This window comes from Tachypleus tridentatus, chromosome 9, assembly GCF_004210375.1.
Source record: "Tachypleus tridentatus isolate NWPU-2018 chromosome 9, ASM421037v1, whole genome shotgun sequence".
Lineage (NCBI taxonomy): Eukaryota > Metazoa > Arthropoda > Merostomata > Xiphosura > Limulidae > Tachypleus > Tachypleus tridentatus.
This window is the reverse complement of record NC_134833.1, coordinates 103,401,891-103,473,979: the sequence shown is the minus strand read 5'-3', so window position 1 is coordinate 103,473,979 and position 72,089 is coordinate 103,401,891. Positions and strand designations below refer to the sequence as shown.

At 32.5% G+C, this 72,089-nt stretch overlaps 1 protein-coding gene and 2 long non-coding RNA genes across 6 annotated transcripts; 2 read left to right on the top strand and 1 right to left on the bottom strand.

Moving 5' to 3' along the window:
- Positions 1–15,134: 15,134 nt before the first annotated feature.
- On the bottom strand, positions 15,135–67,322 carry LOC143225935 (uncharacterized). 4 transcript variants are annotated; one of them, XR_013014203.1, is made up of 8 exons: positions 43,210–43,314; positions 40,984–41,176; positions 33,182–33,399; positions 32,286–32,630; positions 30,430–30,469; positions 19,371–19,551; positions 18,919–19,149; positions 15,135–16,717 (listed from the first exon to the last, which is right to left on the bottom strand). It is a non-coding gene; the product is annotated as an uncharacterized LOC143225935 (long non-coding RNA). The 4 variants fall into 4 exon arrangements; XR_013014205.1 differs by lacking the exons at positions 15,135–16,717; positions 33,182–33,399; positions 40,984–41,176; positions 43,210–43,314 and adding exons at positions 51,238–51,446; positions 67,221–67,322 and having other exon boundaries at positions 17,066–19,149; XR_013014202.1 differs by lacking the exons at positions 15,135–16,717; positions 40,984–41,176 and having other exon boundaries at positions 17,066–19,149; positions 43,210–43,302.
- On the top strand, positions 36,134–37,751 carry LOC143225933 (uncharacterized). Its single transcript, XM_076456186.1, has 2 exons — positions 36,134–36,266; positions 37,101–37,751. Exons 1-2 carry the CDS (start codon positions 36,243–36,245, stop codon positions 37,527–37,529), a joined length of 453 nt encoding a protein of 150 aa, XP_076312301.1. The 5' UTR covers positions 36,134–36,242; the 3' UTR covers positions 37,530–37,751.
- LOC143225934 (uncharacterized) lies at positions 53,623–54,673 on the top strand. Its single transcript, XR_013014201.1, has 2 exons — positions 53,623–53,779; positions 54,132–54,673. It is a non-coding gene; the product is annotated as an uncharacterized LOC143225934 (long non-coding RNA).
- Positions 67,323–72,089: the final 4,767 nt, after the last annotated feature.

Below are 72,089 nucleotides of genomic sequence, written 5' to 3'. Positions count from 1 at the left end.
CCTCAAAGAGAGTTGGATGATTCAACTTTATAATAGGAGGATCGAACTGGATAAATCACGCACTAAACTGGATGAGTTTTAATCAAAGAAAATAATAAGACTGAGCATAGCGTTTGAAGTAAAATGAACAATCTTTATTTATCAGTAAACACACAACACAGTGAACATATTTCTATAGGATAAAAGGCAGTCACCTTCTACCGGGTCTATCAACCAGTTAAATAATTTTCTTCCCTTAAACTGGCTTCTCGTCAGCAGACACACTTTAGAAAGCCAGTGGAACTGTGTGAATCAAATTCTAGTTACTTAAAAGGAAACGTTAGATTTACCCACAGATACTAACACTAACCGGGTGGCTGGTCATTCTCACTCAGTATAAGAGAAGCCTTAATATCTAAGCATCATTTACTTTACTAGCGAGGAACGCTGTTTGTCGTAGAACTTTTTGCACAACATTCATCATTGATATTGATAAGTAGCTTACAAGAGGAGTAAGTTTTATCTCAAGGGTACAATAAAGGTAACTTAAAGTAGCTTAACAGTTTTTTTATCACGTGTTAAGCAAAACTGGCAAATATATATATATATATATATAAATTAAAACTTCACCATTAAAGTAAAACCATAGAAAACGCATGATATGCTTGCTTACACAGACATAATACTGTAAAGTAATATTATAGAATTTTGATAAGATAATTCTGATGATATGAAGTGTAATTTATCTTGAATACTATCCTTTCATATTACTCTAAGTAATTAACGTATCTAACTACTCATTTTTATCACACGTTCGTAAACTTTACGTTATTGTTGTTCTTTTGCTTTGTGTGTGTGTGTGTGTGTATATGAGAGTCTTATCACTATACAATGTTAAAATAGCTTTACAAATATCTTAGATTTTTTAAATATCTTTTTCTTAATATTTTTGCACACAGTTGAGTTTTATTACTTGAAACTTTATTTATAAGTCAATTTAATCAAAACTGGTGACAGCTTCCTCTCTGACACATAGCTATTAGAACATGTATAATTTATATTGAATTATATGAGACCTACGAAACGCTCTAACAAGCAGGCGATAATTGTTTGTCCCCATATGCCTGATAGGAGACCAGATAATGATAACGAAAAATAAACTCTATCAATAGAAACTAATTCATTATTTCCCCGCAAGGGAGCAGAAGGCTGCTTGGAAGATACATCGGTTTTAATAACTATGAACGAGAATATTGTCTGTTTGTTAATCAGCAGACACTAGAATGATGTCACATAAGAAACGCTTAACGTTGCAGTTTGTGTTGTCGTGACGTCATTGAAACGTGAGCACGCCATGAATCATGAGAAGAGTTATGTACTCTGTACACATAAACCTCAGAGCATGAGATAAAAATAGTTCTTAATCTTAATTTTGGTTTTATTTACTATTGAAACAGAACTCTATCGGGAACTTTACGAAAATACCTCTAGTTAAAATATTTTACCCGTACGATTTATTTCTCACGATTCTGATAAATATCAGTGTCTCGCCTATTGTAACCGAGCAATACGCTTGAAGAATTATTATGTTAAATTACTTGCAGCAGGCATAACGCAGATAACACATTGTGCAAACTCAAGTCTTAAAACATAAAATAAATTAGAGTAAGTAAAAGAAAAAAAGATCTTATGAAGTGAAAAGCTACCTGATTTATAAGAACTCAAACAATTCATGGTTATTCAATTATTACATGTAGGCCAACAAAGCCACCTATTTTAGCTATTAATAATACAAGTGGACCCGGCATGGCCAGTTGGTTAAAGCACTCGACTCGTAACCCGAGGGTCGCGGGTTCGAATCTCAGTCACTCCAAACATGCTCGCTCTTTCAGCTGTTGGGGCGTTATTATGTGTCAATCAATCCCACTGTTCGTTGGTAAAAGAGTAGCTCAAACGTTGGCGGTGGGTGGTGATGACTAGCTGCCTTCCCTCTAGTCTTACACTGCTAAATTAGGAATAGCTAGCGCAGATAGCCCTTGTGCAGTTTTGCGAGAAATTCAAAACAAACCAAACCAAACAATAAAGTTTATTATTCCAACTCGTCGTTTTTAAGGTCTACAAACAAAGGTTTACAGAAGTGCATTCGGACATTTTCTTCGCTTATTTGTGCTTGTTGAGCATGATCTACACATCTTAATACTAACGTATTTATGATCAAAATCAAGATTTTGAAAGAAAAATACAAGTGATATTTGTTTATTGACATTTGCGATACAGTTTTATTATGAGAGTTTCGTGTAAGTTACGTTAGATGTCACTATCCTGTTTTAGCTAGTAATTTTCATGTTGACATTTCTTGCAGTTCCACAGGGATTTTGCTGAGCAGAGGAAAGAATTACAACTAGTTTATTTAAGACTGCATAGGTGACACTAAAACAAACATATATTAAACACAAAATTAATTTACTTAAAAAACTGCTTCAAAATACCTCAAATTTGTGTTTATTCTATAATAGTGGCTAAATTCTTTGCTGTGTGTGCACAGGATCAGTTCAATGTTGACTGTAATTGAAATTCACTACGTGTGCTTGAAATGTGTCAAGCTTTAGTGAAATAGTCAGTTGTTCACAAAAATATAATACATGTAGCATAAGTATTTGTACTCAAGATATGTGAATCGCCGGAGTGTTATTTTCTCTAGCCATTCCTAATTTTGAATTAATAGACTAGAGAAAAGGTAGCTAATTAACACCACCCATGACAGTTTGCATATTGCATTTATATAAATTCTTCAAAATGCATTTCCAAAGTTTTGTTTTCAATATATATGTTTACTCTATATGGTATTTGCTATCCTGTCAACCACTTTGCATTTATTTACGCTTGTGTTGTTTTTATTTTAAGGCGAGTTCAAGAACAATCATCAATATTTATTGAACTTTTAAAATGTGATTAACTCTACATTGTAAATTATTTCCATATCAAGAATAAAGATATTATTAATTATGCTTTCTTAATGTAAATCAACTTTTAGATTGAAAATCAGTTGCAACGTTGCCAAAATATGGCACTGTCATTAAAAATACGATCTGCCATTATGAGCGTATATTAATGAAAAATGCATTAGAGCCTTTAGTAATAGATACTAGGCACATACAAGCAGTTTAAAGTCTTCAAGATAATTAATGTTCATGTCTGTGCAATAAGATACCCTAGATGTCATATCAAGAAGTGAGATTAATTTGGTTAGAATAATTGACATTTCGAACTTTAAAGATGCACAAGGATTTGCACATAAATGTACTATGGACTAAATGTCAAAAACGTGGTGTTCAGTACAGTGGGGAAAAGATTGTTCCTTACAAAGAAGAAATCAAAGTGTATTTTTAACCTTGGTCAGGTTGATGAGACTACAAAATTTCAGCTGAGAAGATATTCACACAGTTATCAACAATATACTAGAAGTTGGCAAAAGCGAATTGTTCCAAGTTTGCATTGATATCACCAAAATACCAAATGAAGCTTGCGCTAGTGATAACGCTGCTGATTTGTAGATGTCAAGGTTGACACGTCTCGATGTAGCCAAAGAATACATAGATGCTCAAATTGACTACTTACCTAGAGCTGTTAGAGAATTTAGCAATTACGAACCAGTTAAATATTTAAAAGAACGCCTCCATTAAACCAAAGAACTGTTCTCTACAGACCAGTAAGTTTGAGAAATGTCTCATAAGCCTTCAGTATATTTTTAAGTATGGAATTTTAATGCTTAGTTTATTCAGTTATTTTATCGGTGCATTTTCTTTATTTAGTTTGAATTTCGCGCAAAGCTACACGAGGGTTATCTGCGCTAGACGCTTCTAATTTTACAATGTAAGACTAGAGGAAAGACAGCCAGTCATCATCACCCACTGCCAACACTTGGGCTGCTCTTTCACTAACGAATAATGGAATTGACCGTCACGCTATAGCTCTTCAATGTCTAAAAAGACAAACATGTTTGGTAAGTCTGGAATCGAACCTACGACCCTCATATTGCCGTAGCCTCCTGGTCATGCCTGGTTCTTGTATCTTTGTTATGGAACTCCAAGAACTAACCAAACTCCTACGTATTTTGATATTAAGCAAAATTTTCTTACTTACATTAGCATCTTTATGTGTGTGTGTGTGTGTGTGTATATATATATATATATGCATGTATTGAGCTTAAAACAATATATTATGCCTCGTTACATTCAAATCTACTGTAACTTACATTCAGTTCCATATTTATACACCTTCTTTTGCTCGTGGTTGTTGCCATGAAAAAAAAAAATGTTGTTTGCCGTCCCTGATTTTGAAGTGATAGACTAGAGAAAAGGTAGCTAGTTAACACCACGCACGACATATTGTAGGATACTTTATCCGAATAATGGTATTTGAGCGTTATTTATATGGTGCTCCTAAGCCCCGAAGGGTAAGTGTGTTTTTGTTTTTTCTCGCAGTAACCGGATAGGAGCTTCAGCATTTTCGATCAATAGTCCGGCATGCTATCTTTTGTGTAACCTCTGGAGAAGTGAAAACGCAGGTTTGCGAATTTAAGCTTCATAAATTAACATTCATTCGAAAATAACATTCATTTTTTAACAAATGGATCTTTAACAAATCGGGAAGAAAAAATCTCTTACTTATATCAAATTATTATTTCGTTTACCACAATGAACATATTTTTTATTATTACTATGTTTACAAACAAAAATACAAACAAGCTGAAGAAAAGAGAAGAACATTGATGTCAAATGAATTTTCATCCTCATTCATCTTGAATTTATATGTGTGAAATTTACATCTTTTAGTCTCAAAGGTATGTGCTGTGATCTTTATTATATGCATTGCGTTATGACATTTTAGAGAAAAAGAATATAGGTGGTGGAGATAATGGATATATTTTCGGATTCAACGTACAGGAATTACTGTAAAACTTTCAAGACCATAACACCATCATAGCCCTGTCTTATTAACTTGGCAGAAGTCTTGGCAACAAATATTTTCTTAATGCGTTTTTCGTGTTATACTGATCTCCGATTGATAGAAGTGTCACAGACTCGAATGAAATACCTTCCCCCCATTAGTGAGCAGTACTTATTATGCTAAAGTAAGGGTTTCTAATCTCGTGGTTGGCACAGCTCAGATAGCTCATTGTGTAACTATGTGCTCAATAACAAACATAATATATCACAATCAGTCGTTTATCAAAAATATATCAAAAGATGTGAAGAGTTTTCTTTTCTAGCCAACTGGCTTTTAGGTTTAAGCGAAACAGGAACTCTGTATGAGGACTAATGACTGACTTCACATTATGTCGTCTTTACAAAATATTCCATTTATTTTTCCAAAAACCATAAATCATATTATTTAAACTCATTTTGCTTCTTGGTCTTCTAACACAACGTTATGAAACAGAATATGAAATTTAAGGAAAGAATCTTCATTCACTAACCATATAAGCAAACCTCATAAAGTATTGAGTTGCTATTTCAGTACTACAAAATGGTTTCTATGAAGTAAAAGCATGTTTTGTAAAATGACTGAAAGGTCTATCGATTCTAACTAGATTAAATCATTAGTACATCAACTCATTGTAATTTGACCTGTAATTGAAGAAGGGTGACTAAAGTTAAATCAACATTTTCAATGAATACAACAAACCAGAAAATTGTAACTTTAAGTTAAGCGTATCTTCATAAGTTATGAATACGTTGAAACAATCAGTTTCAAAGAACAAAAATAAAAATATGGATAATGTTATAATTATACAATTTCAGTTTAAGAGTACTAAAGTGGTCAATTTTCTTAAGTGACCATCAGTAATATTCTATTCTGTTTTTCTTGTAGCTCAGAAGCTCAGTGGTATGTCTGAAGACATAGAAGGCTCAAAACCGGCTTTCGATATTCTTGGTGAACACAGAACAAATAGTCCATTGTCCTTAACTAGGAAAAAAAATAAATGAAACTTCTCTTACAAAATTCAGAAGTAATTTTCCTTACTCAGTATAACCACCGGTACAAATTCCTTTCTTTAGCCATATGACTTTTGCAAGAAAACTTAGCTTATAGATGGAAGTAAAAGTGGAGTAATGAAACTAATCCTATAGACATATCTAGCAACCTTATCGTACTGTTGTGTAGACTCCTGATATTCAGCAAGTCAAGAGAGTTTTTATTTGTTTCACATACAAAATGGGCTATAAAATGTGTGTGATTTTATATGTTCTCAGCGTTTTAAGGTGCTAGAGAGCAAAATGAATAACCACCTCATATTTTGTAATAGTTTCTGCCGCCTTCGGCATAAAAAAAAGCTTATTTTTTATTCATTTATTACATGCATTTAGAACTGGTACGTAATCTAAAGGAATAAAATCGCTATCAAGAACATTTAATAATAACATGTATAGGTTTTCAGCCAAGCTTTGCCACTTGAAACTGTACGCGAGTGTTCACCTGACAATGTCGAAACAAGGGCGGCTGTGCCGACTGGTGACTCGAACGTAGCGAATCACGTGATAGATACGCCCTGAACAAAATTCTACCTAGATATTGCCCGTTTACTCCTTTTTCTTTTTTCGCCAAAAATTGCCGAAGAAAACTGGTTTGTAAACTTGCAACACAAAACGTTTTAAACAAACTTACTTGAATCAAATATCATCATAGAAGAAAAATAAACTATTTGTTGAAATTGTTTAAAATAAGCCAAGCTGTACGATGCTCTTTTCATCACAGATATCGAAACCCGGTTCATAACTTTGAGAATCCACAGACATATTGCTGTGCGACTGGGTACAGATGAAATCCACCTTGCGTGTGTAAACATAGGAACCATTTCCGTTTGAACTTGATATACGTACTTTAAAATTTATTATGTAATATGTATTATGTAATATTATAAATATATGAACAAATTTCACACAGTGGAATGCGCTTTTCAAACGTTTTAAGTATTTAACAAAACAAAATATATTTTAGTTTAGCATGTTTCGTTTATTAATACCAAACCAAAAAGCCTTTCAGCATTGAGATGTGCTTATATATACAATGAGATCTTTGTTTGTTTGTAGTGGAAGACTAGAGGGAAGGCAGCTAGTCATCACCACCCACCGCCAACTATTAGGCTACTCTTTTACCAACGAATAGAGGATTAACCGTAACATTATTACGCCTCCACGACTGAAAGTTCGAGCATGTTTTGTACAACGGAGATTCGTATCCGCGACCCTCGGATTACGAGTCGAACTCCTTAACTCACCTGGCCATAATGAGATCTATAAAATTATTATTATTTATAATTTATTATTATAATTTTTATATTACATTGCGTGTTTATTGAAAATTCCACCACATGAACCAATCCGTCAAATCATTCATCATTAACAGTTGAATTGGTTATTTTTTCAAACTCTTCATGTTTAGTTGCAAAATCATTATTTATAAATAACTGATGTTGCAAAAGGTTATTTGTTTCAGATATTTCAAAAAAAGCTGCTTATCGGATATCTCCGAATAGCCGTCCCTAATTTTAAGCCGATAGATTAAGAAGAAAGACATCTTGTCAACTGCAACCACAATTAACTCTTGTTTGATAAAATAGTAAGATTTGATCGTCACTCTCTTAAGCATTATTGGCCTCAGAGTCTGGAGCACGCTTTTTATAGCAACGGGTCACAAACTGTGAATTATATAGTTAAATCGGTTTTTTTAAAGAGTTAGTCTTAAGCCATTAGGTATTTAAAAAACAAGTTGTAGGTGAAGTAACTATTGGAAGACGTATGTTCCAGAGTAATGGTCTCTAGAAAGGTAGAGAGGTTTAAAAACGGATATATTTCAGAATTTGCTAGAGAATCGTATGGTTGAAAAGTTAAGAATAGGACTAAGGATAAGAATGTATAGCTTTACAATGTTCGTGATGTCACCCACCATCAACCATAATAATGACGTTAACATAGTTTAAACTTAGCTGGTCCTCCAGTGGCACAGATGTGTGTATGCGGATATAAAATGCTGGAAACTGGGTTTCGATACCCATGATGGGCAGAACATAGATAGCCCTTTGTTTAGCTTTGTGCTTAACTTCAAAAACAAACAAACATAGTTGATTACACTTGTAATAAAATATTTTGAAATTGTATTTGAGATCAACGTAATCAGTATATATTAGAGGGAAAATTACTGCTAAATTAAAAACTATGTAGGGGTGACTACTGATATTGAAATTAGGAACCAAACAAGATGGAAATAGACATATCTCTTGATCGGCTAATAATCACATTGCAAACTAAACTGTCCCGACTTTACATAGAGATTAAAATTCTTATATTACTGACTTCCTCACTGGCAAAATAAATAGGACCAGAACTTCCAATCGTAAAATGGTACTCTAATGTAAAATAGTCACAAAAGTTGTGTGATAAACTAAACTAAAGGAAAGGTACAATGATAGCAGCTGAGATTATATTCATCACCAAGCTTTCGATAGACAAAGTTGAAAAACCGGTAATATAGGAATTTTATTCTTCATGTAAAGTCAGGTTTACCTGACGTCATTAGGTGAGATACAAGAGCTTAGTTAGACAATGATTAATTTAAGGAAAAGGAAGCACGTGAGAATGCAACAATACTAATCTATAAACATGTGCCCAATACAATTAATAAAGTACTTAATCGACGAAATGTCAAATTTAGAAACATATATATATATATATATAAAGCTGATTCCCAGTGTTGAAATTCAATCGCACAGGGTAGTAAGAGCGATTAAAACAGATATAAATTAACACCTTTGAATCTGTTGACAATAAATTATGTTTTGTGGTTTTACTAACAGGGTTTCGTTTACTTTTTGTCTTTTAATATTGTCATCACTGTTAACTATTTTTGCCTTATAAGAATCAGAAGATATGCCTTCAAAAACATGAGATGAGAATTTTAAATGTTCACGCAAATTAGTAAAGTTATCTGTTTGTGCCACCAATATAACAGCTCTTGAAATCCATACATTAAATTGCATACAAAATGTCTCAAGTATTATTATCAATATATGTTGTGAACAAAATAAACAAAAGTATTACTATGTACAATCGATAAAATACTTGTGTGAGACCATGTAATGACTAATTTGAATAACTTGTTTATGTGATTTGTGACAGAACGGCTGTTATTAACTGAAGGGATAGTGTTGTTAACTCAGTAAGTGAGTTAAACAGAAGAGCTAATTCTTGTAATGTTTCTAAAAATGTTTCTTTTTCTTATTGGTTAATGATTATGTCAACGATTTTTGTTATTTATAATGTCAGTAAAACAATAAAACAGGCACTGCCATACAATCAGAATAAGTACAACGTTACAATGAATAAATTAGTTTTGTTTGTTTGTTTTTGAATTTCGCACAAAGCTACTCGAGGGCTATCTGTACTAGCCGTCCCTAATTTAGCAGTGTAAGACGAGAGGGAAGGCAGCTAGTCATCACCACCCACCGCCAACTCTTGGGCTACTCTTTTACCAACGAATAGTGGGATTGACCGTCACATTATAACGCCCCCACGGCTGAAAGGGCGAGCATGTTTAGCGCGACGGGGATGCAAACCCGCGACCCTCAGATTAGAGTCGCACGCCTTAACACGCTTGGCCATGCCGGGCCATTAAATAAATTAGTAAAAGCCCTGAAAGAACTACACATGTTTCGGAGTTCAACGCTATTATGCTTCAGAGAACACTAAAACATCTAGAGTCTGTTTAGAGTTGATCTCTGTGTTAAAAAATCATTTATTATGCAATTACTTTAGCGTTTCGCTCCTTTTAATTATATATAGATATACATAACGTTGTATTCCTTTTAGTTATATATGTACCATATATATATATATATGCATAAATGTCATTTTAACTTATTCAAACATTTTCAGGCCCGTGTGTTTGTTAGTGATGATTTTAATTCTAGTAACTAATCTTACAGTTTGGGTTTTTATTATTGTTCTAAAACGCCAACGTCTGACATACATTTTCTGATACTATAACCAATCTGTCTGTATTATCTGTCTGATACTATAACCAATCAGTCTGTGTTATCTCAATAACCAAAAAAGTTAACGTCACTGTCACCTTACTCACTATGTCTTATACCTTGTACTGAACGAGTGCATATAATTATTTGAATCACAGTGAAATGTAAATACTCCGTTAATATGGTATATCACCGTTGTATCACTCCGTTGACATGAACGTACTAATGTTGTGTCACTTAGAACAGAGGTTCTCCAACCTTTCTAGTCTGGGACTCCCTTGATGTGAATAAAAATGTTTGAGGTCCCTCAATCTATAACTATTCACTGATTCTCTGTCCTTAGAAAAGCCAGCAGAAGATTCAAAAATAACTAGTCTATACCATCCACCGCCAACTCTAGGACTATTCTCTTACCAACAAAAAGTTAGATTGACCATCACTTTATAACAGCCTGCGGAAAAAAGGGGCATATTCGCTGTTGGGATTCGAACGTATATCCCACAGGTGAGTAGAGTGCCCAAACCAACAAGCCACAAAATATCAGACCTTAGTCAGATGTTATGTTTTGTTAGAAAAAAAACAGCAAATACACTGCTGGCCAAATCTTAAGGCCAATGAACATAAATAAAAAATATGCAGTTTGCGTTATTAGACTCAACCACTTATTTATGATGACAATAAGAAAAGGGAAAATGAAAATAAAAAACTTTTTTGGCATTTAATAGAGAAAATATGAACAATATGAAATTAGCCTAAATACTAGCTGGTCAAAATTTTAAGACCATACTGAAACGAAGCGTTGATCGGTAAACATGTAATGAAATTTAGGTATTTGTGTTCAAGCATCAACATCTCCCACTGACATCTCATTGGCCTTAAGATTTTGGCAACAGTGTATATGTTATTTCTGACTAATAATAATATACGTAATCGATCAACCTTTAATATCAAACGGATGTGTTCGGTTGTGAGCTGCAGCAGACACTTCTTAGGTTTAACTTCACGTTACGCAAGACGCAGATGACAGCTTTCTTATAAAATAAAAATATCTGTGTGGTATATTTTTATAGAAGTTTGTTGTTACAAGTTTCAAACATAGATTCTGAAACAAATAATTATTTACTTCTAGTATGCACAGCTCACCATTGGCACAGCATTATGTCTGTGGACTTACAATAAAAAAGACGTGGGTTTGATACCCGTGGTGGGCAGATCACAAATAGCTCATTACGTAGCCATGTGTTTAACTTGAAACAAGTTATGCACAGTACAGAAAATGTTTAAGTTTGAAAATTCTAGCTCTTATATTATATTCAAAGGAAACCGACATGTTTAATTTTTGTATTGCGAAGGAGGAAAGAGACGTGTTATTTAAGAAAGGATAGCAAATGTAACAGAAACCATTCTCTAAACATATGTAACTAATTACTTTTTATTCTGAATATTTTTATTTGTCTTAACTGTATTTTTAATTAATTAGAAAGAGTGGGAAGTGTAATATATTTTAATGTTTGTGTAACGTCTTTGCAACAAACATCTTCAGAAAACTTAAGTTTTAACTACTTTACCCTCACTACCATATCTATACAATGGGTAGATATGAAGAAAGACACAAATTTCTTTTATTCCTTAACTATATACTGTAATTAACTATGTAACATTTCGATAGATATATTCTCGTTTTCTCTTTCTTTCTATTATTTCCAATTTTATTCTCATATTCGAAACCGTTAAACACACGTCATTATAAAAAGTCCCATATTTTCTTTATTAATCTATGAACACTTTATACAGTATTATTCGGTTTTAAATAATAAGAAAATCGTCATTTACGTTCATCATATTTTGTAATTATAGAACTTCAATTTCCTCTTCAACTGCTTTTCATTGCTCTTTCGAACCTAAATCTCTAAGTTCAATTTTTTTAGGAAAATTACCTAAACCCTCGAAAGCTGAAATTCAGTCTTCAGCAGAATAATTTACTTTTAAACAATTTTAGATCTTACATGAATTTAAATGTTTTGCAGCAAAAGTGTACTGTACTTCATTGTTTTCGCACAAAGCTACATAACAATGCGGAGAATCGAGAACTAATTTTCAGTGTTGTAAGTCAGTAAACCTACTGGTAATTTACCAGGAGACCTGTCTTAAACATACTCTGTAGTTTAATGATCATCATATAAAAGCGTAAGATTCTGATGCGACTCACTTTCCTTAGAGAATAAAAAAAAAAAACATTTTGAAACTTAAGCATCGCAGTAAGAGCTTTATAATTCGCAATGTTGATGCAGTGTAACACTGTTGTATATTCCAATATTTGAGCAAAATATATACACATTAGCAAACAATCTTGATCAATACGGATTTAAAGAATAATACTATTCTGAGCTGTGGCAAACGATTTGTTTTTGTTTTTATTCTTGTTCAAAGCTACACTAGAACACTCTGCTCTTGGTGTCCCTCATTTAGCAGTGACTTACTAGAATTAACAATCGCTGCCAGCACTCTTGGACAAAAAAGAGTGTGATTGATCGACACATTATAACAGTTGCAAGGAGAATATGTTTGCTGATCAGGACTCGAACCCGCGACCCTTAGATTGGAACCCGATCGCCCCGAACCACTAGGCCATATCAGCTCTGTAACACATGAAGCGTTCATTTTATTAAAAAATACCAGTGCTACACGCAACATGAAACGTTTCTTTCGTTTCTTAGATTGCTCATTCATACAAACTTTATGCTTGGAAGGGGATCTACCTGAATTCCTCTACCGACCTTGATTAATTAGTTCCTCACGGCAATCCCACTATTCGTTGGGAAAAGGGTAGCCAAAGAGTTGGCGGTGAGTGGTGTTGACTAGATGTCTTCCCTCTGTCACTGTTAAATTAGAGATGGCTGGAGTAAAGAGCCTTCGTGTAGTTTTGTACGAATTTAAAAACAAACTTCAAAAAATGTCATAAATGTCTTAGCGAACCTGATCCTCCCTCCTATACATAAAATAAAATCCCCAAAATGAAAAGGATAAGTTTGTGATGTTTATTTTTCTGATCACAGCTCACCATGAAATAGGTATTTAATGATTTACACTTAACATTGGTTTATTTTCTTTTGTAATAAATTAATGGAAAAATATGTATTTTGAGAGTGTAGGTAACTAAATCTTTACATATACGGTTTAAGAATCCTAATAGTGTTTGTGTGTTCTTTCAATAGAGAAAAACTGCACTGTGGTGATATGTTCATTTAATAGGACATTATTGCACTGTACTGATATGAACAGAGACGCACTGCATTACGAGTTACACGAGGGTTATCTGCGTTAGCCGTCCCTAATTTAGTAGTGGGATTACTCTTTTCCCAACGAATAGTGGGATTGACCGTAAATTATAACGCCCACACGGCTGAAATGACGATCATGTTTGGTGCGACGGGTATTTGAACTCGCGACCTTCGGCCTACAAACTGAGCGCCTTACATGCTCGCCCTTTCAGCCGTGGGGGCGTTATAATGTGACGGTCAATCCCACTATTCGTTAGAAAAAGAGTAGCTCAAGAGTTGGCGGTGGGTGATGATGACTAGCTGCCTTCTCTCTAGTCTTACACTGCTAAATTAGAGACGGCTAGCGCTGATTGCCCTCGTGTAGCTTTGCGCGAAATTCAAAACAAACAGATAAACATTTTTCTCCCAGATTTCTCACGGAATAATTATAGCTAAAAGTGTATGCATGTTCCATATCACAGACGAGACCTAAAATAATTTGAAAATGAATTGCTTTCACTGTTTCGACATGTATATAAATATATATATATATATATTATTGTATTTATTTATCATATTTTTCTTTCTTATATTAATAAATATACTCAAAACTGATCCTGCTGGAGCTTCAATTTTTAAAGTTGTTATTAAAATATCTTGTATCAATTAGTTAATTTCCGACGTACAGTTAAGTATGCGTATCTGTCAACACCGGTTAACTACTTTAAAAACTGGTTGACAAAAAACGTATACTGAAGCTTTCCCGAAAAAATATCTTAAAATTATTTTCGCTGCTAGATGATTTCTTTTCTCCAAGCAAAACGTATGTTAATGAAGAAATGGATAAAATCAAATAATATATATATAGAAAAAGAGTTAGACTACTTAATAATTAAAATTAACATAACACACAATATTGAAGAGTACATACTAAGTAATAGTGAGATTATTGAAAATAGATATGTTCCACAGAATTCAAAACTTAATAAAACCAATGAAGTTCAGGTGTTAATCATGTTGAAAAAGAATAATAATTGACTTCTTTTCTTGTTTATTAACACAATTTTAAATCCTGGAAGTTGTCTCTCACAAAATACACGAACTTCCAAAACAGTCAATGAGTAATACTTAAGTTTGTAAGGAATGTCAGCGAATCGAAAACGAAAACTAATATTTCTTAATTCTAACTGGTCTTCTGTGTGGTTGTTCAGGAAGGAATTATGCTAGTTGTAAGTATATAATTCTATTTTGTATTTTTAGTTCCAAGCCTTAAAAAGACAAATAACAAAATAAATTTAAGTTTGAAGATTTAATCCTCATTTTATCTATATGAATGATAGATATGAAACCTAAGAAAATATGACCAGTTGTATTAGTGAAAAAGTGAAGAACAGGATGATACCTTTTTGTAATTACAAAATGTACCGTGAAAGGTTCATTCAAAGATTTTGTGTAGTGTCCAAATAATTACCTGCTTGTCTTGTTCCTGTTTCTATTTTAATAAAGAAAAATATAGTTCTCTGAGTAAAAGCTGTGATATTTTTGGCCATATTTATCAAAGAGAAAAAGACAAGTTGTTACTTTACTGTAAAAACATTCTGCCAATATTGTTAGTGAAATATTTACTTATATCTGTAAAACTATAAAAGGAAATACTTTTCCGTCCCCTTATTCTGAGAGTAAAGCCCAAAATTCTCAGTCTTCGAGAAGATATTCTGATAACATGTAGTAAAATATAGTGCTTCGTGTAAAACCAAAATAAAACTTTTAGGCCATGTTAATCATAGACTGAAGTCCAAAACTCTCAGTCTATGAGAAGATACATTGTTAATAATGGTAGGTAATTTTACAGAAGTCCTTCAGAGAATTAACGTTTATTAACTTAAACTAAAACACCACGTACATATACACAGATGCGCGCATTTATACTTCGTTAAATTAAAAACAATTATTTTAACTATTCTGTAGGCCGTGGTTTCAGTGCTTCTTCTGGGAGCAGCTGAGAATAAGGAAGACCTGAAGATATCAGATACTTTTGCTACTCCTTACTACGGTGGTGGTTACGGACTTGTTCACGGGCCTGTAGGTTAAGGGGGTAATTGCTATGAGCCCGGTCATGGCGCTCACGGACAAGTTGGTTATGGATTACATGCACTTCATGGTAGGTATGGACAAGGACTACACAAAATTCACAATTATGCTGACCATAGGAACTTGGGTGCCCATGGTGCTCATGTCGGCTATGGTGGTGGCTTTAAAGATGTTGACCACTTTGCCCGTAACAAGGGTGTTAGGTATGAAAAAGCTCACTCTCACGACAAGAAGTCTAAACTTTCATAACACCGGTAGTTCACATGGACTCTACGATGTACAGCATGAATTGAACGATTATGATGGACACCATAATCTAGAAATCTATGACGGGTATGGTGGCGCTGCTTACTGTACTAAGGATCTATATGGACACCAAGGTTATGGCAAGTATAACCATCTAGGTGTCATCTATAATACCCATGGAGGACTTGGCTATGGTGGATATGGTCACGGAGGATTAGGCTATGACAGATTTGGCCATATAGGACTAGCCTATGGTCATTGATAATCTGCTTGTAGTGAAGGCAAATAACAAATTAATAGTAACACTGTTTTAAAATTATTTACTATTGTGTTGTAAGAAAAAAAATTAAAATAATAATTTGATGTAGTATAATAACATTTAATGTGCAACAACTAGACGTTAAGAGCGGTAAGCTGTACTTGAAACATCACAACATAAACATGTTCGTCACGAATGTCTACAAAATAGATGAGAGAATTATAAAAAAGTTGCTTCTTAGAAATAATATTTTATTTTATGGTTAGAGACTTAGAACATTTAACTTACACTTTTTGTTAAAAAACAAAAATATTTATTTTATTGTACGAAAATCCGAATAAATGAAATTAAGAAGCTTTATTCCTTCACGAATAATCTTTACAATTTATAGAAATACCTTTTAAAAAGTACTACCTCCCTTTGCTGCTTAAAGACACAAGTGTATAATATCGTTTTCCTCAAACCATAGTTTACTTTAGTTTCTATGACACTGATAAAATGTTACTTGTTCCCCTATTATAAAAATTCATTATAAATGATTATTTTTTCCAGCATAACTCTTTCCATTCGACAAAAGGAAAAGCTCTATAGACAAGAAACGTTGTTTATGGTTTTACTCACCAAAACTGTTTTCAATAAATGGTTGATAATATTACCTTTGACGTAATATGATTGATAAATTTTGAATAAAATACACACAATGGGAAACAAATCTTTCATTTAAAAAATTCTTTATGTAGCACTGTTTGTGGCTCAGCAGTAAGTCTGAAGGTTTCTACCACTAAAATCCTAGTTTTGACATCCGTGATAGGCACAGCGTAGATAACCTTTATGTAGTTTTCTGTTCATCTACAAACACAAAAAAGCGAATATTATGTAGTTAAAGTTAAAATAAAATCGTGTACTGTGTAGGGTTTAACTTGGATTAAATGAATTTTCGTATGTTTCACTTTATAGAAATATTAGCTGGTTCTCAACAAAAATGTTGCGTCATTTAGTAACTGTAATACAAATTAAATCTTCAAATATGGCAACAAAAATGAAATAAAATGTTATACATTTCATGTCTTTCGACAACAACATTTAAGTGTCTGTAATGCGAACTTAGATGAAGGATAGACTAAGCTGACTGATGTTTAGAAATGAGGACATTTTATATTATTTCCCAACTACTACAATATTTCAAATGATTTGTGTGAAGAACGCGCGTTTCTTAGTCACGTGGTTTATATTCAAATATTGTAGCTATAACTAAAGTAAACTTAATTTGCCCTTAAAATACACCATCATGTGTTAGACCATCACCAAATAACGAATAGTAAAAAATAAAATTTCTTATTTATTGTTCTGTTGGTAATCTGTAATGACGTCATAGAACTCATTGGTACCAAGTTTGTCTAATTAAACTACAACAAATCTAATCTAACCTAACAATTACCAATTATATCTGTCGTAAATATAATTATACTTCATATAAATATACTTTGAAATGTAAACAATTGATACGGCATGTAATTGCATCATAATGTTTCAAATTTGGACAAGTTTCAACTATGACGTCATGTTTTATTTTGCTTCATTTCGTTTGAGATTTAGCCGCTAATTCACATTTGGCTTTTTAACGACAGTTGGCATCACAACCCAGGGTTGACCGATGTTTCATACGAAAATTACTAAGCTATCTTGCATCTTTAATGACGCAAGCGATCTTGAGATGGTACCATATCTATTAGCAGCCAGTGGTGCTACTGTCGATGTTAATTAAGATTGTATTAAAACTTTCACCGCGAGAACTTCCCCTAAGCTAAATAAAATCGTCTGGCATTCGGCAGAATAAAATATTAAAACGTGTTATATTAAAAATATATTTTACTTTTTTGTACATTGTATTCTGATCCAATTTTGTAGCCTTAGGAACAAATATTAACATTCTAAAATTTCCTCGCGGAGCCGTAGATAACTATAGCGGAGCCCAAGGGCTCCACGAAGCATAGTTTGAAAAAAGATGCGTTATCATTATAATATTTATATTTGTCTAAAAAATTATATTAATCAAATCAGTTAAAGACTGAATAGGTCTCTTAAAGATAAACTTTACAAAACGTTCTCTTTCTTAAATTTTCGGTGAAGAACAAAATTATTTTCTTTCAAAAGGTTTGCTTGTTTGAAGTTAAGCACAAAACTACACAAAGGGCTGTCTATGCTCTGACAGCCACGGGTATCAGAACCCAGTATTTCTAGCGTTGTAAGTTAGCAGACATTTTGAGTGGAGTAATAAAAATGTAAGCTCTTTATACAAATAGTAAAGTACTATTTGTTTTATTTTACATTTTTTATACTTTACTTTTCTTCTATCTTATTTTAACTTCAAAGCCTTTTATCTTGTCATATTTTTGTTCAAAGATATATTACTAAATATTCTATACTGTGTATAGGAATATTTGTATAATTTTCTTTTTGTGAAATTGGAAAAAAAATATATATATATATAAATGCACAAATTCCATCATACAACTCTTACATGACAATGAATTCCAACTTAACATCGACCCACGATATAATTAATATAGACAGCCTATATTTTGAGTATTGCTTGCTACATTTGTTATACAGTAGGCAAACTCAGTTTCATAAAGTAAGTCGATGAAAAGGAAACTGTATAAAATAACAACCAACTACATTAGCTCGTGTCATCAGCTGTTTGTCTGTAAAATGTCCTATGCATAGAATTCATTTTCAACCTCCCCTCTTCTCCTGGATAAAGAAACAATTATGATTGGAACATGTATACACTAAAAAACATAAAAACATCCTTTAAAGAAATAGCATTCACTATTTTCAAATGTATGACAAACTGCATTCCTGGTTCATCTTTATATTTTCATGATTAATAAATTTGTAGAACACTGATCTTCTGCTAGTAACTTTAGTTCTGAATGATTTTATACCTCTTGTGTCAGTGGCTTTGACTATCTGAGCTTGGTTACTTTGCTACTGATGTATCATTTACTTATGTTTGTCGTCATGGCAAAACCATTCAAAATAATTACCAAATTTGCACATTTTCATTTATATAAATGTTTAGAAGCGAGTAGTTTTTCGAGATGGCTGCTTTCTCTCTGGCAGAGTGGGTACAGGGAGCTCAGGATACATGAAGTAGATGCATTCTTGCCAGCCCAACATTTGAAAGGGTCCACCATGCAGAAGTAACAATTGCTTGAGTGGTCAGTGGGTTTACGCCAAATTCTTGAATAGTGAACTTCATGGCTCTCTTTTCCCCTCTGTATCATTTTGCAAAAGAGCAAAATAAAATTATTATTATGAAGAATAAATTTATTTCATCCACAACTAATGTGTAAGAGGTTCATGTAAAATATTTTATGTGATATTTTTATATACTATTGGAAATTAAAAAAATAAAAGATATTTAAATTTTGAAAAGTCTAAAATTTGTATAATATAAAATCTTACTATTAAAGTGAGCAAAAATTGTCCATCTTACCTTCTATACTTTTTTTTTTGCAGTGCTTGCAGGTAAAATGAGGTGCCGAAATATGTCTTGTAGGCTTCACACATTTTAGTAGATGCTGTCACAGAGTACTTTTACGCTCTTGTCTTGATAAATTGGCCACATTCATAGCAGAGTGCGTTTGGAGAATGCTTGCAGCTTCTTAATGTCACCTCTGATAAAATCAAATAGGTCAATATGTTCACTTAGGAAGCTAGAACTAAACTGAAGTGGTGAGTGGTGAGCTCCTGTATATATATATATATATTATTATGGAAAGTTTTAGAAAATTCTAAAAGGATCTTGAAAATTCTCATAAGTTCTACATCATTCTAGAAAGTTCTCGAAAATTCTTTTAAGTTCGAGAAAATTCTCTATCAGCTTCTCACCACTGAATCTTCCTGGAATGTTCTAGAAAATGTGTAAATTTAAAACTTTCATTACCCAGATCACAAAAGCAAAGTTTGAAGAGAAAAATAGGTCTTTTCCATTTACTTTAGACATAAGCAATAGGGAAATAACACTTTCTGCCCAGGAACAAGAAAATTAAAAATTTTGTTACGTAGTGTAGTTTGAAGGAACGTAATAATTTGAAGTACCATGTTGACTTAATAAATTGTGTTTGTTTGTAATAAAGCACAAAGCTACACGATGGGCTATCTGTAGATATTTGAAACAATATTGAATCCCGGTTTCTGGTGCTATGCCACGGGGGGCTCTGCAAATTGGATATTTTGAACAGAATTCAACATTATGAGAGTTAATAATTTTCGTTAATGTTAACGACCTTAATGGATGGAATTAGGATAATTATATGTATAAATAATTTCAAAGCGAAAAACTGTTTTTCTGACATTCACAAACAAAACCATTTATAAAAATGTAAACATGAATAAGTCACACTTGAAGAGAATGCTAAGTTAATTAACATTTTAAACAATAAGTTATTTTAATTCTCCCTTTGACCCTCTGTAGCACAGCGAGATGTCTGTGGACTTAAACCGCTAGAAACCGAGTTTCGATACCCGTGGTGGACAGAGCACAGATAGCTCATTGTGTAACTCTGAGTTTAATTCCAATCAAACAAACAAAATTTCTCTCTTTTCTCGAGTCACATTTGGAAAAATTATTTTAAAACGTTACTTTTGGAAGTTTAGAACTAGTATTTCATGGATTACACTCATGTGAGATGTGTTTCCCTTATAGCAATTTATCATGCTGCCAAAGCATAATTGAAACATCGAACGTTGCCAGTTAAATGTTCATGTTACACTACGACCAAATAAAATACACATTTGTTCGTATATGAGCTACAAGTTTTCATGAACTTATTTTCTAATCTAATCCAGCTACACGTTTCGATGAAATACTACTCTAACTTAACATTTAAAATTTATTATACTTACTTTGACTGAAAAGATTATCACCAATTACAAAAACTGGAACGATGTTTATGTCTGATTAATAATATTATCTTAATGTTTGATTTTATAAAAGAAAAATTACACATTTCCCGAAAAATCAACTATCAGATCTCTTTCTGTCAAACTGTTCAATGATCACCTAATGATAAACATTTTTTAACCCGCTGTTTTCCTTGCACCAAGTTAATCACAATCTATGTTCAGACTAGGAAATGTCGGTAATTATGATGCTTGGTTTTATAGATAGGTTTGTGTGTGTCTAAATGTGAATTTCAACTATTGTGTAAAATTTTAGTATTTCCTTGTTTAGAAAATAAAAAGAACACATTTATAACGCGATATAAATACTTCAAAGATTGAGAATAAAGAAATACACTCTACACCTGGTCTTCAGAGTGATTATTCAGGACTCAAGAAAAGCAGATATGCTAGTGGTAAGTACGTTATTCTACTTAGCATGCTTTCGTTCCCAAAACGTAAAAGACTCCAAACGGGGCCTGGCGTGGCCAGGTGGTTAAAGCAAACGACTCGTAATCTGAAGGTTGCGGGTTCGAATCGTAGTCACACGAAACATGCTCGCTCTTTCAGCCGTGGTTGCGTTATAAAGTGACGTTGGTGAAAAAAGTAGCTCAAGAGTTGGCGGTGGGTGGTGATGACTAGCTACCTTCCCTCTAGTCTTACACTGCTAAATCAGGGACGGCTAGATCCCTTGTGTAGCTTTGCGCGAAATTCAAACCAACCCAAACACCAAACGGAGTAATTTCAAACATGAGCGGCCTGGCATGGCCAGCGCGTAAGGCGTGCGACTCGTAATCTGAGGGTCGCGGGTTCGCATCCCCGTCGCGCTAAGCATGCTCGCCCTTTCAGCCGTGGGAGCGTTATAATGTTTCGGTCAATCCCACTATTCGTTGGTAAAAGAGTAGCCCAAGAGTTGGCGGTGGGTGGTGATGACTAGTTGCCTTCCCTCTAATCTTACACTGTTAAATTAGGGACGGCTAGCACAGATAGCCCTCGAGTAGCTTTGTGCAAAATTAAAAACAAACAAACAAACATGAATATTTAATTCTCTACTTATCTACATGAAAGAAAGATATGAGAACTAAAGGAACCTTGATCAGTTTTTCAGTGACACAAAACTTCTAAAATTACTTTCTTCTGAGACCATTAAATATATCGTGAAAAGTTGAATTAAAATTATTTATCTAATACCTAAACAATTATTTTGTTAATGTTTTGATGCTAAAAATCAAATTTCCATGCGCAAGGTGTTAAGCTCTGTGCTTAACGATAAACAAACAAAATTATTTTTGTTCTTGTATTTTTTCAATAAAATAAATTATATTTTTAGTCGTAAAAAACATCGCATAAGTTTCAGATTATATTAATTACAAAGATATAAACAAAATTTTATATTTACTGAGAAACATCATGCTAATATTAATACATAATCTTAAAGAGAACCTTTAGAGAATTAATGTTTATTAAATTGAACTAAAAAACCACATACATACACACATGTGCGCATTTATACTTCGTTAAATCAAAAACAGTTATTATTATATTCTGTAGGCCGTGATTTCAGTGCTTCTTTTGGGAGCAGCTCTCGCCACTGAGGATAAGAAGGAGGACTTGAAGAAACCAGAGACAAATACTGCACCTCAACACGATGGTGGTAATGGACCTCATCACGAACCTGTAGGTTATGGTCATCCGCCTATTAACGACTATGATAGCAACCGTGGCTATGGCGCTCACGGACAAAGTGGCTATGGATTAAATGCAGTTCATGGTAGATACGAACATGAATTACATGGGCTTCGTGATTATGGTAGCCACAGAAACTTGGGTGTCCAGGGTGCTCGTGTTGGTTATGGTGATGGTTTTAAAGACGTTGGCCACTACTCCCGTAACAAGAGTGATGGGTATGAGAAAGCTTACACTTACGACAAGATGTCCAGCTTTCAAAATGCTAGTGGCTCCCATGGACTCTACGATGCACAGCATGGATTGAACGATTATGGTGGTCACCGTAATTTAGGGATTTATGGCAAGCATGATGGTGCTGTTTACGATACTAAGGATCTATATGGACACCAAGGTTACAGCAAATATGACTATTTGGGTGCCCATGGAGGACTTCGCTCTAGTGTCTATGATCACAGAGGATTAGACTATGGTTTATACGGTTACGGAGGGTTAAACTATGATGGATATGGTCAGAGAGTATTGGGCTATAGTGCATACCATCCCGAAGGATTAGGCTATGGTGGATATGGTCACGAAGTATTGGGCTATGGTGGATATGATCGTGGACTATTGGACTATGATGGATATGGTCACGGAGGATTAGACTATAATAGATATGGTCAGGAAGTATTGAACTATGGTGGACATGGTCACAGAATATTACGCAATAGTGGATATGGTCGCAGAAGGTTGGGTTATGGCAGAGTTGGCTATCGTATAGCCAACACGAATTAATAATCTTTGTATCTTGTATGCAGCATATTTCACTTACTCTGTAATCAAAGTAACCATTTCCCTACAAAGTATAATACTTTTAAACTCTTGAAACTGTTATTTACAAAAGAAACATAAACACTGCTAAGAAGAAAACAATAAAATGTTATTAGTACGTAAATTTCAAACTGTAGGGTTAGTGGTATGGTAGTCATCACCCACTTATAGATTTAAGTATGGATAAACTTTCTTTTTTTCTGGATAAACTGTAATTTGAACTGAAAGTTTTCCTGAGTTATACCAACAGATGGGATCAATACATGAACATGTAATGCTGCTATTATTTTAAGGTCCAGTGTAAAGACGGAGCATAAATAGAATAATATTCGTTTCGTATTGCTCAGCTTTCACGTGACATGCGTGTAACTAATTCTTCCAGTTAGAAATTTATATAAATTTCTCAACAAGTGGGTTTCTCGACTTCCAGTTAGAAGTACTACGTTGTTATGTTTTATCTCAATAATTGATCAAGCTAATATTTAGAAATGCATATAACCCAGTCATAACGTCCACGAATACAACTGATGTGTAGGAATGGATATAACCCAGTATGGATATAACCAGTATGGATTGCTAAACTAATGTTTAGCAATTGATGCAAGCCAATTATAACGTCTACGTGTCAAGCTAATATTTGAAATGCATATAAGCCAATCATAGAACCTACAGAAACAAGTAACAGTAAACACTTATTGCTGCTAATGAACAACACAGAGTGCTAATACTCAAACTTATTAGTAATTTTAGAGAACTGAACAGTAACAGGTAGTGTTTGTAATAACATGTTCCCCGCTAGTACAGCGGTAAGTCTACGGATTTACAACTCTAAAATCAGAGGTTCGATTCCTCTTGGTAGACCCAGCAGATAGCCCAATGTGGCTTTGGTATAAGAAGCACACACACGGTCGTAACAATATGATCTGTATTACCTGAAGTATAAGCTTGTGTCATTCTATAGATTTATATTTGTTGATTGTATTGTTCTTTGTAATAAACATACCACACATACAAAATAAATAGAAAGCTAAATTTAAGATGTATTGTGGGGATTTCTACAGTGACAATACTTGGAAGATAGTTTCAACACGTGTGATTGGAGATCAATAACGTAAAATAGATATGCGTGGACACATTCATTTCACACGATTTGTGCGTTTGTGTGTAAAAATATAAATAGATAAATAAATTTTCAGACTTATATTTCATTATACATTACAGTTTAAAAGATTTGTTTCTGTATTTTTTACCGCGAACTGACAGATAAGTAGTCCAATATCTGTCTCTCAGTCTGGGTAGATATTTGGTAGTTGTGTGTGACCTTGGAGAGCTCGGCTCTCGTCACACTTCTTCTTTCTCAATAGTCACATAACAAAAGGTTTCGGCCGGATTTCAAATCGATGTTTCGTCTCTAGCTCAACAAAACAAATCGTAAAAACAAACTCATAATGACGAGAAATCCACTTAAAGTATAAATGTATTCTAAAGACGACTGGATTGGGTATTTAAACTTTAATTAAAATAAAACACAGAACAATGTTTCGACATTCTCAGGTCATTTTCAGGTTAAAAGGGCACATATCATAGAGACAAGAGTGTAAACGAGTACGAGATTGTAGGGACGTTGCAGGTAGATGTTAGGTTATAATTTAAAATAGGTATAAAGGTGTTCCCTAATAATAGATGTCAGAACTTCTTGCTTAGCAACTGAAGGAAAGCCCCAGGAAACACCAAGTAGTTTTTGATGAAACAGTTTTACATTTGGTTTATTTAGAAGTTGTTAGTAATAAATACCTAGTAAGAAGCCCAGCACGGTTCACTAGCATTAGTCACGTTCAAAACAGACCAAAAGTCAGAAAACCTGCAATTTTACGTGTGTATAGCGTTTGCCTCAAACATAAAATTAATATGACAGTGAAATATTTGTGTTATGTGGAATACATATATAAACTTATTTCATAAAATATTACCAGCCAGGTGGTTAAGGCGCTCAATTCATAATCTGAGGGTTGCGGGTTTGACTCCCCGTCACACCAAACATACTCGCCATTTCAGCCGTAGGGGCGTTATAATGTGAAGGTCAATCCCACTATTCGTTGGTAAAAGAGTAGCCCAAGAGTTGGCGGTGGGAGGTGATGACTAGTTGCCTTCCCTCTAGTCTTACACTGCTAAATTAGGGATGACTAGCACAGATAGCCCTCGTGTGGCTTTGCGCGAAATTCAACGAAACGAAACAATTATTCGAACACTCGTTCTTACCTCTACCGTTTACTACGTAAGTATCCTACCGATGTATTATTCTGTAAATATGTGTCTGCATAATACTTATATAGATTACATAAATTTTACTTAAATACTACGTGTCTTTACGTTTATTCACAAATGAAAGTCTCTGAGAAGATATATTACACTATGTAACACAAATTTTGTTCCTGGATAGTATGTGTTATTCCTTAATTGCTTATGTTGTAAAAGTACAGGAAATGGCCATTATTCCCTTCAAGCTTTGCTTTTGTGACCTGGGTAATGAAATTTAGAAATTAACCTATTTTCTATGTAAAAACGGACAAATTTGCACATTTTCATTTACATAAGGTCTGAATAAAACAACATATGAATCAAGATTTACATGCATTTGCACTAAAGTTATACAAAAATGTTTAGAAGTTAGTAGATTTTCGAGATTTGCGACTGTAATGTAAATCACTTTCACGTATTAGCCCCCAAATATAGTCTCCCATCATCTTTTCATTATACACTCCTTGATAGCGGCATTCAAAGTCCAGTATATCTTGGATGGAAGCGATCGCCTTGTTCCTTTGAGTATGCTCCCATGTTTTCCTTGAATTTATCAAGATGAACGTCAAGAATATGGACTTTCAGGGACATCCTGCAGCCCATTTTGCCGTAGTTCTTCACCAGAGCCTCAACCAGTTCCACATAATTTTCGGCCTTTTGATTGCCCAAGAAGCCCCGAGCCACTGCGACAAAGCTGCCCCAAGTTTTCTTTCTTCCTACTGAGCTCCTTAGGGAATTATGTGCACTTCTGGATCTTCTTTATTCGTGGTCCAACGAAGATACCAGCTTTGACCTTTGCCTCAGACAGCTTAGGGAAAAAGTCTCGAAGGTACTTGGAGGCTGCAGACTCCTTATCAAGAGCTGTGACAAATTGTTTCATAAGACCCAATTTTATATGCAATTGTGCGAACAACACCTACTAGAGGTCCACTAATGGCTCACACTTTAAAGATAATAGGGAAACTTGGTAAAGCCTCCTTGGAGACCCATCAGGAATGCCACCATTTTGAAGTTTCCGATAACCTCCCAATCATACTCATCATACTTTAAGGCTTCTAGCAAGATCTTGATGCTGTGTTATTCCTTTTTGAGGTGCACCGAATGAGCCAGGGGAAGAGACGGATACTTATTCCTGTTATGAAGCAGCAAAGCTTTGAAGCTTCTGGATGAGCTATCAATGAAGAGGCGCCACTCGTTGGGGTTACAGGCAATTCCAGTTGCCTCGCATAGACTGAATACGTTGTGGCAGAAGCAGAACCCATCATGATGAGTGAAGTTCTTCAACATTCTAGAAAATTCTTGTAAGTTCTAGAACATTTTAGAAAGTTCGAGAAAATTCTCTATCAGCTACTCAGCACTGAATGAATCTACCTGGAATGTTCTGGAAAATGTGTAAATTTGAAACTTTCATTACCCAGGTCACAAAAGCAAAGTTTGAAGAGAAAAATAGATATTTTCCATTTACTTTAGGCATTAGCAATTGGGAATTAGCATTTTCTGCTGAGGAGCAAGAAAAAGTAAAAATGTTGTTACATAGTGTTATTTACTATAGGAATTAGCGTTAGATGTTTGTTTTTAAGTTGTACAAGTGGTAAATAAACCAAAAACTTATTTTAATCTAATCTAAATTTCGTTTTTTGTTACACCGTCAGGTTTCCTCTATTTTCTTCTTTATACCTCAACAACATCAGGTGTCTCCTTGATATCCATGCTTTCTAGGATCAATAATCTCTGGTAACAAAGTTTCCATAAAAAAACAACAACAAAAATATATTTTGGAAAATATTTGTGGGTTCTCAGAACTTTTCTTTTTTTCTTTATTCTCTGGATGTTTATTTTTTGGATTTCACAGAACAAAGTCACAAAAATCTCAAAGTATAATACACAGCTGTCCCTGAATTTGATAGTAGTAACTATGGTTTTCTTTCAGTTTCAGATAAGCTTTTTCCACAATAAAGCAGAAGGTTTTTATTTTTTAAAAGCTTCAATTAATTAACTTTTTGGATGCTTTACTTCAATATTCCATTACCTCCAATCATTCCATCTGGTGATGAGCCAAAGAATCCGTTTTCAATATCTACAAATAGGCCCAAAGGCTCGACATTTATACCTGAAGCATTGGTATGGGCAACAATTACATTTTGTTCATTTTATTTTGCCATATTTAACAACTAATGTATTTAAGCCAATGTCGTACAAAATGCGTTTTACAAGAAAGACACGTGATGTCATGTCTCTCATCTAACTACATACGTCAAAGTGTGAAACTGTCAGTCTTATTTTTCTCGTCTTTCCATTTTGGGCTTTTGTTCTGTTCCTATGTTTTTCTCTCAGTGTTGTCTCCCTAATCACCTTTGATACCTACAATTCCATTAGAAATTCAGTTTTCTTCTTTCATATTTTGTCTGACATGTATTTCAGGTTTAAATAATGTAGTTGTAACTAAATACAATTTTATTTGCATATAAAATCACACCACCATTCTCTCACCAATTAGCAACTAGAAAAAATAATATTTGTTTTATTATTACGCGTAATTATTGTCAATTATTCAGTTAAACAAAGTTTACGTTAAGCTTACGTTGTTTCTAAATATATCTTTATTTTAATGAAGTTATATGTTACAAGTTTTCTTACAGATAAATTTGATTTGTATAATATAAAATAAAAGTAAAAGTAAATATTCTGAAGTAATAGGTATTATATATTTGTGATATTGTCAGATATACTGATTTCTTGCAAAGTAAACTGGTAGGGTCTGCAAAAGAAGAGCCATAGGATAGTGTATTATAGAGTATGGGTTTGTGTTTCTTGACTTTGACAGAACCCGACGCAAAAAAAACAAACAGCTATCTTTACTTATAAATGTAAAGTTAAAATGAAATAAGTGTCTGTAAAACCTCTTTAACGGTGAGAAAATGTTAATTCTAAGTTCTCAAAAGAATTGAGAATGAATACTGGTATTGAATACTTAAGGCATATTATAAGTTGAAGAAGCTTCCTTTGTTATTAATTATGTTTGAAAATCTCTGGAAAAGCTGTTGAAAAACTTATACATAAAACTAACCCTAAATCTCAAACAAAAGCTAACGCGATTTTTTAACAACTGCAACATTTTTCTCAAACAAGGTTTATTTGTTATTTTTTTAATTTTGCGCAAAGCTACATGAGGGCTATGTGCGCTAGCTGTCCCTAATTTAGCAGTGTAAGACTGCAGGGAAGGCAGCTAGTTATCACCAACTTGTTTGGAGTAATGGAGATTCGAGCCCGTGACCCTAAGATTAGGGATTGAGCGCTCTAACCTCCTGGTCATGTGAGGCCGCTAGAACAAGGAAAAGTCTAACCAAATCTGAATAGCAAAGTATTGGTCTAAAACAAAGAAAAACACAGACATATATTTATATATATACACACACATCTTCTTTCCGTCTCTCTCTAGAAGCACTAGCTATCCACATGATTGAGAATCGCTCTCAAATTAACAAAGGGGTGTTAAGACTTGTTTTCTATGTATAATGATCCCTATCGCTATCTATAACGTATCACATGCTGTTCTTGTGGGGAACATTGTGATGTCTTTAATAACTCTCCCAATCCAGTGAGCAACCAAACCAAAGTGAAATTTATAGCGCTCTTGAACAATGTTTTAAAATAAAACCCAAAGAAATCACCCTGAAATTTTTCAAAATGTTGCATATCAACTAATGTGGTAAAAGAAATACAGTACCTTTGTGTACCATATACATGAAGAAACGCTTTCAAGTTATACCAGTTCTCATTAGCTTAGCTAGATGGATAATAGGAAACATCGAGTAAAGTTTTATAGGTTGTAAGTTGAAGAAACGGTTTACCGTCAAATGATACGTTCATAAGCAAAATTTTTAATACGCATATCTATCGCACACTTAGTAGGAAAAAATATTATACATTATTACCCATGCAGTGTTTAAAATATATTTTCTGTCAATTATACTAATTACGTAATTTAAGGATTGAAAATATCCTCTGAAAATTGGCATTATCTGACAGATGTACACGTTACATACTGCACTTTACATACTGTATTTTACATACTGCACTTTACATACTGTATTTTACACACTGCACTTTACATACTGTATTTTACATACTGCACTTTACATACTGTATTTTACATACTGTATTTTACACTTTTTACATACTGTATTTTACATACTGTATTTTACACACTGCACGTTACATACTGTATTTTCATTATCTGACAGATGTGCACTTTACATACTGTATTTTTAGTAAAGAACGAAATCACGTAAAAACAAGTTAAAACCCATAGAATATAGTAAAAAGTTGCATCCCTTCTCGTCTTGTATGACTGAACAAATCAAGTATGATCCTGATTCATTCTGATTACTTCATTTTTCTAAAATGCATGGTGTGTTATTATCAAAACTTATCTGTACTTACCAGCATATCAAAATAAATAAACAGAGAACAAAGTGAACATTAAAAATTAAAATTTCATGATTGGTTAACTGTTAGGTTTAATAATTGACAAGTTATGTACTCATTTTAAAGGAATTAGAACTATAAAAAATCTAAGGATTATTGTTTCTCTAATTGACTTGATCTTTAAAAGGCTATGTTAGTTTACAACATAACAATTTTAGTCACCCAGAAAGGCCACAAAAATGAATACTAAGTAAACTGTTAAATAAACTATATGTTTAATTAGAATGATTTTATTTGAATAATAAGACAAGTTTCGTAATAAAAAAAATAATTTGTTTGTTAGAGTTACAATTCAAAAGACGTGATATTTATGAAAAATATCCCACCCAGTGGATTATTTATCTGTCACAATGGACTACGAGACACCTGCAAAAGATACAATAAGTAAGATTAATAACCGTTATATTACTACATCTAGCACAACTATATCTAACTAGTAACCGTTATATTACTGCACGTGGTACAACTACATCTGACAATCCATTCACGTAATTTTGCACAAAATATGATCTATTTTAAACATCATGTTCGTTAATATGATATTACTAGATTCTGTTTGTATGTCTTCTTCGTATTTTAAATTTCCATATTGTCTAAATAAATCAGTATATATATTTTAAATTATCAAAAGAATATAGTTACGTTAAAAATATTTTTCTAATCACTATTATAAAGCTGGTATTCTAAATGGTATGACTTTATTTATCATTTTATTAATTCTATTTCAAGCAGTATTCCTTGTCCTATTATATGTAACTCAACATGCATATTATAATGCGTCAATAGGAATATTCAACATATTTATCTGGCTTTGACAGATTGAAAACTATGGTATAAGGTATAGACAATAATTATTAATCCATAGAATACACAATATATCATTTTTCCTAGATCAAACTTACTACCTAAAGAAAAAATACGTGATATTCAAAATATTAAGATAACATTTTGTAGTCTTCAAATAGTTACAGTAAGCTCAATCAAATATTTTGGTGTTATTTGTGATTAAATATTAAATTTGAAAAAAGTATATTAGTTAAAAGAGGGTAGATTTAATTAAATATAGTTTAGAAAAATATTATAAATAATGGTTGTAATGGTGTCACAGTTTTAGAAATTTATGGAGTTCATATTTAAATTATATCGGAATATCGTGTGTTGCCTGTATTAATTTCTCATAATATTATTCAGAAGTAATCCAATGTCTACAAAACTTTGTTTTGGAATTAGCAGCTTATTTTCATTAATTAAGTTATAAAAAAACACTTCATGATACGTTTTCATCCTCAATGATTAATAATATATTGATTTTTTTAAATGGAGAATGCTTTAAAAATGCATACCAAAATTCAGCCTCAGATAATTAATGAAAAAAATTTTACAAAATTTAGAAAGATATATAAATGAGTTACTTTCTTAATTTATATTGCTATGGTTTAAATTAAACAATTCATTGGTTTATAGATTATTATTTTATGTTTGTTAATTTTGCATTATATGTTGTAAAACTTCAATATGTTATAGAACAGTTAGATTTTTGTTCTTTCTTTTTTGTTTTACTGATAGTGAAGATAAATTTGTGATCTACATTTAACTTCTGTAACTATTTGAATATTAAATGTTTATATACATTTTAACGTTTTTAATTTATTGTCTTAATTTGATTACAAAATATTCATACATTATTTTGTATTGTATTTAATAGTATTCACTGGGTTTCATTATTTTATTACTTATATTCAACTGTTAAGTACAGAAATATAATTATATATATTATATAATTTACAGTATGCTTAATATTGTGAATAAGCACAGTTTTCTTTCATCAAATGACGATAGATCTACCCGTCATGTTTTCTTATAATGATGTAGAGATTTTAAATTAAGTTTCATTACATTTAAGATTTATAATAGTATAAACATATTTGATGAGGATCATAAAGATCTTATCATCTTCCTGTCCTGAATTTTCATTAAAAAAGCACACATATATAAAAATATTAATCTACATATTAAGGCACTTAATTTTAAATTTCAAATGCTGATTGAAAACTGTTAATGAAGTTCTACTAAATAAATTAGAGAAATACAATTTTAATATATCTAACAGTAAAAATAGTATACCTTTTATGTTTCTTTTAGTTTTAAAATGTTTATGAAACTTCAATGTAATTGTACTTACATGTTATCTTGAAAAATGATCATTTATCAAACAAACTATAGACGCAACTAAATATAAAAAGGCCCCACCCGGCACGCCCAAATGAATAGGGCGCTCGACTCGTAATTTGAGGATCGTGGATTCAAATTCTCGTCACACCAAACATGCTCGCCCTTTTTGCCGTGAAGATGTTATAATGTTCAATCAGTCCCACTAATTTGTTAGTAAAGGAATAGCCCAAGAGTTGGCGGTGGGTGGTGATGACTAGTTGCCTTCCCTCTAGTCTGCCTTCTCGCTAGTCTACTGATTTACAACGAGGGTTCCATTCCTCTTGGTGGACTCAGCACATAGCCCGATGTGGCTTTGCTATAAGAAAAACACAAACACACCTGCTAGTCTTACATTGCTAAATTAAGGACAGCGAGTTCACGTAACTATCGTGAAGCTCTGCGGGAAATAAAAAAAAAAACTGTTAAAGAGCAAAAATCTAACGTTGAGAAAGAAATGTCTGTGAAAATCTTAATCAAGGAAAGGCACAAAGAAAAAAAATTACAAAAATATATATTAGACATTAGAAAACGTATTACAATATAATGACAAAGTAGCCAAATATAATCATGGCACGGCAAGTCATTTTAACAAATAATTAGAAACCATTGCTAATAATAATGTTAATGGCGATTTTAATTATAAATGATATGAATATGATTCTAGCCTCAAAGTGTTTTGCCTTATTAATCATAATGAAATATATGAAGTAATAATAATACTGAAATTGTGAAAATGCAACAGTTAGTTGTGAGATTAAAAAATAATAAATATTGTAAGAAATTCTACTACAACACATAACAAAATACAACATTTCATAATTAAATGTTTCTCATTCATGTATATCGAAAAATTGTAAAGATATTTACCTCTTTCTTGCAGATCTTTATGATAAAAGAGTTAGTGTAAAGGATCACCAAAAATGTCAAGTAGAAACTAGAGAACTTTCAAATAGTTGAATATATTTGTCCAGAAGTAAAATCGGATCAGGCTATTTTCTTGATGAAGATAATTATAATCGCCATGATTTTGAAATATGGAAAGAATAACTCCATTGTGATAGTTGTAAAATCGACAATACAACTAGCTGTACGAATAAATATTTTCAAAACATTGGCATTAACAAATTATTAAAATATTTAAAATATAATAAAATGTTAAATAAATATCAGACTTTCTCAACTTTTACTAAACAACTGATCATCTAGTTAGATTAAATGAAATCCTTATAAATACTTTTAATTGTAGACAGACTACAGTGCCTTTGTGACTTGTTTTTTATATAGAGAAAAACTGTTGATGGTTTCTGATATAATAGTTCAGTTTTTAAATAAGTTAATGATCTCAACTCTCACAAAGTTAAAATAAACATATATATATTTCTTAAATAGTCGACATAATACAATTACAATAAACAATGTATTTTTGTTACTACTCCAAAGATGATATTCAAAAGTGTGTGGCCTTAATCCGCATTTTATTTATTTTGCTCAAAAATAGTGTTCTTTTTCCCATTATAGGTTAGTATTGCACACTAGATAGAGTCAGGAAGTATACCAATAATTATTTAAAATGTTAATTTGGCCTTGACAGATTGAGAACTGTCCTTCTAGTCTGCTAAATTAGGGGACGGCTAGCGCAGACAAACCTCGAGTAGCTTTGTGCGAATTTCAAAACAAACAAACAGAATACAGAATTAAATATTATGATGTTATTTGTGATAAAATATTAAATTAAAGAAAAAAATTAGATTAATCACTTCAAAGAGGACGGGTTTAATTAAATATACTTCAGATAAGAGAAATAATGGTTGTAATAGAGTCAGAGTTTTAGAAATTCGTAAACTTTGTATTATAATTATATTTGAATGTATTGTAATGCTTGGATTAATTTCTCACAGTATAATTTAAAAGAAGTCCAATTTTAGATGGGTTCTTAGATTAGAAGCTTATTTCCATTATTCAAGTTCTAAAAACGTTACATGATAAGTTTTCATTCTCAACGTTTAGTAATGGATTGGTTTCGTTAGCTAAAAAGTATAATAAAAACTCCAAAATTCAGTTTTAATTGATTAATTGAAACAAAATAAAAAATATAGGAGAGTAAATAACTGTTTCATCTTTTAGTTTATATTGTGAAAAATTTAATTAAATAATCAATTGGTTTTAATTTTAAATATTTTGATAATATATATTTTATTATTGTTTTAACTTGGTTACATAATACTGGTACGTTATTTATATTGGTACTGTATTTTGTATTATTCTCTAGGTTAATTTGTCGTATTGCTTATGATCAAATGTTAAACATGGATATGTGATGTTAGCTGTTGTATAAATTATAACTTCTCTTATTTCATAGACCTCCAATGGCTCAGCACTATGTTTGCGGACTTACAACGCTAAAAACCGGGTTTCGATACCCGTGGTGGGCAGAGCACAGATAGCCCATTGTGTAGCTTTATGCTTAATTCAACAACAACTCTTATTTCATAATTTATTTTAAAAATTAAACGTGTAGAAAGTTGGTGGCTGAGATTTCCTGACTTGCAACACAGTATCATGAAACAAAGTATCCACTGTTCCTACTTTTCTATTTAAAAACTAAAATCTTTGTTTCAACACAAATACTCGTAAGATTTTGGCAGATATACGTAATCCAGATAAAACAAATGGCTAAAACTGTCTCCAAACCTCTATATTAAAAAATGTTTTTGTTCATGAACAATGCTTTAAGCATAGAGGCATAGATAGTAAAGATTATATTAAAGTATTGTGTGTTTGAGAACTAAGGCCTTAATTTGTGAAGGTGGAATAAGTAACCCAGCCAGTATCAGTACTTAATCTTAAATTTCTATTGTGACGGTTTTTATTGGGATTAGATTGAAAGATAACCTGACGGTGTACCACGGCACTTCTTAATATCCTGGAACCAATAATTCTTTTGTTAAGCGGCATGATTTTCGCGTGAAGAAAAATTAAAATATGTCAGAAATAAGAACATAATGGCTTTCTCTCTTAACTGCTTAAGAACAAAAAATTTAGTGTGCTTATTCAAGCTTAGTTAGCTTATTCTAGATTTAAAACTATTTCTAAGTATTGTTGTTTATCAACGTTATTTGAAAGACAATTCCTCAGAGTTTTACTTTTATATCATATTTTAAAGTTATAATATTAAACTGATGTCATTATTTGTAGTGTTTGGTATTTTAAAAATACATTCTAAATTCAAAACATCTGATTCTACTATGTGAATGTCAAATGCCAAAAGATACTTCCTAAACGTTTTGTAAATTCTAGAGCAATTAATAAACTACACTTTCCTTGCTACTTTGAGTGTATCTTTTAACACACCAACAACTCTTCTTAAAGGCTGAGTTCTAGTGTAAAACTTTCGAAACAAAATATCCTCTGGTGTAAAATTCATGTAAAGAATACGTCGTGGAGTAAAACTTTATGTAGAAAATACTCTCTGATATGACTAAAAATGTATAAAGAAGCTCATGCAGTGAGGGTTTAAAGATTAACGTTCCGAACATTAATAACGAAGTGAAGTTGGTTAAGTTAACTCAGAGATAACATCTTCACTTGTAATTCATGTAACAAAGCCACTATATACAGTGAAGTAGATGGATAGGTAGGATACGAGTGCTATTTGGTTTTTAACACGGGAAAGCCGAAGGCAAGCGTGTTAGAATTTTTTTTATCTAATTCTTTAATAAATATTCTGTTGCTATCTTACTAAAAAGTAGGTCTTTACAAAAGGTGGAGGCCAGTGATATCGGTTCCACTACCGGAACTAAGTATAGTCTAGTGAAAATGTAGTGAGCCCGTAGGTACTGATGGAGAGTTAAAGAGCTGAGCTCGATTCTCTTGGTGTTCAGATCTGTCTTCTAGAAGAAAGAACGACATAACATCGAGCTCCAACGCAATGTTCAGTCTCGCAATTTTTCTGGTAAGCATGAAACTTTGTTATTTTATAACACGTAAAACTATAAGTCTTTATGTTGTTATTTTTTTATTTTTGAACAAAACTACAAAACGACAATCTCCTAATAGCCATTTCTAAAATTGAAATGATAGATAAGAAAAAACAGCTAATAAGCAGTGTCCAAGAATCATGAACCCTCGAATTCACAGCCCTGTTCACTGTTCACTAGACACTGGACCACGGTTAACCTAACATTATATTAATTTTCTAGAAAATAATTTGATAACATATTTGAGAGGGAGGGTGTTAAGGCCTTCTGAAAAACATTTAACAACAACTCTTTAAAACACAGCTCAAACTGTGGAGTTATCAACGTCTGATTAGTTCATACAATTTTTTTTTTTTTGCTAATTTATCACTCTAGTGATGTTTTTCATAAGCAACACAGTCAACTGTAACCCATTTTGTCGAGTGATTTCAATATTAATCTATCTGATTAAACTATATATACATACACTTTAAGACACGTTATCAAGCTGCTTAATCAGTATTTGATACTCTCACGAGCAGTACGTTCCGATACAAAGATACACAGATGATATTTATGTTATCTGAAAGTAACAATCACTTCATCGAAATACTCGCTGATCCAAAATTTATTTTCTCTTAAAGCGATTGTAAAATGCTCAGAATATTTCTGTTTAGCTAGTTTATCGATATTCTAAATAAATCTAAAACTTTTTTATGTGTGTATCTAGTAGTATAGAGATGTTTTGTTTTCATTACTTGAAGTTTTCCACTGTGTACTTCATACATCAAAGTCGTTACAACACTTACTTAATGTTCTCTCCATAACAGCTCCTTACTCTATCATTCACTATGGTGACATCACAGACGGAACAGTATTTTCCTGTTTCCGGGATAAACGGTTACGAAGAATATGATAAACCTAATTCGAAACTATCTGTTGTAATATACGACAAACGGGCAATTTTTGACCCGCCAGGGCAGTATGGCAAGGGCCCTTGGGAACTTTTTACATTTGGCTACGGAGTCAAGTACGGATTCGACATGAACAAATTTTTCGAGAAGGGCTACGGATACGTCAAGGCATTAGGCCGAGATTTCTGCCGAAAAAATCCGCATTCCTGTCCTAGTTACTACAGCCCTCAACCCTTTACTTACCGAGGTACCAAAGAGCCCTATTGGGGATTTCGTCCACGAGGAGGCATTATACATCCTTTGAGAGAAGCTATAGCATTGAACCGAGGGTATCACCATTACTGACCAATAGACATTTCCTCCGCCTGAACTGACCAGTATGATATCTTTGTGATTAATGTACAACAGTTTGGCTTTAGAGCTGCTTCTCATCCAGTCAATGAACATAGAAAGACTCTTGGGATAAAGAAATTCGAATATTTCCTCTTGTACTTCTGTAATTACAAATTTATACAATGTTTTTAACGTTTTTTTAAATTATCATGTACAGTCAAAAGTAAAAGATAACAGTCCATCGATTCCTTGTAATTATTGAGATTTATTCCACACATTTAAATACATTACAAATACATTAAAAGGTAAGCTAAGAATGAAATAGCTTTTTATTGCAAGTTCGTAATTTGAGAAGAAGATGGTGAGCTTAAGAGGTGATTTCAAGCTGTCCATCCCAAGTCTATCGAATTCTCAAATGATCTATGTCATGAACACCATTCACTGGTAAGGTTGTAAACAGCACCTGTATCACTCTGGATACAAGGATTGTAACATTTAATATATTTCCTAGTGTTTGAGGCGAATTTTCAAATATATATAAATATCTACTAACATAAGTACATAATTTAACAATAATTTATTTGTTATAAACACTCACCTCAAAGCTATGATTACAATTATGTACCCAATAATAACAATCTTACGATCGTGATCCATTATGAATTTACTGTTGGTTTGGTTTGAATTTCGATCAAAACTATACGAGGGCTATCTGCTCTAGCCGTCCCTAATTTAGCAGCTTAATACTAGAGGGAAGGCAACTAGTCAGCACCACCCGCCGCCAACTCTTGGACTACTTTTTACCAACGAATAGTAGGATTGAACGTAACCTTATAACGCCCCCACGGCTGAAAGGGCGAGCATGTTTGGTGTAACGGGGATTAGAACCCGCGACCTTCAGATTACGAGTCGAGCACCATAAGTACCTGGCCATGCCAGGCCTACAGCTATGGAGCTGTTATAATTGTGGCATTCAATTCCACTGTTCAGTTAAAGGTGACCCTATAATGTACGTGTGCTACTGACTTTTCATGCTCCCTCTTTTCAGCAGTTTTACATCAGCAGCTGCTTTAAAACCTACCAGTGGCTCAGCGATAAATATCTAAACTTATGACTCTAAAAGTCGGATTTCAATGCCTATGGTGAGCACAGCACAAATGGATATTGTGCAGCTTTGAGATTAGCAACAAACAAGCAGTTCAGTTTTAATAATATTTTATCTTTAAATATTATGTATGTAAAAAGGTGCTGTTCAGATTGAAAATATCAAATAATCGAGGTAACATTAATAAGAAGGTGCTTTAAAAGAAACATTTTTTTCATGATTAGCTTTCATTAAAACATGGGTGTAATTTCTACGTAGAACACTTGAAATCCGTAATGATTCAATTAACTTGATTATTGTTTCTTCAAAGGGAATATTAATGTAATGTAATACAGACTAAGAACTCGTTGTTTGTACTTTATCACCGAATGTCAGATTTTGTGTATATAAAAACTACAAAAGTGTCTTAAACCTGTAAATCCATTGCTAGTACCTTTTTGAAACAAGCTCTCGAGAAAACTTATCAAATTATTTGCTATAACTACGTACGGTAATGATCAGTATGTAGCGATGGGCCTGAAAGCAATGGCTGCCGCATAATATGTATTGCTCATCATATTTTGATATCTCTCTTTTAACAATCTTTTACGAACCTCTAAGTTAGACTTTTAAGGTTTTCAAAAACTATTAATACCTTAAGTTTAGCCAAATAACATCATTAAAGTAGAGAACGGGCGAGTAGAGTAACAACCAAATGTTTTGTGGATTATTCTGGTTCTAACATCAGAAGGGTTAGCTCACTAATCCCTGAAATTAATGCATTCATTTACACACCGAAATGTTACATTTAACTTGGGTAGTACAGACGATGTGTGGCGTTTCACTAACTACTTACATACAACACATGATGTCATCAAGACAAATCATCACACCGTGTTAAAACTGATGCCTTCATAGCATCTATCATTCATTAATAAAAGAGGAGAAACAAGTAACAAGAACGATTTGCAAAACGAGGATGATGTATGAATAGCAACAGAACGTTTTACAAAACGAGGATAATGTATGAATGGCAACAGAACGTTTTACAAAACAAGGATGATGTATGGATGACAATAGAACGTGTTGCAAAACGAGGATGATGTATGGATAGCAACAAAACGTTTTACAAAACAAGGATGATGTATGGATGGCAACAAAACGTCTTACAAAACGAGGATGATGTATGGATGGCAATAGAATGTTTTGCAAAACGAGGATGATGTATGGATAGCAACAGAACGTTTTACAAAACGAGAATGATGTATGGATGGCAACAAAACGTCTTACAAAACGAGGATGATGTATGGATGGCAATAGAATGTTTTGCAAAACGAGAATGATGTGTGGATAGCAACAGAACGTTTTACAAAACGAGGATGATGTTAGGATGGCAACAGAACGTTTTGCAAAACGAGGATGATGTTAGGATGGCAACAGAACGTTTTGCAAAACGAGGATGATGTATGGATAGCAATGTCAGAAAGTACAAGAATAAGGTAGGAATTAATACAGAAAACCATTAAAAATTCCTACATAAATAGCCACTGAGCCAATGTTATAAACGTATGGGAATTAGCAATTATAAGACTTCATAGAAATATTCAGCTTAAACGTTTTTTGTTGTTTTTTTTCAAACCTGAATTTATGCAAATGAAAGTTTTTATTGCAAAGATTTGGCTACTTATTTAGGGATTTTTATATGATTTTGTCTATTTATCCCAACTTTGGTTCTACAATTTTTAGCATTGCCACCCAAACAACATTTTTATTTTTCAATTTTTTATTACTTATAAGTGCCAATAACTGATGCCGTTCGACGTTCATAGCAATTACACATTTTTGAACTTCAAGTGAACCATGCATGTATGCCTTACAATGGTAATTTATTTGAATAAATATTCTAATGAATATGATTCTTCTTGGATTAACTGTAAACATAATAACAGTAATGTACTTTTTTTCAATATCTCAATCAATGTAAGAAATTCACTTCTATAATTTATCATGTCACCTGTTTTAGCAGCGTATGTACTTATCGCTGTTTACGGTAACTAATCTATTTTCTTTAGTTGGTTTGATTTGAATTAAGGCCTTATTCTTACTAAAATTAATAATAGCTTAATGTTCTTCATCATTTAATTACGTGGCTTATTTTAAAAATTATAAGTATAGAGAGAAGTTAAGGGCAAGCTGTTAATAGGAGCTTTAAAATAAAGTAGGAGCAATAAAATAGAAAATAATACACTATTTCAGTTGTTTAAAATAGATATTCACAAATAGCAAGCAATGGAGTATTTTTGATCTACCACTAGATGTCTAATAATTAGAACACAAGAACATATTCCAATATGACTAGGAAATACACCAAATACAGCTTACCGTGTATCCACTGAGAATGATGTTGCAGTTAAAGTGTTAGGGTGTAGTTCAACTATTTAATTAATAGCCGGTATGAATCCAATCTCGACCATCTAAAACCTGGGTTATCCTCTTCTGACGATTTTTAATTAAAATTTACTAGAAATAGAGTATGGTACTTTCTCACAGTACTACGAATATCGAATGTGTTCATCTGTAAAACCAAAATTTTATTTCACAATAATACTTCAATTGCTCAGAAGTACGTATGAGGGATTATAATCCTAGAATCCAGTTTCTGCAGTCAGATAGCCCACTGGGTAAAACTGTACTCAATAACAAGTGAAACTATGCCACAAAATCCCCTTTTACAGAAAACCTTAAATTACTGTAATACAAAAATTTATAGCATGTGTAATCAGTAGAGACAATTCCACACCCATGTAATAACGAACCTATGGTTAACAATAACCTGTATAAAACGGTTCTTCTATTACAAGCCGTAGAACCTGAGGTTATCTATAATCTACATAGACCAGTTTTACAAAATAAAAAAAAAAAACACTGAAGTAATTATTATCAGTATAGGCCAATTCTGTTTCAAAGTCAAATAAATTATTTTATTAAATAACATCTGTACATGAGTGTTCTACTTTCATGTGACGAGAATCATGTAAATAACATTTTTCAAGTTACTTCTGTGCTAAACAGAAAATCTCTACCCTCTAAAAATAGTACGTTGGAACGACCATATGTTAAACAGGTTAGTTTAGGAAAGGTATAACAACTTGACTTTAGAATATGTAATTTTCAATATGGTACAAGTTTCTGGAAGATGAGTTTTATTTCTATTAAATGTCTTCTTTTAGTTAGTTAAAGCGTTACTTATATCTTACTTTCAATATTTTGTTTATAAAAATATATGATGATTTATAGAGAAATGTAAACAGAATATACATATTTACAAACTGGGTTAATTTTATTTATTTATGTAATACATTAATGTAATAATGTTATGTTTGTTAATAACAAAATATAACAAATTACTTTTTATTGCGAGTAACAGCATTATACTATCTACACAAAAGAAAAGAAGAAAAGAAATCGTTTCGTTCCATTCTTTCTTTGTTTTCACCCACATTGTTACTCTTTTCTTTTTTAAAGATAAAGAAAATTTAAGTTTCTAAATCCTAACAAAATAAAATGTCTAAATGATGTAATAAACATGGTTTTCGTTTGAGTAACTACCAAGAACAATTTCAGAGAGCAGTTTATAAAATGTCTATGGCTCTTAATCCGTTTCACTCACCATATAGTAACTTAAATGAAATTAAGTGCGTGGATAATATTATGACATTTCATCAAATTTATTATTCGATATAATATAGCATACTAACTGCTTTATGATTATATACATGTATGTATATGTTAAAGATTTCTTTTTATCAAAGGTGAAACTGAAAGAGAATCCGTGATGGAGAGATCTAACACATTCTTTCATTGGCTACATTCTCTGCTATGGACTACAGTTTCGCCTATTCAAGGATCAGCAACGAATTTAGCTTACTATATGAGGAAGCAAAAAAGGACAAAAAATTTCCAAGGATATTTCATATACTTCGCAATTATAAAAGGCCTAACTGTATTTTGGTTTGATGACCCAAGCTGTGCTGTTGGGCTTGGATTGGGTGAAACTGCAGTCCACAGCAGAGGGTATGGCCAGTCAAAGAAGACACTAAACCTCTACGTTACAGATTCTCTCTTTTCATTTTCACCAGTGGTGAAAAATAAAACAAATTTTTAACAAATATATCACGACTTCAAACACTGCTCTTCTGGTATTTACATTTATTCTTTTTAATATGTCTTAAATATATTCTTAAATAAGATAAGAACATCATTACAATATTAACTTATGCAAAATCAGCCAAACTAAACTGTTTAATTCATATTGCCAACAGAATTTGTGAAAAATTAAAATAACAAAGGCAGAATAACTGAAGTTGGAGCACGTATGAGAAACTTGTGTGAATATACAAAGAACGTTTCTGGACTTTTCTTTCTAGCTTTCTTTCTTGTTCATTAGATTATCTGTGCTACGGATATGCTAGAGTTGCGCCTCAAATTTTAGTGCTTTAAGCTCTCTAAGTTATTGCTGAATTAAGCAGCATTAGGAATTGCCATACAGTTAAATAAATAATAATTAATAGGGAGAAACCTAAAATCCATAACATGAAAATTACTTACTTGCATAAATAAGTTTTAGACAGGATCACTTTGACATTTATGTCTGAACCTATATTCTATAAAAATACTTCAAATGTACACTCTAGTTTTATTTTTCATCAGTTTTTAACTATCGAATATCACATGTTGAATTATACACTATACCCTTGTTAACCTAAATTTCCATCGAGAAACACCCCCAGGTCGGTAAGTTTTTATGGTTATTTTGGAGGCAGTTGCTCAATGTGTGTGTACTAATACATTAATCCTGTCACCACCGGTCGAGTTACTAATGGATGTAACTTTATATATCACTAGAGAATTTTCGGTTCGCCCCAGAAAACACCCTGTTCCAGAAACGGTTAATTAGATTATATTCTAAGAAATAAACATAAGTAAGTATACAATACTTTTTCAGGAACAGTTTCAGGATATGAAGTCCAGCTATTACTACACTCTTACCAGTTTTGGATTTTGAGAACAAAAATGCGGAGAAACTGTTTTTGATCACCTCAACAGTAACATAATAACATTCAATTCACACAAGAAAGATAATCTCAGGATTTGGTGTTCATTTGCTAAAATCTATACTTTTCAGAGGAAACTTCCTCCTGACGGCTCAGCAGTAAGTTTAATGGCTTATAACGTTAATATCGGGTTTCGATACCCGATGTGAGCAGAGCCCAGATAGATAATTGTGTGGCTGTGTGCTTAATAAGAAAAAATTAATTAGAAATTTAAAAGTGAGAATTAAAGATCACTAGAGTAATGTTGAAAAAGATGTACAAGTTCCCACTTGCTGAGTATCATATAGATGTAAATCATGGTCAAAACTGAAATACTGTTTAACTGTTCCTGTGTATAAAGAATTAAAAAAGAAACATAATAGCCGTGAATCACTAAAAATATATAAGCATTCAAATTCTATTGTAAATCCATATTGGGGCCTTACGAGTTCCATTACAAAATCTTTGAATTCTGTATTCATTATTAATTAGAATTGTTAATCTAATTTGTGTACATATTTATTTTCTTATCGTGAAATGATGTTATATCATGTGTTTTCTCTTTCACCTTTTAATATGATTTATTTTTTAATACATTCTATCATAAAAATCCATAGATGTCTAGAACCGTTCATAAATTGTAATTTTAGTTTTCTCACTCCAATGACAGATGTAAATGTTTAGCCATCCGAAGCGTCCAAAATCAGTTTGTTTATATCTCTTGATATACTACTTGTATTAAGATTTTTCGGCGTACAACAAAGCGTAGTTTCGCTGCACGAACAAGAATGGATGAGTACGTTTGTTCTGAATTTCGCACAAATAAGTTCAAAGGTTATCTATCTGGTATAAAGTATGCTGTGGTGTAAAACATTCTGTAAAGGATACATCCTCTTTTAACTCTCTATAAAGAACAAGCTAGTCGTCTCTATTTTAAAGTGTTAAGCTAGAGGGAAGGCAAATAGTTAACACCACCCACCGCCAACGTTTGTGTTACCCCTTACCAATTAACCTAATAATACGATTGAATACCTACCAAGTTTCGTCCTGCTAATTTCAAAACTGTAGGAAGAGTTCCCAAACAAACATGCATATATCCAAACACACAGCGTAAATCAATATAAGATATTGACAATTTTTATATTTCGTTTCATATAAGTATGTGCTTATTCTTTGATTGGCGGAAGACTTTCGAAACGTCGTCCTCCAGACCTGTATCTCCACAACAGGCAGTTGCTGCCCATTCTACAAAGTTTTAAATGTGCTCATTAGTGGGACTGAAATGCTAGTGGTCCAGTTGTAGCAACATATTTTTAGAATTCTGTTTCACTGAGAGTAGCTTAATTGGATCCACATGATAAATAATGTTTTTCAATGTTGGACATTGTGGACTTTAATGCCCATATCTGTTCTTTGTTTTCTTACACGTGTGAGTGAGGCTTACAAATAGGTTTGATATGATAGACAGTGTAACCCTATCGCTTTGTACTTTCTATTTCTTTCAATTACCTTTTTTATTAAAGTACATTTTACCTTTCCCAAAGCATAGTTTATACTCTAGTTTTATTTACCAATTTTTTTATGTACGAATGATTTTTGTTTTGGGTTTGTTATCTGAATACTTGTGTTAAAATGTCTTAATTTACATAACAATTTCATGTTGTATTTCATTCATATGTTGACGTGGAATGGCGAGGTGGTTATAACACTCACAATATATATATGCTAAAATTCATATAGGTATTGTTATGTATACGTGTGTGTGTGTGTATGTGAGCGCGTGCGTCTTAAAAGTCATTAAAAATATTCTTCCAAGTTTCTTATAAGTAACTGTTAGGCTTAATAAAATAAGTTGCTTTATGTACACCATATTTGTGAAAGAAGCCCGTTGAAGTCAGTTGTTGATCTTAAAACCCCATGAGTTAAAAATTAAAATATCATTATCTTATGCCAAAAAGAAGCCAAGATATGGAATTTTGTCCACTGATGGTTATATTTCAGACCCAGTTCATATAACTAGATGTACTTCAGCAGGGTCCGCAAAAACGTTCTAAACAAGAGTAAATAAAATCAAAATTAAGAGTAGCAAATATTTTTATTTCTTGCTTTGAAGTTCATATGTTATGCTGTGTTGTAGCCTACAGAATGTGTAATTCTTTTCGAGACTTGTGGTATGCGCATGTTTCACTGACGTCATGACAGTACAAATTTCAACGATAAGCGTCCTTTATAAAAAATTATTTTAGTGTATACCGACTGGTGACAGACAACACACTACTGTATACTGAGGTAAGTGGTTAAAACAAGTAACCCCTTCAGGCGGCTATTGGTCCCCTTTCGAAGAACTAATTTTTAAAACAGCGTTTGACCTTGTTCTCCTAACATCATTTGGTACACCTATATTGACACAAGTGCATCTTAACTAGAAGAAGGTCACATGATACAATTACACATTCACAACAGTTGTAAACAATTATAAAGGAGCTTATGATATTTTTCAACGTAGGTTTATGATGCTAAATAAATATAGATTTTTCCTTTTACACGTGGCTTTCCATTAAGAACAATGACATCTTTACTGAAGAAGCTAGAAGAAGCGTTACGTGTGTGGTCAGAAATAGTAATAAGAGAATAAATACACATGTCCCTTCATTTTAAAGTTCAATTATTTTCTTGTTTCACCTTCTTTAATATTTCATAAGCGTTATATTTGATTTTATAAATAAACCCATAATTTTCAAATTTAAGTTATCATTTAGAAATAAGGGAGAAGAGTTTTGTTCGTCTTAGGACAAAGCGACAATATACTATTGTTTCTAGCAGTGGGAATGAAACCGCGGATTTTAACCTTGTAAGGCCGTAGACACACCCCTTGCCTAGCAGGAGTCTCTAGAGATTGTGATTCATTTAGTATATTTATTGAGACCAATATATTTTTAAAGGTTTACAGCATACTATTTTAATAGCATGTGTTACTCGTGGGACATTCGGTACATATAAAAATATTGTGTTTTTAGTGAAGCTTAAAGAATGGTTATCAAATTCTAAAAATGTTTTAATAGTTCTAACCCATTCTTTTTGTGGATATCCATTAACTCTACAAAACGTTTTTTTTTATATTCTATGCTTCAAAATAAAAACTATTTTGAACATTACAAATTCCTGCAGTATTACTCAAGAGCTTTTATAACAGACAGTGGCTTTGGTAATCTTAGGTTGAATACCAAAGTACGTAAATGCCAGTAAGTGTAAGTTTCCGATAAACAGAAGCTTGGAAAGTTTTATAACGTTTAAAAATATAAACATTAATGAATGGTAATGAACTGTTTATGTATATTTTTGCAATCTTTAGTAAAGATAATACTGTTATGTAATTTATTAAAATGTTCAAGAAACAATTCAGCATGTTGTAGTCTCAAGTAACCTGTGAAAGTGTCGTCTACAAATGAAACTTCTCCACGATAATCTAAAATTATCTAAAGTTAGGTGCCATTTAATCTTCACTCACGTAGCTGAGTGAAGAGAAACTGAATTTTCTGACTACCCCTGGTCATATTTCAGTCCCCTTCGGGGAATGAAATATATATTAACCTAGATTCCCACCATGGATGGATTTATTGACTTAACCAATAGAGAGGAATACACAGGTTCTCGTTGTATCCTAACCAATAGAAGAGAGTATACAACCAGTGTCTATAGCTCTCGTTTCGACCTTAAACACAAATAAATTGACAGGTGCAAGTAGCCTACTCGTACCAATTCCATAAACTTAATAATTATTGAATTTAATTAAATAGTGTAAACAGACGTAACTGAATTACAGAAACATATTACTTTACATGAAGCATAAGGTAGAAATTTAATTTTAAAAAATAACAGTAATGGAACATTTAATTTATGTTTTTCGTATTCTGTGACATTTGAGTGCGTTGAATACCAAAACATGGCAATTAAGATGCTACCTATTCACCTAATCGTTATCTTGGTTGCACTTTGTTTACCGATATAAAAACAGTTACCCTTGTTGTACTAGAAAATGACATTTAGAAGCATTACACAGAGAATATTGGGTATTGCTAAATTTTGAAAGCTGAAGAAATATTTGTTTACCTTTATTAAAGGTAAACAGAAAGTTCATGGTTTGTTATCTTAGCTAGATCTTCAAAGACGAGCTTAAGGGTAGAAATCCGAAGGATTAACCTTGGTTTGCAAATATAGGTGGGTAAACTAGGACTAGGTCATAGAGACGCTTGAAGGAGTAACAAACTTCCGTAGTAAAAAACTGCAAATAATTTAAAATACATTTACTTATAAGTCATTGTAAACATGAATATATGATTTTTGTTTTAACATATAAAAACTTTATTTCTTTTTCCATATCATTCTCTTCAGCCGAACAAAACTTGCAATCTGTTCTCGCATCTTTTAAATAAGAAAAGTTGTAAAATCGAAACGTCTTTCGTCTCTTATGAAAAACAGCTTTAGCTCCTTTAATCCGTATTCTGGGTTAAAGAGCATCATGAACTAGAAATACCAAAGCACCATTAAAACAAGAAAATTAAAACACAATACCCATAAATACCAAAACACTATGAATTACAAATATCAAACCAAAGTAATTTACGAAGTCTAAAGAACAATGAATCATCGCGAAATGAAATCAACGTAAAGCGCAAAGATTAAAACCCTTTAAACTATAAAAATCAAATCAACATGAGCCACCATAATCATGTCATCTTAAATGACAAAGATCCAACATTGTGAAGCACAAAGATAAAAATATTTTACTTTCAGACCAAAATACCTTAAGTGACAAATATAAAACAACTGTAAGTCACAAATATCAGTATGCCAACTGTGAACAGCAAAAATAAATAAAACACATTTTCAACTACAAAGAAGCGTTGAAATTTTCAGATCTTTCTAGGACACAGATCTATTAAACCAACGTTTTCTACACTTTGAAAATTTGTGCACAAAATATATATACTGTTTATCTAAATAAATATCAAAGTTTTGAAAAAACAAAATTAATTTTAGAGATCTAAAAACAGGAATTATAATAAAACTTAACTTCGAGTAAAACATTTTAGCAACTAAAATTGTTGAAAGTTACAGAAATATTAAATTATTTCATTCACGTTTATTTTGTCTATTCTTTTTTTTCATTAAAGTGAAATTCCATAAAATTATGTAGTTGAAAATAAAACATTATAACTTTATCTTCAAGTTTGGAAAGCTTAAACGCTTTATCAAGTATGAGATTTTACCATATCTTATCGGTCCTGCCCACAGTGGTACAGCAATATGTCTGCAGACTTATACCACTAGAACCCGGGTTTCGATACCCATGATAAGCAAAGCACAGGTAGCCCATTGTCTAGTAGTTTTCTGATTCACTGCAAACAAACTTTTCAGCCCCTTTTGAATTTTATAAAACTACTATCTTGATCTTAAAATTTTAAAAGCACAGCAGAAGTTGGGCTGTGCGTGGTATAATCTTTAGAGTGCAGAGATGCAGCTCGAAAAATCTATTGTTCATGCTGCAATGTCATGAAACACGCGCCTTTCTTTCAGCTTTGCATGCCTTATAAGCAAATGTGACGATCAAACCCGATATTCGATTCCAGGAGCTGGACAATGCCCTTGTGGCGGGGATTCATGAAGGTTGGTTGACTTTCCTCAAATTAAAAAAAAGTATTTAAAATATTTTCTCTTAATTTTTTAAATAGTTTTTTAACCAACTTTGAATTCAAACAAAGCTTCACAAGCCTAATTTAACACAGAGAGATTAGAGGGATACTTTTTTATCAACGAATAGTGGAATTGACCGGAACATTGTAACGCCTCCACGGATGAAAGGGAAAGTATAGTTGATGCGACATAACCACCTCGCTACCAGGTTATATTAGGTTTATTCATAGTTATAAATATATTCTGCATTCATTAACACAGATTCTGTTTTTGTTCCTGTTATTTTGCAACATTGAAAAACTAGGATCACCCTTCCAAACAAAATATTGAGTATCTATTCAAAAAACATTAACGTTGATTAACTGTTTTTAAGATTAGTTGTTTATATAGAATTTTAAAGCTCGTCAAGCAAAACTTCTAAACTAAACAACAATGCTAACAAATAAAAATCTGTTTTAATAAATATCATAGTATAAAATAGTATATTTAAATAGTACCAGAGATCTGCAAAACATTTGCGGGCAAAATTAGTATCTTCATTTCTTTAAATACAGAATTTCTAGAGCGATACAAAAGGATTCTAATAGAAGTCATCGAAATCTCCAAGTTTGCTTTTCCTAAGCCTAAAATTAGAAAAGCCATTATTAAGCAGATCCTATATTCTATAGGAATAAATTAATACTGTAACTTGTGTCCGGTTATTACTTTAGTTTAATTAGGGCTAAACACTACTGTATTTACTACTTTTGATAATTAATCTTATAATATTATTCTAGAACCTAAAGCTAGACTTTTTGAAAAACTCTAATAAAGTTTTAATTTGTTTTTGTATAAAATGTCTGTTAAAATATATTTACATCCACCTTTTGTTTATATCTGTTGAAATCAAGTGCTCGTGTATGAGCTTTCACGTGGTCAGATGCGCACAGGACAGACAAAATGAATATCATAATGATAGGTGTAATTAAAAATTAACTATTGAAGTTATGAATATTTTAGTGATTATTAAAGGAATTCTCCCCCATTGGCACAGCAGTATGTCTACAACGGACTTCTACTGCTAAAAACTGAGTTTTGATACCCATGGTGGACAGAGCATAAATAGCTCTTTGTGTAGCTTTGTGCTTAATGGCAAAGAAACAAAACAGACAAACAAACAATTAAAAGGGGTGTACATAAAAATAATTAAATGTTATATACATGTGATGTCATCCAAACTTCTATGCATTTTAAACTGTGAATGCTTTATAAGAGTAACAAGCAATCCCTCAGCACGAATGATGGGCAATGGGAAGGTGATGGCCGCAAATTAATTTCATTGCTATACTCTATACTGTCATAAATTTAGTTCTGTCTACATTTTATCCATAATATCAACAATAGTAAACTAAAACAAAAGAAAAAATGCATTATTCACATCTATAAAGGCACAAATTTTATCTTGCGATCTGAAAATGATTCGTACCAGAGACTAAGGGAATCTGTTCAAACTCTAAGGTATCTATATAAACGGCGTTTAAAAATTATTGACGATGTAAAAATTTTACTGGCTCTACACTTTTAACGTTTAGAATTACTTAAACCTTTTTTTCTGTAGCTCAACGAAAATCAAAATTGATACGATTCCTGCCATAGGTCAAAGATAAACTTACCTTAATCAAATGCCCTCACAGTTTAACGAAATGGAAAAATATTAAACATACTACGTAAAATATTATTTCCATCACTGCGTGAAACATGAAAGACAGAACCAACCACAGTGTATCTCCAGAGTAATAATAATAACAAAAAAATGCCACTATTACGAGCATAAAAACAAATGTCTGATAATGATAGCCCTATAACTCACTCATTCACTTCTATAGCACTAGGGTCAGGTTGAACCCGGCCACTCTTACGAAGTCTCTTTATCCCTCCCTGTCTCGTGCAAGCTTTGACCGTTCTTCAGCTTCTGTACCAACACTAAAGGCGCCTTCTGCAACATCATCTCTGCCTTCTTAGTGGTCGCTTACTTTGTAGTCTCCCATTATAGACCGATCTCGAACATCTTCCTTTAATCTGAAGCCATGCTTTGGATTAATTAACTAGAAAAGCATTTACGGAATAGAATTGTTATCCATATTCCAACACTCGGATTTGGGATAACATCACCATTACTATTAACGCAGCAAACTTATTACGTATGCATGTATATATTAACAATAACTATGTCAGACATTAAGAAAAGTTGAAAAACTCTTTAAACAACAATTATCCTAAAACTTTGTTTAAAAATTATTTTAAAACTAGAAAATAAAACTTTCATATTTTATACGATATCATTGCACGATATCAAAACTAGAAAATAAAATGTTCATATTTTATACGATATCATTGCACGATATCAAAACTAGAAAATAAAACTTTCATATTTTCTATGATATCATGCATGATATCAAAAATAAAACTTTTTCGTTGATCTGTGTAAGATGTTTCGTCTTGTGTGGATATATTGTCGTCAAAACACCACATCAAAGTTCAGAAAAGGCAAAAATTTCATTTTTTCTGACTTTAATTAAATTAACTATAAAAGATGTAGAAAAAGTGACTTAATACACTATCTTATTCAATAAGCAGATTATATTTAGTTTTAAAATAGTAACACAATAATTGTTTTTACAGTGAGGTTTGAATTATATATAATATCTACATCTTATACATTTCACCACAAAACATAAAGTCGAATATTTAATACCAAATCCCCTACGTTGTTTAAAAAATAACTTAAGGCATGTTATCAACAGCATTTTCTGTAACCCGATACAAATACTAATAGTTTCATATAAAGAGTGTTAATAAAGAAAGAGGCACGGCATAAACAGGTAGTTAAGGCACTCAACTCATAATCCGAGGGGCGTGGGTCCGAATCTCCATCACACTAAACGTGCAAACATTTTTCAGTCGTGGGGGCGTTATAATGTGACGGTTAATCCCATTATTCCTTGGTAAAAAGAGTAGCCCAAGAGCTACCGGTGGTGGGTGGTGATGACTAATTGTCTTTCCCCTAGTTTTACAGTGCTAAATTGTGGACTGCTAGATCAGATAGCCTTCGTGTAGCTTTGCGCGAAATTTAAAAAAAAACAAATAGTAAAGAATAATTCAGTGTAAAAACAAACCAAAAGCAAAATTATATTTATTTTTTGCAATTAAACACATGAATACTTTTACATATCATAATTAAAAAACAGTGATATAAAAAGAACTATATATCAGGAACGACCCTCCTTACGACAAAATTAGACATGTTAGTTTTAAAATACCAGCATGGGAAGTATGAACTAATTATTTTACACTTATTATTATCCAAACTTTTATCTTTTATAATATAAATAAGCAAATACATAAAAAATTATAATACTTTCTTTGGCATGTTCTGAAAGTTCAGTGAACCATTACCACTTAGCACCAAAACAAAAAACCTTTCCGCAAGAAAACTTTAAACAAAATACCATGAAATCACGAAAAGGTTAGAAAAAATGCCTTTACCTATGATTCACATCTTCAAAAATTAACATTTTAAAGACGGCTATCAAGCTTATATTAAAATATATTAATGTTTATAATATTTTTGTCATCAATATAGTTCTAATTATAGTTTTATCTGTTGTATTTCAGAAGTAACTCATGCGTATGATTCATGACTTACAGAGCTAAATTTCGATAGGCAGAGCACAGGTAATGTATTGTGCAAACAAACAAGCAAATCTGGTAGTACTATTCCATCAGAAGTTATTTGCAATTTTTATGTTATAAGAGTGTTTACTTTCCTCCCGGAACAAATACGACCTAATATCACAGCTTCGTGTCAATGTCATATGTGTAATCAACAACACATTGATCAACACGTTACCTAACAAATTCAGAGAAAGTGAAAGTGACCTACAACTGACGCCCAGGTACGGGTTGTAGCAGCAAAAGTGGGTCGAGCTGTAAACTGACCTGTCTCAAAAGAATGTTTTACCTCAACCAACCAATCCTACTGTCGATTACATACGGAACACTAATCAGGAAACATGAAACAAAACGATTTTAGATCGACATGCAAGCGACTTTCTCGGGAAACCCTTAATTGAAGCACACGATTGCGGCTTGTAAACAAGTTGTATGTTTACTAATCTGACTCAGACTTACATAACTCTTCCTTCGAACCATGTTTTAGAATTTTCTAGAAGGAACCCTTTGGATTAGTCAACAAGGTTATTTAAGTATACCAACTGCGCAACTCAAAGCAGCCAGTACCTATATAAGTAGCTTTTAGACGATCAAGTACCAGAAAGAATCCGATACATTGAAAAAGAATATTTTACGTCAGAGTAAGGTCCAGTTCTATTGAAGTAATCAACATGAGAGTTGTAAGTACTGTTCTTCTTTCTTTGCACACAGATCAAATAAACAGGTGGCATTTTAAAAAGCTTTTATACTTAGTTTTATGGATTTGGCTTCCAGATAAGAAGGTTTTTATACCTAGTTTTATGGTTTTGTCGTTCGGATAAGGAGGCTATAATAATGTTTCCGATACAGTTATTCTTTATATTACTTATTAATAGTACTTTCGTGATCAAAATCTTAAGGATCAAATCTCACACCTTTGTTTAAAACAAAATATAGAGGTAATTAACTTCTTGTGTAATATAAAAATTCCGAATCATCAGCCACTCTTAGTAATTCTCTGGTTCTAATCTTCCAATTTAATATCTTGAACAGGTCTTATTGGCTGTTACGATTCTACTCCTGGTGGCCCTTGTTGTCGCCATGCCTCCAGGTGGTATTGTTCGTGAATATACCCTATCTCATCCCAGCGGGGGATACATGGAAGTGAAGTCATATTCCCGAGAAATGTCCCCAAAAGAAGCCGAGAGTCATCTTCATGGCATGATGAATTCCATGGGAGACCCAGAAGAACACTTCAGAAAGTTCGTTAAAGAACTTGATTTACCTTTCTAACCAGAATGTCGGGAATTACGTGATCCTTCAGATTTGTCCATGTTGGATAATCACAGCCTATGGTGTGAACTTATTTATTCAATACTCTAGTGTATAGCAACTACGTGGTTGTGGGTTTTGTATCATAAGGCGGGCTATTAATGATAAAATCGAATAAAGGGTGTCAGTTTGTATGTACCATTTTTTATTACGATACTCGGGGTTATTCCACATTTTATAGTAAAAGATAGCATTTATGGATAAAAAATATAGTTTTTAGCATGTGATTGAATCTAACATGCCAAATAAAATCATAAAAATTTTTGGCACTTGTATTTAGTTGTTCAAACTGACAAAAATTAGTACATGGGTAAAGAATGATAAAGTAGAACGTGTTGATATATTATGTTTTCCAGTGCATGCTGTTCTTCCAGATGGTTAAACATCAGTCACATCATAAGAAGGTCTCAGTAAAGAATCGGAAACGCCAAGTATAAATTCCGAAACGCCCTTATTGAATATAAGTGTTTTTACTTCACTGTTTAGCAACGTTTTTTAAATAAAATAATTAGCTTTAAATACTAAAAAAATCTATTTTATTCATCGTTTAAACCTCAGATGTTTTTATAATGAGTATCCGAATCTTTAATTTCAATACAGTTTTACTGTTGTTCACTAGGTACTACGTAATATATATTATTATTTACTTGCCAATAGAAAAACTACACCAAACCAAACTAGGTTGTTTTTCCTGAAAGGCTTAGAAGCTTAACAGAAATGAAGGCTTTTCAGAGGGTGAGAACAACTAATTTATATAGTGCAAAAAAATCTTACAAAGAATAAACATTTTCTCAAATGTAAATCTGCAGAATATGACCCACAAAAACAAGAAAATAACCAATAACTTTAAAGTAACTCTGAAGAAAAAAGCATTTTAATAAAGAAATGTGTAAATTGTACATAATACTTCGAGAAAAATTCGTATACATCTATTTACATTAGTGAAAACTTGTACAATGTTATACGAAATCTATTCATGTGAAATAAAAAAGGTTAATATATATAAAGTTCATAAGACGAAAACAAAATACTTTTAATAGTAATACTGTAGCAATAAAGCTCATAATATAAACTGATATATAGCAACAACAACGAAGAAATAAAAGTTGCTTAAAATGAAAAGCACATAAGACAAACAAATCATTACTGAAATGGCCAATCTGCCCGACATATGTGTAATCAGTCGACACGAAGATACACGGAAGTTGACCGAAAATTTTAATAACCAGTTCACCGTACAGGATATAAGCCTTAACAAACAAACAAATCTATATAGTCCATAGAAATATCAAGAATGCATACACAAAGTTTTAAAATAATGTGTGTATATATATATATATATATATACAAATAAATCTATGTTAATATAGATAGATAGATACATAAGTTCGGCAAGGTTTACAGCACGGCCTTTTCGATTAAAACCAACAAATATTCTTATAAATTTGTTGGCACAAACAGATAAGAGAGTTCTTTTTGCAACAGTGATTAACTATTGTGTAAAGAAGTGAGATATTGACCAATAGAAAATAATAAGCAAATTTTAACCCTATAAAATATCACATTTTGAAAATCCAATACTCATTTGTTTACAGTGTGAACAATGCTTTCTAATGAGATCCTACAATAATTAGTTGATATGTTACAAGTAAAGCAATACATGCGCTATTTAAAACTGAATTTTTTTTAATCTTTTGAATACATCGTACAATGATGGTTAGATAACCTTGTTGTTTTAAGTTACTATTAAATATTAGCTATGACGATCGAAAATTAAAAATAAAGACCCCCGGTAAAATGAAAATGTGCCATCTTGTTGTGTATTGCAAAAGTATAAGATAAAATAAACCCAGTTTTGAAACCTTATTAGACGAGTACAAAAGATCGTATTAATACATCCTTATATTCTAAACAAATTATTTTAAAGTCTCAGTACAGATAGAATCTTGTCAACTGCCGCTCTATTAAACTAAGTTGTGCAGATTATACGAAATGCATTAACACAAAGTTTCATCCTAACAACATGAGAAGAAACAATACATAGAATTTGCTAGAATATAACAAACTCTGTCATAAATTGAAAATACCCAGTCAACAAGTAATTATCCTGATGCAAAACTTGCTGTTAAAATAGTTGTAAACTCGTTCTGTGAGTCTTATTAATTAAATAACCCTAGACCTCTTTCAGGAAGTGACAAAATTTACTCTCTTAACAATTTTTTTCAGGTCCTGGTGGTTAAGGCACTTGACTCGTAATCTGAGGGTCGCGGGTTCGAATATCTGTCACACCACACATGCTTGCCCATTCAGCCGTGGGGCGTTATAAAATTACGCTCAATCCCACTATTCATTGATAAAAGAGTAGCCCAAGAATTGGCGGCGGGTGGTGATGACTAGCTGCCTTCCATCTAATCTTACACTGCTAATTTAAGGACGGTTAGCGCAGATTCAAAACAAACAAAGAGTTTTATCATCATTGTTTTATTTTCCTTTTTCATATAAAATTAACGCATTTATCTCCCTTGAGTTATTGGAAATTTTCAACAGAAATAAAACTAATGATTATACTATTAAGGCACAAAATAAGAAAGAAAATGGTTTGTGTTTGGTTGTGTTTTCTTATAGCAAAGCCACATCGAACTATCTGCTGAGGCAACCGAGGGGAATTGAAAATTTTTTTTGTAAATAAATAAGCATGTCGTTAGAAAATAACATTCAAAATATACTATAATGAAAAATAGCGAATAGATGTTAAATTAAACAATACAAAATCAATATAATCAAAACATTAACAGCTTGTGACTGTCTAACGACAGAGGATTCATTATTTTAATACGTCGCCTTTAATTTACTCGTATAGAAAACAAATAACAAGAAAAATTCATAATTATGAATGGCCCAACAAATGGTTGAGGAAAAACTGGTATGCGACATTTAAAATTATAAAGAATGACACTCAACGTTCATTGACACTTAGATTAATTACTTTTGTTTTATTTTTAATTTCACAGATTACAACGCTAAAATTCTAGTTTCGATACCCTTAGTGGGCAGAACACGGATAACCCATCGTGTAGCCTTGTGCTAAATAATAAACAAAACTAACATTCTTATTATGTTGTAATTCTTATTTAAACTAAGTTAAAATTAAACACAGCACTCTTCTCAGTGAATTTAACCACTAGAGGACTTAACCTCCACATCTACTAGAAATATTGAACTCGCTGTGTGTCTTGTATGCTTTGAGGTGATAAATTACATGGATAATAAGGACAACTTAAAGAAAAATTGTTAAAGAACAAAACTACAGCGATTTTGTGTTCATTAAGAAAACAAAATAGGGACGTGGTGAAACCAAACCTTTGCATTAGCGTGGAAAATATCTTTTCGTATTTTGAAAATTTTTGAACATAACTACCAGTTCTTTGATATTAATCATGATATTACTGTCATAAGATAAGTACACATCATTCATTCAATTGTAGTTCATGCTTGGTTGTATATAAATGTTCACGTTCGTGAAAATATTGTTACAAATACGATGTATAATGAATTTTACAATCTGTAATACTTATTTTAAACTACAAATTAATAGAAATAAAAGGAATACATTATTGTCAAAACATGAAAGCTGCGCTTTTTCTTACACTCACACAAATATGTGTTCGCAGAATAAGGAAGAAATAACAGTTGTTGACTCATTTTTACTCTTTAAACAACTTCATAAAATTAGCTTTTTAGAACAGCTTTATACGTTTCACAAGCATACATACAATCATACATTTAAATATTGCATAATCAAAACTACTAAAAAGTTAATACGTAAAGATAAAGTACAAGATAACCCAAATATACCTGGTGGTCAAACAACTACACCACCCAACCAGCTACAAAAAAGTCACCCGTCTAACCTACATTGATACACTCATTGTACGTGTATGGTAACTGAATTATTCTTTACCATAACTCAACTAACCTACATTCACATACATGTTCGAAGATTAAAGAATATTCTTGCACACCTTTCATTGGAATTAATAACTGTTTGAATGTTGTTGCTTTTAATATGTCGTTAAAAGTTTGACTATTAGTAAAAAAGAAGCAAGTGATATGCTACTTATTGTTCTGTATTCAAGAAGATATAATATTTAAACATAAAGTAGCTTTTAATCATTTTTTTGAAAGCGAAACAGTTTCATCCTAGTTACTTAAATATCAAATGACAAAAGTAAAAGAAAAAAAACATGTGTCAGTAACCTCGGTTTGTAACTGGTTCTCCGCTCCGTTTTCATATACATGGACTTGGTATGGAGAAAAAAGGATTCTTCCAAGCAAAAAGAGAGAAATACATGAAATTATGAAAAAAAATATTCGGAAATAATCCAGTAACATAAACAAATGTATAGGCCAAAAGCCAAAGAGAACAAAGAATCATGGGAAGTATCAGAATACAATATACCAATATACAAATGAAAACTTATGAAAATTAATATTAAGATACAAAAAATGAACGAAAAAAACAATTGTAAAAACAGTAACCGAAACAACTGTAAGAATGTCAGGATATGTTGAATTAAATCAGAATTTCTAAATTTAACTGGGTTTAAGAAAATAGAGCAAATACAGTGAGAAATGACGAGTACATAAAACAAAAGACAATTCAGAATTGTGTTTAGGAATACATACCTGGATCTGAAAGAGACCCGACTAAGACTGAAAGAGTACAGCAACTGTACAAAAAGGACAACAATGCTATCTCTCCCAGGATTCATGATTTATTCACTTCATTAATAATTTTACCGGAAAACAAAACAGCATTTGTAACCTGCAAGTATCACAGAGCCCGCCACTTAATTAAAACACTGCAAAACCTACATAATATACTAATTTAGTTAAGCAGCAACTTCCTTCACATAAAAGCCTTAAGTTACACCAAAGGGTGAATAATGCGTAGTATTAAGTAATTAAGACAATGGCAAGTTATTCTCATTGTAAAATTGATTATGTTGATAAATCCATGCGTACGGCCATACTCACGTTTACATAAAAAAAAATCTCAAACAATTAAGTAAACATAAAACAATAGCCTATTCAAACTAAAAATTTAAGAAACACCTGGTATTCTTCACACACAATATCAAAACAAGATTAATAAAAAAAATTTAAATTTTAAAAAATATAATATAAACAGAAACGAATATAGAAAATTTAAGTGGTTACTACAAAAAAGAAACGAAGAAAAGCATATGAGACTCAGAAGTTTAAGTTGTTGTGATAAAACATGGGGGAAATGCAGTTTCCAGCAAGTTCGAAAGTTTGTGGACTATATGAAGTATTAATGATATTTAATCTACACAATTATTTCAGGGTTTGCTGGGGCCTTAAGATCCTAACAGAAATTTTTGATCTGTAATAAAGAAATATTGTTTTGATATAGTAATAATAAGTCTAATAAACAGTCTTGCAAAACACAGTAATACATATTCATAACATAACGGGACGGGCATAGCTTAAGGTTAGCATGCTCTGACTGAAACTGATTTAAATTTAAATTTCATTGTAAAAAAAAGAACTCTCCACACACCGTCTTAAGTACATAATAAAAGCGATAAACCAAACTATTCGATCAGGCAGTTGCAGTTCAAGTGTTGGTGGTGGTCGCTGATGAATAGCTGACTTCTCTCTACTCCGTTAATTCAAATATTGTGTAGCTTTATGATAAAATTCTAAAATAAACTTATAAACACTAGAAGGAAATTCTCTTGTGAAATTAAAGTCGAAAAAATAATTATGAACTTATTTTCATTTATTTCAGAATTGCAAAATAAAAAATAGAAAGTCATCAAGGGTAAAATGTTAATGAGTACGATACAAACGTCTGAATACGTACATAAAATGCCCACAAACGATTGTACACGTTTTACAAACTGATAACTCTGAAATGAATAAACAAATTACACTCAGGAAAGTAGATTTGGGTCTAAAATCTCTAGGTTTATTCACTCCCTCCAGTTTTGGTCAAAACAATCAAGTTGTTGTAAACAAAATTATGAGTATTCAGTTTGTCTCCACTTACTTCTACGTCTAATGTTATTAGGTTATAACATGTGTATATCTATCTGTACACGTTATGTTTATTTCAAATATCCGCAAGAAGCTATATTAAGGCCATCCTAACTTTCTCTTTTAAAATGATGAACTAAAGGGAATTCAGTTAGTCAATAGCCAACTCTTCGTCTCCTCTAACCCAATAGTGAGATTAAATCGTCAGTCTTGTAACACATATAGAACCCCAAAGAGTGGCACACTAATCACGACAACAGGTTCGGCCCACCATCCTTTCTTAACAACTTGAGTTGTAATATAATGGACAACAAAATGGATTTCTTTCGCGTAGCCAGTGGCTCAGCAGTAAGTCTAAAGGCTTATAACGTTACAAACGGAGTATCGATACTCGTTATAGACACAACATAGATAGCTCAATTTCTAATACGATTATATTTATCACCGAACAAACAAAATATTTTGAAAAATATTTATATCTTTCTCATAAAAAAAGTAAATATATTGAGATTAGTAAAATTATGTTTCAAATAGTAGTTTTAAATACAAAGCAGTTTTGGCAAAGAGAATTAAACTTAAATTTTAGAGTAATGGTTTTATGAGTTTTTGGCTCATGAAACGCTGAATTTATATATATATAAAACAGTGGAACCCAGTTTACGTTATCAACTTGATTTTTTTATAGAAGAAAATATTTGCCTCCCTATGGCTAGCGGTAATCTGGAGGGCCTAAAATGCTAAAAGTTAGGGTTCGATAACTGAGAGATCATAGTGCAAGTAGCCCATTATGTTGTTTTGCACTTAAAACCAAATTAGACAACTACATTTAAAATGTGAAATCAATTGTAAACAAATGTTGCTGCTTTAAATCGTTTTAGACAAAATATTTTTAAATCGTTAAATATTAAAGTGAAAGAAGGTCGTCAAAAGTGAATTAAAAATAATTTTATATTAGAGTTGCATGTTAGATCTAAGATGAATTCTCGTTCTTTATAATGCTTTAAGAGCATTTTCGTCAAACATTTGATCCATTAAACATTTAATTTTTACAAACCCAACTCAGTACGGAACGTCACTCATATCCACAAAACAAAAGCTATAGTTACGAAACAGAGCCCTCCAATTCAAAAACAAAAACAAAAGAATTGAAATTAAGTTAAGTATACCTATTAACAGGGTTATAAAGAGGGATTCTAGGTTAACAAAGACTCTTAAACTTTCAGATAACACGCGACCCTTGGAATACGAGTCAAGTGCCTTAACCACCTGGGCATGCTGGGCCACTTTCTTGTGAAAAATGGACAAAACAATTGAAGTCAGATGACTCCCGTTCAATTACACCGTTGTTAAGTCCTTCGAAGCAACTGGTAACGGACTTTATGTCTTTGGTCTGCGTAAACGTGATATTTAGAATTAATATCCACAAACATTGGAAAGGAGGTCTTAAACTTTTATTTGAAACTAGCCTTGCCATCTCTTGCAGGAATTCTCTACAATAGAAATTGAGTTGTCAGACAATAGCGCGTAATCATGCCCAATGGAATAAATATGATCGAAGATGGTACCACGGGTATCACAAAACCTCGAATATTGTTCTTATGAAGTTCCACCAGCACCAAGTACAACGTCTTATGTATAACATCTACATGTTACACACATTACAGAATACCTTGTTCAGTCATATTTGTCAAAACAAAGTGTCATAAAGCTATATGATTATCAACAAGTTAAAAATACTGTTCCAAATGTTCACATAGATTTTACGGAACTTTATGATCTTCTAGAAGAATCGTCGTATTTGAATCGGTTTTTTTCACACTGCATATCAAATTCAGAGTTTATAAATACAGTTGCATTAGAGTGGATTTTAGAGTTTACTTTGTATGTAAGTTCGTGAATGTATAGTTTCATTTAAAAGTAACAGCATTCCATTATTGGCAAGAGAAGAAGAAAAAAATGTTATTAAAGACTTACTAAGCCAAAGTTAGTCTAGAGAGTAATAAACGGAAAATGGATATTCACCAACTGATTTTGTATAGGCCTTTTTTTTACATTGAATGGAATTGTAGATTTCTTTTCACCAACTAAAATTAGTATGATACATAAAGGTAATTCAAGCCTTATTTGTCATTTTATTTATTTATCTATAATCAAGCCCAATGAATATTATTTAATGCACAGTTTAGTGTCTATTTAAGGCCACTCCATAAATGTTTACATTTCGTTGGTAGAGCAAAACAAAAACAATAATGTCGGCCACTAAGTGCAAGACATATTTGTCTGTAATATGGACAACAGACGTAATAATTCATATCACCTTATTAAAAATCAAATAAAACTTTCAAAGTTCAAACCAGTTGACAGACCCTTGCACCATACAACTGATTGTACAAGCCTTATGAAAGAACAGTAGTTATTTTAAAAAGTTCAAAATGACTAGTTTACATACCATTTCACCATACAACTTGTCTATGTAAATATTATTAAAGAACATCACTTATTTTAAAACCAAAACACCTTTGTAAAATTCAGTTACTACCATTTGCTCAGATTAAGCTTACGCACTAATATTTAAGGTTTAGTCCTTTAGGCAAGCATAATGCAGATAGCCCATTATGCAGCCTTTGCACTTATAAACAAAAACAAAGTTCCAGCATAAAATAAAAATCAACATTTAACTTTCAAAGTACTCATCAAACATCAGTAAAACTCGTATATATCGTTAGAAGGAAAGCAAAATAATTAAAGTTTATAACTACTTGACTTTTTCATATGCATTGAAGATATCGTATTAGAGGCAAGATTTGAAAATGACATTACCAAAGATATAACGTTACATGAACAACGTGCCACAACGTTTAGCTGTGTCTCACTTAAAATTGTTTCGATTTATAAAAACTTAGTTCACCTTCGTTTATTTCTTGCTACACAAGTCTAATTATTTAACCTAGTAGACGTTTGTTTTATATTTAAACTGAGACGAAACTAGCGCATGGCGGATGGTGCAATGCCCTGCGGCCTCTAAACTGCTTGTTTTACCTCTGCATGTATGATCTCTGGATTTTAATCCTACGTTCCATAAGCTGAGGGCACGGCATGGCCAGGTGGGTTAGGGCGTGCGACTTGTAATCTGAGAGTCACGGGTTCGCATCCCCGTCGCGCCAAACATGCTCGCCCTCCCAGCCGTGGGGGCGTTATAATGTGACGGTCAATCCCACTATTCGTTGGTAAAAGAGTAGCCCAAGAGTTGGCGGTGGGTGATGACGACTAGCTGCCTTCCCTCTAGTCTTACACTGCTAAATTAGGGACGGCTAGCACAGATAGCCCTCGAGTAGCTTTGTGCGAAATTCCAAAACAAACAAAAAAAGATTTCTGCCTTTGCCCTGTCAAACTGAAACGCCTCTAAATTCATTAACATGGGCAACAAAATAGTAAGAATGTTTGCTATTGTTACTTGTTAAACCTTTCCAACGCAGCCTTATTACCACACATAATTCCTGCATGGGAACACGTTTACGTAACATTAGTGTAACGAAATTAATTGATACTATAAAAACACAAATCAGACTCCAAAGAAGAAACATTTCTAAATCTTTCATCTTAATTTTGACTGATCAGTAATGTTAACAGTTTCGTGCTACTGGTAAGTCATCTATATAGGGAAAAAATACTACACAGTGAAAGCTTTAAATTAAAATTAATATCTATTGCCTAGATCTTTACAAAACTTAGCACAAATCAAAACAAAATCCTTTTTTTATTTTCTCTGTGTTTGCATATAAACACACAAATTTACATATGTACACATACAGAGATAGAGTGTAGATTACATTAAACTTTTTAAACTATTTTGAAGTCTCACCTCTTTAAGACAAACGTGCATCTTGACAATAACGTCACAGCGTTATTTCCAGTGCAAAATCACTCTGTTAAAAGGCTTTTAGGTCAAAAGCAAACTACTAATAGCTTCGTGCTTTCCACAACCCATCTAGTGAACAAGGATTACAATTTTCAAGAACCCATTTTAACAGTCCAATCACAAAGATATCCATAGGCACTGAAACTTGTCTTTGCTTACCACGGTTCTTGCATGTCTCTTGGCCCAGCATGATCAGGTGGTTAGAGCACTTTACTCGTAATCTGAGGATCGCTGGTTCGAATCCCCGTCACACCAAACATGTTCGCTCTTTCAGCCATGGAGGCGTTATAATATGACGGTCAACCCCACTATTCGTTGGTGGTGGGTGGTGATGACTAGCTGTCTTACCTCTAGTCTTAAACTGCTAAATTAGGAATGACTAACAAAGTTAGCCTTCGTGTAGCTTTGTGAAAAATTCCAAACAAACAAGCATGTCTTTTTCTAAATGTTTATGGTACAATTTGATCCATATTCCTTTATTTTCCAATCACATTACGTACAAGAGATGTCTTGGAAATTCTAAATCCCCCTCATGAATACACCTTTATGATCTACATATCAATATTATGCGCAAGTTGTTACATACCATTCCCAAAAGTGATAAACATTTTTAGTGACATAACGTTATCTGTAGCTGTTCTTTGTTAAATTTCTCACAAAGATACCCAAAAACTATCTGCGAAAAAAGTGTCCATCACTGATTTTGAAGTGATACATTAGAATGAAAGCAGCCACTCAACAATACCAGCTGTAAACTTTTGAGTTACTCTAATTAAGTAGTGAGATTTTACCTCCACCCTCATAATGCACTCATGGCTCAAACTGCGAAACATTGGATCCACAGTCCAGTATGCTAATCAATGGCCCCACTACCCACTATGCTAAACAATGCCAAATTGTAGTTCTGATACATTCCATTCTACGCGACTTGTTGTGACTTGAATATCTGATTTGCGTATTCAAAATCGTATTAAAATAGCATACCTGACCTTCAGCGTATGTAAAATAATAGCTTTATTAATTCATGAAATGTTTTGAAGAGTTTCATTGATTAAATAAATAGAAAAAGAACCATTGTACAAAGGGCAAATCATGTAGAATTGTGGAGTGAAAGTGGATAAGTTGAAAACAAATGTTGGAACACTTGATCTCTTTAATATATTCATGTTTTGTTTGTTTCAGTCGCAATAAAAAATAGAGAGTCAGGTATTCCTTAATAGTTTCTTGTTCAAGTTGTTGGTTGTTTTTGAATTTCTCACAAAACTCGAGGGTTATCTGTGCTAGCCGTCCCTAATTTAGCAGTGTAAGACTAGAGGGAAGGCAGCTAGTCATCACCACCCACCGCCAACTCTTGGGCTACTCTTTTACCAACGAATAGTGGGATTGACCATCACATTATAACATCCCCACGGCTGAAAGTGCGCGCATGTTTGGCTCGACCGGGATGCGAACCCGCGACCCTCAGATTACGAGTTGCACGCCTTAACACGCTTGGCCATGCCGGGCCGCACTTGTTCACCTTAGGATATATTTAAGAAATTAATTGTATCACAAGTCATTCATATTTTCCATTAGTTTAAATCACTATTGTTCAATTTAATAGTTAGTAAGTGTGCCCGTCAGCCAGTAAAGCATTTACATTCAAGTTTGCCTCTATTTATTCCTACCCACATTCTACATTTCATGTCTTTGATCTTTGAACACTTTTTCCCCGCGGGTCGTTCGCTCTATATGGTTAAATTGAGGTCAAACCAAAACCAATACGACACTTCACACAATTTAATATCTAGTTCCAATCAAAACGACTTTTCTGATTAAACACACCTACTACTGTCACTACAGCTCACTTGAGGATAGTGTTGTGTTGGTTTTAGTTGGATTAGTTGGACATATCTACGTGTACTGGACATCTGTTGTCATAATCGTAATGCCTTATAGACATTAAATGTTATTTTGATATACATCTAATTATCTCATATCCAATAGCAAATAATAGCACCAACCTTAATGTAACTTATCATATAATTGGAAAATGTGAACTCATTGTACTGTGAAAAAAGGTTGTAATCAATAAAAAACAGTATGTTATTTAATGGCAACACAAACTATGTTCCAAAATCATAGATTTAAGTAAAAGTAATTAATTTTTACTGTAATGTATGTACATTTTGTTTGTTTTGTAATACCACGAATGGCGTGGAGTTTTCAGTTTAAAATTATGATTATTTCTGTTACAAAGTGATATTTATATTATATGTATGTGAGTTGTATAAAATTCAATACAGATATTGTTTATAAGCTATTACATTTGTGCTCTGATTTGAACTTATGTGGTATCCATTTAAAAACGTGTGTTACACATTACGCTATTTTAGGGTGGAGATTAATTAAAACGAAAATGTATCCGAAAAAACAAAGCAAAAACTGTCTCTTCAATGAGTTAGTTGATGTAGAACACATTACTCTGAAAAAAAAGCATAATCTAATAAGCATATCAGATAAGTGTAAACTGTAGTCAAGGGTTAATTCATTTTCACTTTAATAATACAAATTTACTTGTGATTTCTGGTATAGAATTATATGTATTCTGGTTCACTGTTACAAGTTGCTTATATATTATGGAAAGAAACCTCGTAAGGTTAACAACTGAAGTTATGAAAGCATCCCATAAATTTTAAAAATAACTAACGTATAAACAACTAAAATATGGTATAAAAGAAACAGATATATATGTGTCGACGTTTCATCATTAGTTAACGCAAAACCATCTTGTTAACGTCAAAATGAAGTATGTAAAACAGCAACATAGAAGAAGCAAGGTTTCTTACCTGGTTATTAATAATAAGGAATCTTTAATCACTGATAGTTTTAACTTGTTTCTGTCACATTATTAACTTTTCATCAGAACTAAGATAGTAACTTCAATCTTATCTCTTTCACCTTATGAATGACGTCATTTCTTAGAACCAATCAACTATAAGGTCAGTACAAACAGAGTCACTTTATGACCTATAATATGAAAATTCTAATATTAATTTTTTGGCATTACATTACTGTAATGATTAACACTATGAAATTAAGTTCACCGTTAATGTCACCAGAAAGACTCGTCACCTAAAAGAATTTGTTTGAAAACTACCACAAACAAGAGTATTAAATAAACCCATGTTTACTTTATTGTTATTAATTTTGCCCAACATTGAGATGCAAACTTAAGGCTAGTAATATTTTAATTATGTCTTATTAATCCTTCTTTATACTATTTCTAATCGAGTAATAGTAACAACCATTTTTGTAATACAATACGAACATTATCAAACTTTGACAATTGCAATTTGTGTACTTTACTTTAAAAATAGTAATTTATATTTTGATTAATATGCATTGAAAGAGATTAATCGAAAAAATATATTAAATATTAAAATATACTTGCTCGTGCAAAACTTTACTAAAATGCGTTAGTCTCATGCGAAAAAAAAAAAAAAGTTAGAAGTTATGCGGATGACCTCTAGCGTTTGAATTATAAAATATATTCAGTTACATTTAAGAGGATGAATAATAAATTACACAGAAACATCCTGGAATTAAAATTGTGTGCTTAAAACCTTGATCTTGTTCATTTGTATAATAATCAATGTGTTTTAGATTTTACATGGGACCATAAAAAACTGAATTATATGCTCCAGCTCATAACAGTCCAGTTCTTTTTCTGAAATTATCTGCTGAAGGGTATAATCGTATGCATACACTAACATCGTCTGAATAAATTTAACTAGTGCTTGAAACCTGTATCATATATATATATATTCGGGCAAACGAAAATGAATCTATCTTCAAACACTCCAGATGTTTACTTCTAAAGCCGATTTGCGATTCGTTCTCATCAAAATTCCTATCACGTATTTTGGACATATGGGGACACATCATACAATATACATGTGACAAGTAACACTCACAGAAATATAACAGTTGATTTTAAATGTATTAAATATCATTACATCAAACAACCACATAAATGTACATTGTATGCTAGGTACCTTTAGCAGTTATGTTTCATTATTTATTATTTAATTATTATTACATTAAGCAGTCTTCCTTTTGTATACAACCCCGCATTAAGATTTTATATCCAATTTATTTATTTTTGGTTATTCGTTTAAACTAATGAATTATTCTCTTCTTAGTTTTGATTATTTCATCTTATGTTCTGTAATTTTAGTGTGAAGGTTATAAACTCTCATTCAGATATCAGTATCAAAATGTCTTATTTGAAATTTTTTGGTAAATATATTTTTTTCTTTTAATCGCAATGAAAGCTTTCATCCTTGTACAGTTGTCACGCTTATTTGTTTCCACGTGAGTTAAACACCGAATGGAAGCAAGTAAGAGTTTGTAGTTGTCTGCTTATCATAGATTTTTTCTTTCAACTTTCATGACACAAACGTACAATTTTCAAATAATATGTTTTATACCGTTTTACATTTGAGCGCCTCCAGTTGCAGTGAGTTTCTACGACATCGCTCATGACTATAAAAAAAAAAAGAGAGAGAGAGAGATCTACAGATAGTAAATAACTTCAGAGTACGGAAAACACGGTAGGAGTCATAATTATAGGCTTAACCTACACTTTTAAGTGAACGAATCACTGCTTTTGTATTAATTGCAATACAACTGACTGAGTCACGCATTAATAGTGTAAAATATTCAATTAGCAAACTGATGTTTACACTTAATGTGTGAACTAAGAGTTGCTAGCTGGTGAAGCTTCTACTCGTAGTACGGAGGTTTCAGGCATGAAGTCGCTAAACACGCGCAGTACTTTAAACTGTGGACGCACTATAAAAAAATTCATTCCTAATATTCAGTTCCAACACCAAAATTAGGCTCATTTCGTAACGGGTTTTGCTTGGTAGCTGTATTCCTTCTGGTCAGTAGTTCAAATTAGGAACAGCTATACCTGAATCCAGGGTATGTGTGACTTTTCCGTCTATCCAATGTGCTCGTAAATTGCTGCTGGAATTTAAATTTCCAATTTCAGGAATATCATTGTACGTTTCCTGTGAAGTTGCTGTAGAGTTATGTGAACATATGCTAGAAATAAATTATATTTTAAATTAAATACTATTCAAATTGAATATATAAATATGGCGATAACTGCAGTTTGCTAATTTGTTGTAGAATTTTAGGGAGTGTTCTGAACTTTTGTGTTTGTAAAGATATCTTGAAATCTATTGGTTAGGGTGCTTAAATTGCAATGTTACTGTCAATCCTACTCTTTGTTGGTAAAAAGTATCCAAATTATTGACGGTAGGTGAGTCTTCTAGCTGTCTTCCATGTAGTCTGTTACTTCTGTATTGAGGACGGCTTGGTCAGATAGCCCTAAAGTTGTTTCGACCGAAATTCAACAAACTGTAATATTTTGTTAACTTTTAAAAACTACAGACGAGTCTCTACTGGACTCGCTCTGGCGTATCTTCATGGATATCTAATTTTCCGAAGACTCTATGTGCACCCCAAAACAAAAGTTATTTTAAAACTGTTTCGAAACTTCAGTTCAGTTGAATTGTTAAAATTAATTGCGTTGATTTTAATTTACTTGAAATATTAACAACTTTCAAAAGAGTGTTTTCTTTCCTTAGCATCTAAGTTCCAGTTAGTAATATTTTGTACTATGTTTTACAGAGAGACAGATGAAATTTAACAGAAACTAACCTTGTCCATAAATTTTATGTCATCACTGAGTGCACCTTCTAGCTAGTTCCAGACACTCGTTTTTTTTAACCCTAAACATATTGTACACTATAACTTCATCGTTCCGCATAAACATTCTGTCTAACGAATAATAAATTACCTCCAAAAAGTTGGAGTTACCCGTTTTTAATAATTTATACAATAGGAGTTCACACAGTAATACAATTTAGTTGAACTGATGTCTTACCATGGTATTTGTATAGGGGTAAATAAACTAAACAGTTGAATCCAACAACCATCTAACATTTCTAAATAAGCAATATTTGCCGCCAATTCTTTTGGGGCTGTTCGAAATTTTGTACCAAAACAACTTCAGAAAGAACTACTTCTAAAATATAGCAAGACGCGCTTCGCAAATAATTTTAATTTTAAAACCAAACAAAACTTGCATAAATGTGGTGTTTACCCAGTAAAATTGTTTTATATAAAAAAACGTCAAGCAATTAGCAAAAGATAAACAGTGAAATTACAGAATCCATTTACAGGTCTGACATCATATCAGAAACGTAACAATGGTATACTTAAAGAAAGTTCGCTAAAAATATTGGATTCTTCTGAAACGTTAACGTCATTCAATTTAAAGCTACTGTCAATCTTAAATTAAACGTTACAGTAGGAACAATAACTACAATAGTTATAAAGGAATATAAAGTTGAAATCATTAAGATTTTTCCTTTTTTTTCACTTTCTCTTATTGCAACACCAAACTCCCAGACATTATATGGCGAGCCACCACTTGTCGGGCCAACTATCAATGAATCTTCAATTTTTCAGTGTGGCTGAAATAAAAATAACTTGCTGACAAACCCATTATTATTATTCCTTCTTCAAAACGAACTAACAAAAACTGATAATATAACCTCGGGTACTATCCAACTTCAGAACAGTCGGGTCCACCTGCATCAATGAAATACCGTGCACGTGAAACCAAAACCAAGTTCCTTTTTTCTATTCTGCTTGTACGTTTTAATAATAGTTTAACTGACTTATATCAAATCTTATAGTAATCCGGTTTGAGTTTTGAAATGTCTCTGTTTGAAACATTTTCGACATTACTTTTAAAAAACTTTAAAATTTGAAATCATTAGCCAATGAAAATATTGGAGAAAAAAGTGATACACAAAAAATATGACCAAAATATCTAACATCTTTGTCTTTGAGTTAACAATTCTTTCAGTTACAAAAGCACTGAATAAAAAGGGTTTAATTACAATTTTTTTTTAATTTTGAAAGTGTGAAGTGTTTCATGTTAACAAACCAACATTAATGTTTACTTATTATTCATGCCAATATTTGAGAAAAAAACACCTTAATTCATTGTGTCAAATGACTCATGTATTTTACATCTTTGATTTTTACATTATTTCTTCTTTTTAAGACCAAGTTAATGTGTAAAGGAACAGAAAGGTGGTTCAGAAATAATCAGAATTCTGCTCCTAACTGAATTTTTAGCACATTGCATGTAACGTATTTAACAGTACATTTTCTCACATTGTGACAAAAATAACGACTTTCACTCAAGAAGCGGGTTAGAGTGTAAGTTTTATATCAGCAAATCACAGGTGCTCTCAGGACAATTTACTTTTCAGATATCTACTACTGTAAAAACACACACAAAAACGTGCACTGCACTTTAAAAAGCCATCTACGGCCTGGCATGGCCTAGCGCGTAAGGCGTGCGACTCGTAATCCGAGGGTCGCGGGTTCGCGCCAAACATGCTCGCCCTCCCAGCCGTGGGGGTGTTATAATGTGACGGTCAATCCCACTATTCGTTGGTAAAAGAGTAGCCCAAGAGTTGGCGGTGGGTGGTGATGACTAGCTGCCTTCCCTCTAGTCTTACAAAACAAACAAAAAAGCCATCTAAATCTACTACTCGTTCAGAAAATAGTTGCTTAGGAGTTTATGATAAGTGCTGTTAACAAGCTACCTTCTGTTACGTATTACA

Coding starts and splice junctions, on each gene's coding strand:
- LOC143225933 (XM_076456186.1), top strand. CDS start 36,243: ATGTTCAGTCTCGCAATTTTTCTG. Junction 36,267..37,100: donor TCAGTCTCGCAATTTTTCTG/GTAAGCATGAAA, acceptor TCTCCATAACAG/CTCCTTACTCTATCATTCAC.